This window comes from Pinus tabuliformis, chromosome X (assembly GCF_031772625.1).
Source record: "Pinus tabuliformis cultivar Carrire ecotype Pingquan chromosome X, CPIR1, whole genome shotgun sequence".
Taxonomy (NCBI): Eukaryota; Viridiplantae; Streptophyta; class Pinopsida; order Pinales; family Pinaceae; genus Pinus; species Pinus tabuliformis.
Genome location: NC_142308.1, coordinates 725,952,309 through 726,024,397, shown reverse-complemented (window position 1 = coordinate 726,024,397; position 72,089 = coordinate 725,952,309). Strand labels below are relative to the sequence as shown.

The 72,089-nt window shown below is 39.9% G+C and overlaps 2 pseudogenes; both read right to left on the bottom strand.

Moving 5' to 3' along the window:
- Nucleotides 1-51,197: 51,197 nt before the first annotated feature.
- LOC149141996 (protein RTF1 homolog pseudogene) lies at nt 51,198-52,635 on the bottom strand (annotated as a pseudogene).
- A 6,987-nt stretch (nt 52,636-59,622) lies between these two features.
- Nucleotides 59,623-61,246, bottom strand: LOC149141995 (dolichyl-diphosphooligosaccharide--protein glycosyltransferase subunit 1B pseudogene; annotated as a pseudogene).
- Nucleotides 61,247-72,089: the final 10,843 nt, after the last annotated feature.

Genomic DNA, 72,089 nt, shown 5'->3' with positions numbered 1-72,089 from the left:
CGGTGGAAGAACCATGTCCGGATCTCCACGAAAATCAACTCTGGCATAAGGAAAATCCTGTATCGAGAAGATCTGGTCCTCCAACCAGTGAAAATACTCTGGTCTAAATCGGACAACTTCCGTGCCCTCGTCACGATGATGGGCCATAACTGCAACCCATCGTGTTAATTTGGGCTCTCAGGGATGCCCAGCCTCAACAGTGAGATGCTGTGGGATCAGCATCGGAACCCTCTCTAAAGAAAAACTGACAACTAAAGCCCCATAACCAAAGGTATTCAACTGTCCATTTTTGGTTTTAGTCAGTTGGCTTTTTAAGTTAGCCAACACAGCATCACACCAGTTGAAAATGGTACCCCGATAGCAATCAATCGCCATCCGCATCTGGGATCCAGTGGCAATGTGAAAAGCGGCAGCCCCGCAAAGTCTGGTAACTATGAAAGAAATTACCATAAGTTCAGGGCGGGATATAGTTTTGATCTCTATCCCCTTCTCCTGGTTCTGCGTGTTGCACCACTCTAGTCGGAGACTAGCAATGGACTAGCCACCCGGCCTAGTCCCGGACAGAGTCAATTATTCACCCCTTTTGGGCAAACTAGTGAGAAAGTAAATATCTGAGGGCTCTATCTCGAGCTAGTGCCCTCCAATGTAAAAGCATTGGTCCTGGACGTTCCATCTCTCTACCAGCCACTCTAGAAAGCGCACCTGGGCCCTCATGCCAAGTATGGCCAAGTATTTGTAAAAGCCGCATGCCTTTAAAGCATCAATGGAAGGTTGATGATTAATGGCAGCCAAATCAACATCTTCGTGCTCTCTCTCGTGTCAATCAAGCATGGTGGGCAATCTACACACCAAAAAACATCTGTTAGAATCAATGAAATCCAAAATTTTGGTCCATTTTTGAAGGAATTAGGGTTTGAAAACGCGTTTTGCGGGGCACACACCCCGCCTTTAGGAATAGGGCGTGCGTACGCAGGTTTCCTTAAGGCAAGGTGCATACACCCGGCATTTTCCAAACTGAGAAAATGTCGGGGTACGCAGGTCACCTGTGGAACACCTGCGTACCCCGAAAAGCGGACCTTGAAACCCCAAAACCTCCAAAAAATGAATCTAGGGCCTAAAAATAAATTCTAAATGGATGGAAATGAAGAGGAGGATGTTGTAGAATACCTGATGAGACGGCGTTCGATTTCGACGGTCGGATTCTCCGCAATGTCCATGGGAAATTTCTTGCCAAAAGCCCTTTTCCTCTCCTCAACAGTAAAATGGTAAAAATGAAATGGTAAAAGCCCTTTTTATAGGTTTTTTGGGTAAATAAATGTTAAATTTGTTTATTTTTTGCCATGAAAAGGTATTTCAAAAGTATTTTTATCTATCTTAAACATGTATGAGTAATGTGTTGGTTTTTGTGCAGGATAAAAGGATTTTCAGGGAAAATTGTCATTTTTCACAAACAAAAACATCAGAGTCATCTTTTAAGCTCTTTTCTGACTCCTAAAACATGAAAAGATTGTCGAGCATTTACTTTTGCACTCATTAAAACAGAATTAAAAGACTGTCCCCTTATATCCCTTTTCTGACCGTAAAAACAGGAAAAGATTGTCGGAATTTTGTCGTTTCAAATTTGATACTGGAAATAAAATGACGTGTCCTTGATCGCTTTTTACTTTTCAAGTCAAAGACACTAACTATGAAAGTACTCCTTGGTCGTAAAAGATCAAGCGGTTCTCTCAAGTATTATTTTATACTTTTTCGGGCTTGGGAGACACAAATTTACGAAAAAGTTCAACCCTGGAGTCTTCTTAAGTTTTTTCAGACTCTCTAAATTTGAAAAACGCCGAGTTTCTCCTATACTGGACTCGTTAAAATTTCACAGTAAAGGACATGTTCGATTACAAATAGGAACGGACCACTCCTTCTTAGGGTTCGAATCTAAACTAAGTTGGACTCATCCGAAGGATGAGCTTATAATCAAGCATATGTTATCCTCCTCAAGCTTGTAAAAAATAAAGAGGTACTTGCCAGAAATGGTGGGGGAAAAGAGAGAAAAATGAACCTATTTTTTATCCTTTGTCTCAGAAGAAGCCTTATCACCACTCTTGAACACGACACTTTTCATTCACCTGGGTTGGAAACTCCTTTGCCTAACAGTTGATCAAACCACATTGAAAATCTTCAACCGGTTCCGGGTATTAACTTTGGGTCAATTGTCACCAAGCTATATGTCGTGTTGTTATGTGTTCAAGAGGTCACTGCAAATAAACCATTCATCTGCAAAATACCCGTCATCCATCTCGACCATCCCTGAGTCAGTCCTTACAACTACATTTCTTCAACTTGATCTATGATTTCTTGTTGTGGGCTTGCCTGCAACAAGTCGCTTTCTATCGACATCAACACATTATCTAGAAAGATGACCTAGAAATTGTCAGTACCTTGAAATCTGCATGCATCAATGGTAGGTTTCTTGCCTTTGACGACGGTTTACATCATTGACTTTCGATCGAAGGATTCCGTGAAATGTTCGACATCAACTCATTCATTCACATCTCATGGATTGTACTGGGTACTGTTGATGCCTCGAAAATCGCTGCAACAACATCGGGGATAACCACCCGGTTCGGACCTTAGTGCAGCTCCTTTTCCGTTTGGAATAGTGGATCCGACTGGGGATAATGGGACCAGTTTCCCAGAAGTAGATAAATGGGATGGATGGATGATTATAAACTATGCTAGCGACGAGCGAATAACTAAAACTATCAGCAAGAATATAATAACTATGATCTATCCCGGGGACTTATTGAGCTTCAAAGTGTAGCGTTTGATGGTCTGTGTCTAGAGACATGCATATAAATGACTCCATCTTTAAGGCATAGATATTAATTCATTCAAGATTGCTATGCCTAAATAGTTAAACAAAGCGATTAAACAAAATTACCACACTTTATCATTTATATCATTGTCACATGCATGATTGAAAGGAAAGGCACATCGTAAAACATCCAATAGTGGAATGAATAAAGATCTGTTGTTACAGCACATGCATATAATCAACAATAGCAAGAATAATCACATAACAATTCATATAAAAGGAATGAATTCAGACATAGATAGAAATACCATATGAGCTGCTTGACACTCCCAAATATCAATCGCTATTTGTAGTTCTTCCTTCAACGCAAAAACATCCTCAACAACGACAATAGTGCACAATTGCATAAAGAAGCTTCCTTGTTAAATTAAGAACAATTGGCCCAGTTTCATAAAAGAATATTGACTGAAGCACAATAGTGCAAACTTCAGTCTATTAATTCTGTTACAAAACTTTACGACCCTTTCCAAAACAACGAAAGGGTCTATAAATACTAAACTAATCCAAATATCTAATAAACAAAAATCCTACATAATTGGCATCAATAAATATTGATCCTATTTCCTGGAGTGATCTGGCAATCGGCGACATGATTCATCAGGTAGGCTGCTTGCCTTTAAACCTGAGCTGACTTGTCGCAAGCATTGGCTCTACTTCAGGTGGTTTGTTGAGAAGCGAACTGAGCTGGGCAGCATAGGTGGCATCCTGAATGTCGGGAATTATACACCCGATTGCATCTGTTAAACACTTAAGGGCGGCTCTCCGTGTGTGTGGCTTAATTAGGAAAAGCCAATATGCATCGAAGGTCAAACTGTTAACCCCAGCGATTAATCTCCCCTTTTCCTCCAAGTCAGGATAACACGTTTGCTCCAACATGTTTGTTGTTGTTATCTTTCCAGGCGTACATTGGGAGATCATATTCGCTAAGTAGAGAGTGTTGTTAACCAGATCAACTAGGTTGTTGGAGGTTGATTTACACCTTGAAGCTGCCCTTTCTGCTTTCATCACCTGAGTGTGCCATTCTGTAAAATGTATGTCTTTATATGTTTCTGAAATCTTGGGCAAATTTGCTTCTCTTCCTTGATCAAAATCTTGCCAGTCAAGATATCCACTTATGATCTCTTCGGCCTGGTCTAACTCATTCCTGGCCTTCTCTACCTGCTGATTAATGGATGTAGTTAACTCACACAATGGCTCTACCTCAGTGAGTTGTTGACAAAGGAGCCTAATTTGTGATATCAATGCATTGTTTATTAGTGATGCTTCCTTTCTGAACTCATCCACCTGTGGAGCGCCTTTGATTATTTCAAGCTGCGATGACAATTGAGCGATTTGCTCATCTTTCGTTTTCATCATTTGCTCATTTGCTGCTCTCAATTGTGCCAATGCCTCCGACAATTCCTTTTGTTTCTGGATTGCATTTTGGTCAATCCTTTGCCTTTCTTCCTGCAATTGCTGGGTTAATTGATCATTCATTTGTTGTTGTGCCAGCAACTGCTCCTCTGCTTGCGTTGCCTTCTGCTTTGTCTCGGTCAATTCTGCCTGTAGTGCAAAAATTTCTTGGTCCTTAGTCTTCAGTAGAAGACTTACCTCCGATGCCTTGTCGATTGTTGCTGCGGAATAGGCTCCTGCATACTGTGACAGCTTTGTTAGGTCATCGGAGGGGTCCAATTCCTCCTTCCATACTACATTACCCGTGACTGTTTGCTCTGGAAAGATAGAGGGTTGATCAGTCCTTCGTCTTTCCTTGATCACTTTACAACTGCTCTATGCCTTGGGCTGTAGAAAACATCCAGGGGAGGAATATCTTCTACCTGAAGAATGATTTGGTCGGAGGGGTCCTTTGGTATTACTTCAACATCCTTAGAAATGGGTGGGCCGCTGGTTCCACTTAGAACCGGAGGTGAAATGATGTCCTGCGTATCATTTGTCTTGGAAGTGTCCCCATCTTTTGAACATTCCAACCCACTGATGATGGAATGAAACTGCTGCCATTCCTGGAATAGTTTGGGTTCTATGGTAGTGTCCACATTGACATCGGTGGTGGTCTATTTCTCCTTTTCGGTTTGGGACTCTTCCCGTTCTTTTTCTTGCTCTTTCTTCAGCTGTTCCTCTTGTTCTTTCTTTTGCCTTTCCTCTTGCTCTTTCCTCTGTTGTTCCTCTTTATCTTTCCTCTGTTTCTCCTCGTGTGCTCTCTTCTGCCGTTCTTCTTTTTCTTTTCTCTGCCTTTCCTCCTGTTCCTTTTTATGATCCTTTGTTACTACCGGAGGTTCTTTTGATTGTTGCCGAACAGGCCCGCTTGATGATGTCGCCGGGGTTGTTGCTAGTAAATCTAGAGGCAGAGTTTGCAACCTCTGTTCTCTAAGCTTATTGAACTCAGTCAGCCCTTCATCATTATATTTCAATCGAGCAAGTTCTTTAGCTTGACCTATTGTTTCAGCTGCAACGAATAGGTCGTCAAACCAATCTTCTTTGTGCTCGAATTTTGTTAATTTGGCCTGTTCTAGCGCATTGTAGGCAACTTTGCTTGGATCATATGGCCTGTTTGGGATAGTCGCCAGAGTTAAAGATTGAAGCTTTGTGGCTTCCTTTTCTGCATGTTTGAGATCATGCAGAGTATAGACACCACACCTGAAGGGAAAAGAGGGCCAGCCCCTCTTCTTTTCTTTCTTGAGAGTTTGTGTAACACTCTCAGTCGTAATCTGATAGGCGATTTCTCTTGCTAGCAGCTTATCTGGTATATACAGAGGGAGAACATGTGGGTTGGCTTGGCTGCCGAAAACTCTTATGTAGGTAAATCTCTCCTCCCCAAACCAACTTGCTACCGCTGTTATATCAAACGAAGCTTGATATGAAATCTTGGGAATGGGTTTGTCAAAAATAGAATAGTGAATAGGCACCATAAAGCCATTGCAGACTTGGTACAGATGGTGCTTGTAAGAGGTCTTCCATAGTTTCTGATGGTATATGTGGATGGCCATGGGATCTTGTGGCGTCCACCTCCAGCCGAGCACGGGGAATTCAGAATTGAAACATAGTGTATCTAAGATATATGCACTGTAATAAAATGGGGGAATTTTCCTTTCTGTGACAATAGTCTGATGTCTAAAGTCACGCACAGCCTGTGCTAATTTGTCAGAAAGGATGGTGGCCCAATCCATAATTATACCGTTTACAGCTGCCTCCATTAGAGGAACCATCTCTATGGTAAAATTAGCAGAGTCATGCAATCCCCATAATCTACACATCATTATCCCCGCATAGCAATAAGGAGAAGCCAGAGAGTCGACTGAGTACTTACCCGAAGATTCGTGCTTGTGTTTGGCTGGATTTTGTTTCCAATACCGGATGGGTTCGGATTCAACTTCATTTTCATTTGCAAACTTCTCCAGGAATGCTTTATTATATATCTTCTCCGGCTCGGGCAAATGATACATTTGTCTTAGATCATCCGGCCTGAACGATCCGAAGATTCTCCCATCTCTAGTGTTGAAAGTTCTGTCCAAAATTGGGATTTCTTGAATCGCCCACCGCACTACATCTGTGTATGGTAGAATTTGCTCCTTAGCCGCTATTCTGTGAAGGAAAGAGTCGGCTAAATCTTTGAGAGTACAATCAGACTTGCGAGTAGGATCCGAAGTAGCTTCTATTACTGTCTTTTCTGGTTGTTCGGCTTCAATCAAATTGTAAGTGCCTTGCCAAGTGACTCTGGTGAGGCCCGTGCATGTAGTATCAGAAATTAAGCCCTTCTTCTTGTCCACAAGAGCTTGACCTACTGCTGATGTAGTGGAGGTGCCTGCGGTCTTCTTTGATTTCTTCCCCATCTTGTTTGAGTTTTCTCTTTCAGATGGATTCTGCACAGAGAGACAAATGTGCGTAATACAGAGACAACAATGAAAACTTGCAAGTAATGAGAACATATGCATAGGTGAGTAATAAGGGATTAGTCTTTAAAAATAGGCGCGGACACAATCCATGGAAAGATTTTAAGAATTATGATCTCATTGATTGGCTGTTTAAAACCTGTCATCCCTTAAATGCCCATTATATCGTTATTCGGCTGAATGATTCACTTAAGCGTGCAGTGGGCGTTTTGGCGGTTGAGTGCAGGTAAATGACTGCTTAACCGATCAAGCTTTAAATATGAATGAATTGCGATATCCCATCACTTAACGGCTTTTTATTGAAAACTGCACTTTATCGCATCGCGTCGGGGGAATGAGGATTATAAAGTTCACATATAGTGTATCGCCGATCGCCGATAGTGATATCGGATCACATCGGGGGTATGACCTGTGCGCCTTAATGATGTGCATTGGATATTGCCGATTGCCAACTGCATCACATCGAGGGAAAAGCTTTGAGCATATTAAGACTTAAGTAAAGATTACCGCCGATATCCAATCGCCGATTTTGCATCGCATCGGGGCTAATGGCATGGGGCGCTCTTAAAATGTGCATGAAGTTTTGCCGATTGCCGATTGCGATATCGCATCGGCGGAAATCAATGTGTCGTTTATTTATATTTCTTATGACATTGCGATATGCGATCTTGCGATCGCTTTATCGCAATGACAAAGATTTGCCTTATTTCTTTAAATGGGTTTTTCAAAAAGGGTTTTATAAAATGAGTTCATTTGATTATCAGACCTCTTTTGAACAATAAAAGTATTGATACCAATTAAACTTTAAAGGGACCCATTTCATACGTTAATATTTATAAATAAAGATGATATGAAATGGGGGGTTGTTGTAGAGCACAACAATTGGCGATTCGCTGGAAGAACCAGTTATCTCTGGAAATGATAGAAACACTTAAGCTCTTTCAAAAAATAGAGTTTCAATCAAAAGGGGAAAATTCTAATATAACTAGATTTCTATATATTCTGAGAAAAATGAAACTATTTTGTTGACTTCCTCTTTTTTAAGAAAATAAATACATTCTAAGTTTAAAATAGGCCTTTATTGGTTTATAATGATAAAATAGAATATCTTTCCAAATCAGCTTTTATAATGAACTCCTCTATCATAGGTAGAGCCTCTGCTGCCAGCAAACATCTATAGTTTCGACATGGATACCTTTTAACCATGTGATTGTCCATTGTCCCATCCAATTAAGATTGTGATTAACAGAATGAATTCAAAATATGTTTTCATATTTTGTACTTCATTTTCTTTTATGTTTTTGATAAGATAAAAAGCCATTGCCCTGGTTTGGTGGCCAGCTATTGACAATGCCATTCACTGGTAGTAGTCTAACTGAACAAGCTGGCTCGTGATGAGACCCCTTGTCTTGTAATTTCAAGCCATTACCCTGTTTTGGTTTGCAGTATTGGTAATGTCAGATAAACTATTTCCCTATGAACATGGTAAGCAGGCTTGTAATAAGACCTCTTATCTTTAATATCTTATATTTTAGAATTACACTCTGAATAATCATAAACTTTAGTGAATGGGGTGAACAAATTTCTCCTTAAGAGTAAATGGATGACAGGGTAAGAGTTGAATATGCTGAAATTGGATTGATTTCTATCTTGATATTGATAACCTTTTGAGACCAATTTTGAAAACAGAAAATGATTTACAATATTCCTATGCTTTGAGAGGAGTTGACAAAACTTAAACTGTGGTTTCAGAATACAATGATATCTAATTTCCTAGAAATTATCCTTTTTTGGTTAAAAGTTCTATTATTTAAAAGCAAATGTTCATACTGGTTCTGTGGGATAACTTTTTCAAACACAGCAAAAGGTCAATGGGAGATATCTCACAACCTTATTTTCTAAAAATCCTACAAACTATAAAATCCTACTGAAATGAAAGGAGAAGGGGTTACCTCCTCAGTTAAAGAATTTCTTCAAGATAAGGCCATTAACAGGGAGAGAATCTCTCAAACCTGATAAATCTTGCAATATAAAGGTTGAATGGCCTATCTTTTCATAGATCTGAAATGGTCCAAGCCACAACTTCTGGAACTTGGAGTGTTTACCCTTGTCCTCATGGGCTTTGTCCCATTTCAGAACTAAATCACCGACTTGGAATTGTTTTGAACTGGATGAGACTGAATCAAAAGCTGCTTTGATGACTTGCTGATGTTTGGCATGGATAACCTTAGCTTTTTCTCTTTCCTCTTCTAATTTTAGAATTTGGTCCTGTCTAAACTGAATGGAAGAGGAAGGTCTTTCCTCAATAAACTGCACTAGGGCTAGAGAAGGAATAACAAGATTTGTGGGTAGGATTGCTTCTTTTCCATATACAAGATTAAACGGAGAAGTTCCAATAGAAGCTTTCAGTGTTATCCTATCAGCCCATAATGCAAACACTAAGGATTTGTGCCAATTTCTCTAATTTCGTTCGATAATTCGCTTAATGATTTTAATCAGATTCTTATTAGTAGACTCCGCTAAACCATTACCTTGAGGATAGTAATTAGCAGAATATTTTAACTTAAATCCTCTTTTAATAGAGAAATCAAACATAGCATTGCCTGAAAAGTAAGATGCATTATCAAAAACAAGAGCATTTGGAACACCAAACCTGGTAATAATGAATTGATCTATGAATTCAATGATTGCTTCAGAATTTGCTGTTTTTAAAGGGATTGCCTCAACCCACTTAGTAAAATAATCGGTAGCAGTAAGGATATACTTATGCTGTTTGGAAGATAGTGGAGTAATCTCCCCAATGATGTCCAATCCCCATTGCTCAAATGGTTGTTCAATGTTGACTGGTTGCAGAGGGAAAGCTGGTTTACGTTGTCTTCCACTAGCAGTTTGACAATTGAGACATTTCCTTACATACTCGTGGGAATCTTTAAACAGAGTAGGCCAATAGTAACCAGCATGAATAATTTTGTGAGCTGTTGTGTCAGCTCCGAAATGTCCTCCTGCTGGTCCATCATGTAACTCCTGCAAAACCTTTTGGGCTTCAGGTTTCTCAAGGCATCTTAACAAGATAGAATCATAATTCTGCCTAAAAAGCACGTCATCAATAATTGTAAAATTCTTCGCTTTTAACCTAATGTCCCTTTTGTTTTTGTAAGACAAATTCGGAGGTGCATAACCATTCTTTAAATAAAAGATTAAATCTGCATATTGAGATCCAGAATCAGTAACACTTATCTGATTGATTTCTTGAGTTTGATCTATATCGCTTGATTCTGGAATGTTTGATGCTCCTGCCAATATCCTGCAAAAACCTTGGCCCCTAACAATCTTTGCTGGCCTAATTTCTAAGTCATACTCTTGAAGCGTTGTGACCCAATTTGTCCTTTTTTCACCCAGCTCTTTTTGGATTAATAGTTGCCTAACTGCCGGGAAAGGAACTATCACTTTTGTATGGGTTTTCAAAAGGAAGGGTCTATAATGTTTGACTGCTTTAAATACAACAAAGGCTTGTTTTTCTACGTCTGAGTAATTTAATTCAGCACCCTGGAGATTTGAGCTGAAGAACGAAATGGGTGCTTCCAAATTGTGTTCATTTAGTTGCGTGAGTACTGCAGCATAAGATACGTCGGATGCAATTGTATACAATGTAAAATGATTAGAAAAATTTGGAGTATTCAAGGCTGGGGCATTGATTATTGATTGTTTGATTATATCAAAAGCTTGCTTTTCTGCTGATCCCCACTTGAAGACTGAATTCTTCTTGATCATTGTTTGAAGTGGTAATATAATTTTGAGAAAAATCAGGAACAAATCTTTTAACAAAATTGATCTGGCCTAAAAATGACTGCATCGACTTTTTATTGTGTGGGAAAGGGATTTCAGAGATTTCTTTGATCCGATCAGGGTCGATATAAATGCCATCTTTGGATACAATAAAACCTAAGAGTTTTCCTTGATCAAGAGCAAAGAAAGACTTTTTTGGGTTAAGAGAAATACCATATCTTTTGCAACGCTGAAAGATTTGATTTAGATCATGCAAATGATTATACCTCTTCTTAGAGAATACAGTAATACCGTCTAGATAGATGACTACTGTTCTATTAATCAACCCTCTAAAGGCTATGTTCATAGCTCTTTGGAATGTCGCTCCTGAATTTATAAGTCCAAAAGGCATTTTCTGATACGCATATGTTCCCCATTTTGTTCTGAATGTGGTTTTAAGTTGGTCATCAGGATGAACCAGAACTTGGTTATATCCTGAGAATCCATCAAGAAAAGACATCAATTCAGAGCCTGCTACTGATTGGAGTATTTTCTCCATAGTAGGTAATGGGAAGTTGTCTTTCAAGCTCGCTTTATTTAAATTTCTGAAATCAATACAAATTCGAATGTCGCCATTTTTCTTTCTGACTGGCACCATATTAGAGACCTAGTTTGAGTGTCGGACAAGAAAAATAATTTTGGCTTTCAAGAGTTTGTTAAGTTCCGACTTTATCTGGCTTTCTAAATTTGGATGTATTTTTCTTAACTTCTGCTGAATTAGTTTCTAATCAGGAAGCATAGGAATGGTGTGATGGATAATGGATGTATCATATGTCTTCAAATCATCATACTTCCAAGAAAAGACCTGTTTGTTTTTTCTTAACAGTTTAATGAATGCCTCCTTCTCTTCCAAGGAAAGTCCTAATCCTAAATTAATGTTTTGAGGAGCATTGTCAGTACCTAGATTTATCAATTCAAACCTAAGGGTAGAACTTTGGAGCTTTGCATTAATTACAGGTTTAAACCTGTCTTTGATATCATAAAGATCTTCGAGCTTTACCACTGGTTTAGGAATTGAATTTTCCTGAGGTGTTTCTTTCATTTGTAGATCATGGTCATTGTCCTCAATAATTTGATCGTCATAGGACTTTTCAGAAGTTAGAAATTGCAATATATCTTCATCATGGTTAAATACTCTCCAATTAGTGACATTGTCGGGAATTGAAGGCCTAAAAAGTAATTCTACGGAAAATCTATCAGGGCTGTAGTCTTCAGAAGGTAGAAGCTTGGAAGCTACATTGGCTAGTAGGTCGGTTGCTGAGTTTTGCGACCTAGGAATGGAGGAAATGTTAAATGCTGAAAAGTGTGAGGTAAGATCCTGTACTAGCGATTGATAATGCTTGAGGTGATTTGAAAGACAATGAATTGCATTCCTCACATGTTTAACAATAATTTCAGAATCGCCGAATACTTTTAGATATTGCACCTTAAGGCCGATTGCTTTATATAATCCCTGGACTAAAGCTTCATATTCGGCTGTGTTGTTAGTGCATTCAAATTCTAACCTACAAGACAGCATTATCTTTTCTCCTTGTGGATTAACCAAAATGCAACCTGCTCCTGAGCCCTCGCTGGACTTAGAGCCGTCAAAATATAAAGACCAAAATAAAGAGGTATTAACAAAAGTATTTACATTTTCCTCAGCATCATTAAAACATCTAGACTTATCAGTTTGTGAAAAATTTTCAATCTAAGATGTAAAATGATTGACTGAAAAAGGAGATGGTTGGGCAACAAAGTTGCCAAAGAATGACTCTGACGAATAATTCCCCAAAATGTTGTTGTTGAACACTACAGGTTGGTTTTCTTGCTCAAATTCAGTAACTGTGTGGGTCATGTGTTTCTCTCGATCGATCCTTATTTGATTTGGCTTGCCCTTATAGGGAAGCCACATATGTGACCAATCTGTGGAAATATACCCATGCACTTTTTCGAACCAATCCCTACTCAAAATTAAACCGTAAAATTCAGGTATATCGGATATTAGGATGTCAATTCTCTGTACAACCCTGGGATCAGCAGACAACCTGATAGTTACGGAATTAACTTCTCCCACAACCTGCACTTTGGTCCTGTCCAACTGTACAATATGAATAGCAGACTTCTGGGGTTCAATGTTCAGTTTAGAGCAAACTGAAGCTGGCATTATGTTAGATGATGCCCCTGAGTCAATTAAACAGTTGTGCAGGTTTCTGTTATAAATCTCATAGGTCAGCAGGAAGGGTGGAGTATGAGAATTCGATCTATCTCCAATTAGAACTGAATCGGTAGCTTCAACCATACCTGGAGGAGGTTGGCCTGAATTATTAGCAGCTTTTGCACTGGGAAGGGGTGTAGAGGGAACGGCATTCAATTCTTTAAGAAGTAATTTTTGCTGATGCTTTAATTTACTAAGTTCAAACATAGTTATGTTTGCTTTAGTTTTCTTCATGTCATCAACAATGTTATATTCCATTGAATCGGATGCCACTAATGTTTTGGATGTTGAAGGAGAATTAGAAGTTGAAGGTTGGTTTTGGGGAACTACTACAGGTGATTTCTTTGGAGGAACTTTTTCCTTTGTTGTGGTAGCACCTGCACTCCTTTTCTTTGAAGTTGCCTGGGCAGGTTCAGAAGTACTTTTACTTCTTGTAGTAACCAGAAAGGCTTCTTCTTCATTATCGATATCAAAGTTGGGGAGTATAAAATCCCACATTCCGTGGCATTCAGCTACTTCTTCTTCATCATCAGTTTGTGAGGTTGTTTCCTCTTCCTCTTCTTCTTGCTCTGAATCTGCGTTAGATATGACATTCGGTGGCTTTGTTTCAGTTTTCTTATAAGTCCTAAATGGTCTTTTGTTTGAGGTTTCGGCCACCTGCTTCTTTATTTCAACCATTTCATTAGACAAAGTTTTCAAGACCTTTTGCAAACCCTCCATGTCGTATGGGTCTTTTGGGGTTTTCTTCTTGGAATCCTCTTTAAATGAGACTTTTTTGGCTTTTCTGTCTTCCAAAGCAGCTTTCTTCTCTAGAGCATGTTAGCTACCTATATCAATAGGTTTCATATCTCATGATTGGCAAAGGAAAGGTCCAAATATGCTCTGCTTTGGTGAGGCAAAGATCCCATATTTCTTAGAGAAGACAATGTATGTACATAAGTTCTTTGTTGACTCAATTTTGATGGGTGATCCAAAAGCCTAATCTGGATCATGCCATGTTTCAATTTTTGTTGTAGAACAGAGAAAGAAGTCTGTCCAAACTGTTTAATCTTGGCAGACCAGTAGCTTAGGTAGAGAATTAAGGTTCCCAACTGCTTAATCTGGGACCTTGGAAGCAATAAGGGTAGCATTAGATAGAAAATCAAAAGGGAAAAGCCAAGGAAAAGAAAAAGGCATATAAGGGTCTGCAAGTCTAAGTGCACCCTCCATGAAGAAATAAAAAATGCTAGGCAAATAGATGGGTAGGCAGTTGGGGTTGCAGAAGTCTCAGTCCTTTACAATTGAATGTGGGCTAACCTATTCATAAAGGAAAATCAATGGTTTGAGAAGGTCCTCTTCTCCATTATGTTGCAGCAAAGTAAAGGAGCATGTCTAACTTCCCAGTTTCCCCTTTCACTCCCATTCCTAACATCCCCTAATCAGTTGAGATTTATGGAAGAATTGGTGGTTTTATGGTGGTTCTTATCCCTTTTAAAGCCACATTTCTTGTCTAAAATTCTTTTCATTTTGATCTACTCCCTAAACTAAGTGATTTTCAAAATAAACTTAGTGATATCATTCCTCACTTACCCTTTTCATCCATATTAACTCCTAACTTCTATTATCTAAATCCCCTATGTTACTCTTTCCCTACTATTATAACACTATGGTGTATAAACCCCAATCATTGTATAAATATCCCTCCCCTTGGCATTATAGCCATATGTTCACAGTCAGGGATTAAATTGGCACCAGGCCAGTTTAAGAACCCTAAGCCCTACCCTTTTCCCCCTTCAAGAAGTCATTTGACCCATTTAACCCCTTTATATGCTAAAACCTTATAAAAACCCCATTACTGTACCCCTAACCCGCTTCGTTTGCGAAATAACCACCAAAAACCCACTTTTTCATTTTATCCAAAGTTCTGGCGCAACCATAAAATCCGTAAAAAAACATTGGAAAAACCATAAAATCCGCCATATTCCAAAGGTTTCCGCCGAGCGCAAATCCCAAAAGAAATATTATTTTATTCCACCCTCCGCCCGTATCGTTCGGCCATCTCAGCGTCCCGTCGAGCGTCGGATCGGGCCCCTTTGATCCGACGGCCCTCGTGCATATCGGACCGACCCCGACGTACGAGAGTTACCTTTCGATATCTGTCAGAGGGTGACGTCAGGCCTATGCCACGCGCCACCCCCACAGCGTATCGGAGGTACATCTGACATTTCTGCCTCCGTATCAAAAGCGGTGCAATATGAAACCGCTAACCACTTCCGGTTTCGGTTGATCCGCCCTGCCAACGTCACCGCCAGCGTCACCGCCAGCATCACCGCCGTGTCAGCGCCCCGTCCCCGATTTGACCCACCTATCTGCCATTTCACCATCCCCGTGGACCCCTTGTATGCCGCCACGTCACCCAATGACGTCATGCTGACGTCATCCAAAAAAGGGGCCAAAGTCCTAAAAAACTATATTTTGGCCGAAATGTTGCGTTTTTTGCACTTTTTGCAAAAAACGCTGTTGTATCCTCTGCATGAATTTCACGTCCCAGCCTTCGCCAACCTACTGAATTCAACCTCCAGACCGCTGGCGTGCCATTTCACCTGCATCCTTGACCATTGCTGACTGTATATCAGGTATTTATCCGTGCAAATCCTTTCTGCGCCCGGTTTTGTCTGTAAATTGCCAAATTAACTTAAAGCAGTGAAAAAACAGATAATTCACCAGCAAATCCCCTCTGCCTGGTTCCCAGTTGCACCTAGAACGTCGAAATTCACTAGCTAAGCCTCGTTCACCTGAAATTTTATTAAAACTGCATTCTGTTCGCGCATTCGCGAACCGGTAACCACACTGTACCAATTTGCTGTAAAAATGAGAGTAAGGCCAAACATTTGCCTTATTCGTGTTCTAAGCAGTATTTCAATTGCTGCAACTTACCTTTTGTCCTCTGTTCCTGAGTAATTCACCCTCCTATTCATAGAAAACCCTTTGGTGTTGTTCTACAGAGTAACACTAGTCCATAAACAACAGAATCCTAAAGGAAATCATGGATACACCAGTAACCCCGGTGGCATTAAACGTTGCTCCATTGAATGCCCCTCAGAGAGAATTGGAGTGGCAGCCTCTAGCAGACCTGGACTATCAAATTTCAGAGGAAATGCTGATGAGGACCAAGTTCCACATCCACCTGCTAAATGAGCTAAAGGCTAAACATGAGAATGGGACAGATGTGCTGGCATATGGGACTCTTTTCTCCCTATATTCAAGCTCCCTCAGGTCAATCAGTTCCCTGATTTGATCCACCTATGTGTCGAAAACTATGACCCTACTGAGAGGGCAGTGCTTGACCCTTCAGGCTCAGCTGTGTTCTACATCACCCCTGAAGCTATCAAAGAGATGCTCTGCTTCAAGACTGAGAAGAAATTGGTCCCTCTATCACTCATAGACTTGATAAATCAAGGAGCCAGATTGACAGATGCTTAGGTCACCAAATTAAATCAGCTGCACATTGACTCTGACTCTGTGAAGTATCCTCCCGTCAACCAAGTATACCTCAATCAATTGGGTAGAGATCTTGCAGACATGATTAGTCCCATTTTGGGCTATAATTCAATTGAATTTGTTGATCAAACTGTGCTGGTAATGATGCTCATGTTCGCTCCTGGCAAGTCTCCAATCTGCTATGACTATGCCACCTACATCTCTGATAAAATACATGAGCAGTTGATGAACTTGGCCCGAGAAAAGGTGTTCAGATACACCTCCTACATTTATCATTTGATCTTATATTTTCAACATGAGAAGTTTTCTTTTGCTATCAAAAGGGTGGATGCCCAAGGCAATCCAAGGTCAGTGGTCTACTGGTCCTCTGCCTTCCACTACAGATCTCATTCTCCATACACTTACTGTGAGTTCATAGATCTCTTCATCCACCCAGCCATGTCTATGCTGATGAGTTCACCTCCTCCAAGGCTCACTGATGAAATGCAAAGAATCCTTCAGTTATCCAAATCATACAGCATTGGGGACTGGTACCTCTACCAGAACCACACAGTCATCAGGATCTATGGGTGTGAACTGCCTCCCTACAGATTGCCCAAGTATGTGCCCATGAGATTGTTTGCCCTGGAATACTTCAGGCAATTTGGAAATGCCGATGTGTTGCACTTTTCAGACAGAGGCAAGAAAGCACAACTGAAGGTCAGGAACCAACTTGGCCACTTTATCTACAACAAAAGGGAAGAAGGTTGGAAAGAGGCGGATAGCATGTTGGAATCCCTGTGCCTGCAAACCAGTTTCCTGTGGAAACCATATGACCCCAATCACTTCGTAACTTTAAGAAGGGTCAAGTATAGGCTGTCAGGTTATGACCATGTGAGGATTCCTCTCATAGAAAAATATGCAAACCAAGTAAAATGGAGGAGAGGAACCCTAGAGGAGCCTGTTACACAAGAAGAGTTGAATCAAAGAGCAGTGAGAAATCTGAAAAAGATGGCTGACCTTGAACTTTGTTCACAGGTACCCACTCTTCCAAGCACACAAGTGGGAGCAGTTGCCTCGCCCTCAACTGCAAATTAGCAAGTAGCCAAGGCTAGTGAGCAAACCTCTAACAAAGGCAAGGAAAAGGTGATGGAAACAGAACAGCCGCCTCATGAGGAGGTGCAGCAGCAACAACAGCAGGTAGAGCAGCCACAACAGCAGGAACAACAGCAAGAAGAGGGGCAGCATGACAAAGAGCAGCCATTACAGCAAGAAAGGGCAGCTGAGGCCCCAATTTTCACTGAGCAACAGGCTCAGAATACTGTGCCTCCTAGGCAAGAGACTACTACTGAAGCTTCAGTCCTCCAAACTCCACAAAAGGAGGATATAAGTAGGAAAAGGGACAGAGAGACTCCCCTCACATCATCCATAAATCAGGGAGGAAAAAGGCATAGAATGAATCCCTTCTCTGAGGAGGAAATGCCAATAGGGCAGTCTCTGGGCATGGGCCCACCTAGTAGAGAAGCATCTGCTAGCTCCTTCCAGCAGGGACAAGACAGAACAATGGGAGGAGAAGTCAGCTCCTCAAGCCACCAAAGAGAAGCTGAAGGAGGAATCAAACAACAGTTTATTGACATTAAAAGGAAAAATGAGCCACTTAAAATACAACTCTATAATCATCTGCTGAAAATGGCTCCTACCAACCAGCAAAGACTGATGTCTGCCTATGATGTTCAGGAGGGAAAAATGATCATGAGTCATTTTATGCCAGCTGTACTACAGCCACAGTCCCCTGCAGATTATATAAGGACCAATCTTGAGGTCCTTGCCAAGGACATCCACCCAATGGACAAAATTGAATTGCACAAACAAACGGGTGAGATGGTGTATGCCTCCTTGGCAGACAAAACACTGGATAACTACAGGCTAGAAAATAGCCTAAATAATACAACTGCCCAGCTTGAGTTGGAAAGGGCATCCTCTCAAGCGAAGGATAACAGAATTAAAGCCTTGGAGGAAATAATTATAGAACTTGGGCATGATCCCAAGGATATTAAGGCTGTACAGGCATTGTTGAAATTGCGGGATGCAGACATGGCAACCCTTAGAAAGATGGTCAAAGTCCCAGCAACGATTCACCCACAAACTGAAGAAGTTGCTCAGCTGAGACATGATCAAGATGCCACAGCTTTGCTGGTATCCCTGTACAAACAGCTAATCCAGACCCAAGAGAAGTTGGGAGAGTCAGAGGCTGCCCAGGCAGCATTGCAGCAAAAGGAAGGAGGTCAAACCTCTCAGCCTCCTCCTGAAATAATCAACCTTGAGGAAGCTCCTCAAACCCCTACTCAACAAACAGAACAAGCAGCACCATCCACCTCAGCACCAGCACCAAAAACAGACCAGGCTTCGAGCCTGGACATGCAGAAACTAAGGAATGAAATCCAAGCCCTGGAAGCCCAAATGTCAGAGTTAAAAGAGGCTAGGGAAAATTTGGTCAAGTTGAATGAGAGATATGACAAATCTAAGCAGACTGTAGAAGAAAAGGGCAGGGAAATAAAGGCCCTTAAAGACAGGATTAAGGAGATGGAGAAGGAGCTCACATTGGATAAAGTGACAACTGAGCTCAAGACAGTGCTATGGGCCAACATTGGCCAATCCATCACTGACCAATGGCAGTATATTGAGACAATCCATGAGCAAATTGAGCTCATAGCAAAAGCACAGAGGGAAATCCAGAGATCAAGGGCATCTCTAGGCAATATGCCTGAGGTTGCCAACAGAATGATCAATGTGCTTAACAACAGAACAAGTGCTCAGTTATCTACTATGGGAATCTCCAACAGAACTGAGACCATCTAGCTAATAAAGAGGGTCCTAACACTGAGAAGCCTAGTGCAGACACTAGAGAGAAGGACCCAGGATATGCAGACCAAGGTCAATAGATTCATGGAAAAATTTGTGGCATTGCAAAACAGAGGTCTTCCAAGCTTACTGAATAGCGCAGGAAGACTACTTTCCCATGAAAAGTATGCCAAGAGGGTGAACACCTTTGCCACAAATCAGATCACAGAGAAGGCCAGCACCTCAGAGGAAACAGGGCCAGCAACAGGACAAAGTCTCTACAACAGAGTAGAGAACTTATTTTTTATCATGGATGAGATCAAACATCTGTTTGAAGTGCCTCCCAATTTCTATAAATACACAGAGGCAGATGAGACTTTGGATGCAATTCTCAGACATCAATTGCCCACACAGGAATGGTGGACTAAGGCAATACAGATGATATTATAAACCAGAGCCTGTAAATCAAGTTTTGTTATTTATTATTCAAATTTACAAATTATCATGCAAAGGAAAACTTGAAAAGATCAGCATGCATGAAAAGGGAAGGGCTGAGCCAACTCAGCAGAACTATTCGGCCAACAAAGCACAATTGACAACTAACAGGTAGCAGGGCCGAAAGTTACAGCACGACATGCCATAAAGGCCCATTTTTCAGAGTTAAAGCAGAACAGTTAGACCGACTCAGTGGCCTCTAAAGGCCAAAATATCTTCTGACAGACATAAAGAGCATTTATGTTGTATTAAAAGCAGTGATAACTTCTTATCTACTGTTCTGTATAAGTTGGTGAAAACATTTATTTCTCAGATGACTCAACGCCTTAGATATTTTGTATGACCGTTTGTATATATTCCCCCCTGGCATAAGCTTGCAGGGGTTGTTGATTACTCTTCAAGAGTTCTTTTGCTGTAAATTTTCAGAGTTTAATACAAAGGCCGATGGAATTTCCGAAAATCTGTGTTGTCTGAGGGATTGTGATGCGATTGCTGAGTGCTACAGGATTCCTGCATGTTGTCATGGCTCAATAAGTTTCCTTTAAACTTTCGTTATGTTTCTTTCTGTTACTTTCTCATAACTCATCCATGTTCTAGATTTCACAATTAATGGCAGAGAAAAAGACTAATTCCAGGATTTATTCATAGAATACTCTGAATTCAATCTATGCTATTACAAATGTTTTCTTCAGTTATGGTTATCAAGGTGTGATTCTTAATTGCTGCACCTCTACACTATATCTTTCACAGAAATTATTGTTTAGGAATTCAAGTCTGCTCCTTTACAATACATCTCTTTCTCACAACCCAGCTTAGTGGAAAATTCTTAATTGCTTTTCACTGGTTGCACACATTTCATCACTATAATACCAAGTTTGTTTCATGAGATATTCAAAAGGCCCTGCAGTTTCAGCAATCCTAATCTACCTCTCAAACAACTAGTAACCAAAGACTCCATTGCCCAATGGACTAGAATTATATGAAGGTTTACACCTTAGGTACAGAAGATATCCCTCAACCAAAACATAAACCAAACCCTGAACATCACAGCTAGTCTAAAATACTATCAAAACAGAGACAAATCATAAAGAGAGAGCCCTCTCTGATTACAGTTTTGCTAGAAACTGTAATCCAAAGATTGGTTAGTGGTTACCCCGGCCGTATTCCCTTGGGAGTCATAGGGAACAACCTGGGTGTTAACATAATTGGCGACTCCACTGGGGACTCCTTAAAATTTTCTAATTACTGTATATCTCCTAAATCTACAGATGAAGTCTGAATACCAGCCAGGAAGCCTTCAGGACTGTTTCTATTTTACATTAACAGGTTCAGATAAATGCTGCTTCAGTCAATCTTCATGTTAGCTTTGAGAAATATACAGCCATTCCAAAATCTTGCCTAGTCCTTACAGATATAAAAATATTCCAAAAAACATACTCAAAAAGAAGTTCAGAAGCTGGCTCCTAAAAAGGAAACCAGACACACTAGGTCAAACCCTGACCCAAATCCACCAGTAGTTTTTGACAATCCTAATACAATCCCCAAAATAATTAGGAAACAGCAAAGGCAGGAAAATCCTAGTGATTTGAGTCCTGAGACAGCTCACCCTGAACCAGTTCCAACTCCTATCAAGGTTCTATTTTGGTCTACTCCTGTTTCCCCTAGTTCACCATCTACATCTCAAAGCCCTCCTTTCACATCTTCACCCACTGCACATATCCCCTTGACCAACACTCTAGGTGCTACTGCACCTGTTACCCCTGTGATACACATCGTTCCTTTTATCCCAGTTGCTCCTATAAATCCCCCAAACCTTGTGAATATGGTTAACAGATATGCACCCTTGCAGTTACCTGCTAATGCTGCAGCTCTACCCCAATACTACCAAACTAAGATCTCATATTTTGACTCTACTGGCCCTTTCACAGCTATTCAGCATGCCAAAAGGATGCAAGATCATTTTGAGACCTATGAAATAGATGATGACAGTGTGAGAATGAGGATGTTTTTTCAAAGTCTGACTGGGGATGTAAGAACTTGGTTTAGATCCCTGAATGCAAATTCCATAACAACCCCTGATGAGCTTTATCAAGCCTTCACTAACATATGGGAGAAAAAGAGAGATCCTCTGCACATACTCGGTGAATATGACACTATCAAAAGGGGTCCCCAAGAGACTGTTTTGGAGTATTGTGCAAGATTTAACAACGTATATAACGCAATCCCACAAAATTTAAGACCTCCTCCTGATTTGGCCTTGTACAAATTTCCTGATGGTTTTGACCCTGATATGGCCTATCAGTTGAAGGAGAAAGCTCCTGAAACCCTTGCAGATGCCCAAAAGGTTGCTGTCACAGTGGAAGCTAACCTGATTGCCAAAAGAAACAGAGCAAGGTTGGAAAAGAGAAACACCTTCAAAGAAGAACCCTCAGCCTTTGATCAAAAACTGGATGCAATACTCACTGGTATGAAGAGATTGGGAGATAGAGTGGAATCAGTTGAGAGAAAGTCATCATGGGAAGCACCACAAAACAACCCTCCTAGGAATCCAAATTTTAGGAGAACTCAAAATCCAAACATTGGCAAGGCCAGTTCTGACCCAGATATAAGACCCCCTTTCCAAGAGAATTATGCTGAGACTTCCACATCAAGTGAACCCAATGAAGATCCCCACATTAATTTAATGGGTTTGGATGGTGAAAGTCAAGTCTTTTTAACACAAGAAGATCATGAGAATGATGAAATCAAGATGTTCCAGACCAAATCAGGTGAGTCATTTGACTTCAAGCAAGGCTATGACACAGTTGTTTATGAAGTCCATAAACAATACAAGCTAAGGAGTAGAACTGTAAATACAACACAGCCTGAAAAGATAAAGGATAGCCAGCAGCCCAAAAGAGCCATAGTCACAGAGCCAAATGACACAATGGAATCACTTGCAAAGGAGATAACCATTGAAGAAGTCACTGAACCATTTTCTTCAAAACAGCAGCCCATGGCTCCATCATCTTTGCACCCTAACCCAAGTGTCACTCCTCAAGAGATGAGCAAGAAGGGCAAGCCTCAAGATCAACATAAGAATCAAGAAGAAGAGTTAGTGAACAAGGAAAGAACTGCCATCCACAACCAAAAGACCCAATCTGAAAAACCCTTTGACCTGGAAACTGAAATTGGTAAATTAAAGGTAGCTATTCCTCTTTTAGAACTAGCCAAGCATGACATTTATAAACAACAAATCAAGAAATCCCTTCAACTTACTAACAACAAAGATGATGTCAATGTGCTGGATGATACCCAAGAATTGTTGTTCGGTCCTGAAGTTGATGGAAAAGTAGTAGTCACAGGGATCTTACCTTTTTTTGTCAGTTTACATGTTCATGATAAGATATTACACAATGCAATGTTTGACTCAGGTGCCTCTCACAACCTCATGCCAAAAGAAGTCATGGAAAGACTTAATCTAGATATTACAAGACCATATAAGGACCTATTCTCCTTTGACTCCAGCCAAGTCAAGGGCTTAGGTCTAATAAAAGATCTATGTGTGTCCCTTGTTCAGTACCCAAATAAGACAATTCTAATGGATGTTGTAGTTGCTGATATCCCACCCAAGTATGGGATGCTGTTATCAAGGTCATGGGGGGCTAAACTTCAAGGTTCCCTACAACTGGACATGTCATACGCCACCATCTCTATTTTTGGACAACCAAAGAGACTATACAGAGAAACACTAATGAAATACATGGTCAGCAGTGAAGAAAAACCCCGAAACTTTCCCATATATGCTGTCCATTCAGACATAGACTCATACATTCTCTTCAATAATACTACAACTCCCTCAAACAATGATGTTGAAACCAATACACTTATACAAGAGGAGGACACTGATGAAAAAATTGCTACCCAAGAAATAATGGTTGAACCATCACTAAGCAAAGCTGTTGTTCTAGAAATCAAGCTAATTCAATCAAGTGATCAGACTGTCATAGAAGACAAACCAGGTGAAAAACCATAACTTCAACTTATGATCCCGGATCACAGAGAAGTTATTAAATCTCCCCTAGAAAAAGAGAACCTATGGTTTCTTGAATTTGATGGGTCAGTCAACAAATTAGGGGCAGGAGCTAGAGTTTGGATACACAATAAACAAAACAGTCATGCAGAAGGCCGAGCCTACAGACTAAATTTCAGATGCACCAATAACATGGCAGAATATGAAGCTCTTTTACTAGGCCTCAAACTAGTAAAGTCCCTACAAGCTATAAAAGTGTCAATCATAGGAGACTCAGACCTAGTTATCCAACAAGTAAAGGGAAATTTTGTCACCAATGACAAAAGACTGAGATCTTATAGATCTGCTGCTGCTGAACTACTACAGTCCTTCACTGAATTTCAAATTACCAAGATTCCCAGAATCCATAACTTGCATGACCACAGTTTAGCCACATTTGCAAGTACCTGCAAGCTACCTTTTGAGCCCCACCACTGTTTTACAGTTGAGGTAAAACACAGACCTTCTGTCCCAAACAATGTCAAGGACTGGCAAGTATTTGAAGACGATGCACAAATAAACAATTTTTTGACTTTACAGCAAGAATTTGCAGGATTAAATATTGACACTGAAAGAGCAAGTCAATCACAAATACCTGAAAGAGCAAGTCAATCACAAATACAGTTTGAACAGAATAACCACCCAATATCACCCAGAACAGCAAAACAAATGCTACATCCAACCATTTTCAACAAAGAAAACATACAACAAATTCAACAAAACAGTTATGAAGAAGTGCCTGTTACAGAGGCTGAGATCATAGAGCTGAAAGATAATTTTCTTCCAACAGGCCTAACTCCATTAGAGGACATATTTAACTCAAATGACATCCGTAGAAAACCAAAGATGCAGCCCCTTAACGCTACCGTTGAGGAATGCAACATTGGAACCATTGAGAAACCCAAGATAATAAAATTGTCTGCATCCTTACCTCCTGATCAAAAGCCCAAATACATTGACCTTTTCAAAGAGTTTCAGGACGTGTTTTCATGGGGCTATGAGGATCTAAAATCCTATGATACCTCTGTTATCCAGCACACTATCCCTCTCAAGCCTAATCAAAAGCCATTCAAACAGAAATTGAGAAGAATTAATCCCATGCTTCTCCCCTCAATTGAAAAAGAGCTACAAAAAATGTTTAAAGCTGGTATTATAGCACCAATCAGGTTTTCTGATTGGATTTCAAATTTGGTGCCCACAAGAAAGAAAACTGGTGAAATAAGGCTTTGTGTTGATCTTAGAAACTTAAATCAAGTGTCCCTCAAGGACAATTATCCCTTACCCAAGATGGATCACATTCTCCAAAGAGTGGTAGGGGCCTCAAGGATTTCATTACTTGATGGATTCTCAGGCTTTAATCAGATCTTAGTTCACCCTGATGATCAAGACAAAACTGCATTCACAACCCCATGGGGAACTTTCAAATATGTAAAGATGCCTTTTGGATTGAAGAATGCAGGGGCAACATTTCAAAGAGCAATGGATATTGCTTTTGCCAAAGAGATTCATGACTTCCTTGTCATTTATTTGGATGATCTCACACCTTTCTCAAAATCAGACCAAGAACATTTGAAACATCTGAGACAGATCTTCCTAATATGTAGGAAATATGGAATCTCCTTGAATCCCAAGAAATCCTTATTTGGTTTGGAAGAAGGTAAGCTATTGGGACATATCATCTCAAAGGATGGCATTAGAATTGACCCAGATAGGATACAAGCTATCTTACAAATGCCCCACCCAAGAAATATCAAAGAATTGCAAGCATTCTTGGGAAAAATCAATTTCTTGAGAAGGTTTATCCCAAACTTAGCAGAACTGATCAGATTACTAAATAACATGCTAAAGAAGGATGCAAAAGTGAAATGGACCGTGGAAGCAAATCAAGCCTTTGAAGGTATAAAATTTTCCCTTACCCAAACTCCAGTCCTAACAAATCCTCAATTTGATAAAGAATTCATCATTTTCTCTTTTGCCTCCCAACATACTATTGCTGCTGTTTTATTACAGAAATATGACCAGGGAAATGAAAAGCCCATTGCTTTCTTTAGCAGAGCTCTTAGAGATGCACCTATGAAATACCAAATCATGGAAAAACAAGCCTATGCTTTGGTCAAGGCCATTAAGGACATTAGGATTTATATCCTTTATTCCCATGTTATAGCTTATGTGCCAAGTCCTATTGTAAAAGACATACTCACTCAAGAAAACTTAGAGGGTAGAAGAGGAAAATGGATTGCCAACATCTTGGAATTTGACATTGAAATAAAACCTACAAAGCTGATAAAAGGGCAAGGCTTGGCCAAATTAATGACATAATCAAACTTCCAAGCCTTAGACATAAACCAACTGGACAATGAACCGGAGCTGGCGACTCCAAAGATCAACGTAGCCTTTGAACAATCCCCTTGGTACTCTGATATATGTTATGTGTTACAAAACCTGTGTGCTCCCCCAGGATTGTCCAGAACTAAATGTAGGTTCTTAAAAATGAAAGCCTCAAGATTTTGTGTTATGGATGGTAATTTGCTTTGGAAAAACCATGAAGGGATATTGTTAAACTGCTTAATTGAGAATGAGACTAACAATATCATGAAAGAATTTCATGCAGGTGACTGTGGTGGACACTTGTACTGGAAGTCCACTGTGGACAAAATACTAAGGGCTGGTTACTATTGGCCCACTATTTTCTCTGATGTTAAAAAGTTTACCACATCATGTCATAAATGTCAAGTGTTTGAGGGAAAGAGAAAGTTACTACCACTTCCCTTGAGGCCTATTGCCACAGAGAGACCTTTTCAACAATGGGGCTTGGATTTCATTGGGGAAATTCATCCCTCATCTTCAGGCCAACATAGATGGATTCTAACAGCTACAGACTACTTCACTAAGTGGATTGAAGCTGTTCCATGCAGACAAGCAAATGATTCAACAATCATTCAGTTTTTGGAGAATAACATATTGGCTAGATTTGGTTGTCCTGACAAAATAATAACAGACAATGCTGTTGCTTTCAGATCTAAGAAGATGGTGAATTTCTGCCACAAATTTCACATTTCCTTGGGCCATTCTACTGCATACTATCCCCAAGGAAATGGCCTTGCTGAATCATCAAATAAAAGCCTGGTAAACATCATAAAGAAGGTGCTGGAAGAAAATAAAAAGAATTGGCATAAGAAACTTGTGAATGCCTTATGGGCAGATAGACTAACAACCAAGAGATCAATTGGGACCAGCCCATATGAGTTAGTCTATTGATTAGAAGCTAAATTCCTTTCATCACTAGGGATTCCTGTCATGAAACTTCTTCAAGAAAGTCAAGCTAAACCAAATGATATGCAGAGAAGGATAAATCAAATAATATGTCTGCAGCAAACTAGAGATCAAGTTTACAGCAGAGTTCAAGTTTTACAAGAAAAATTAAAGAAAGCTTTTGACAGAAGGGCTAAGGCAGAAGATTTCAATATTGGAGACAAAGTCCTCAAGTGGGATTCAAGAAGGGAAGATAAAGGAAAACATGGAAAATTTGATTCCCTTTGGACAGGACCATTTGCTGTTCAAGCAGTGCAAGGAAACAATACTTATTTCCTCAAAAGTCTTGATGAAGCTGATTTGAATGAAGGTCCTGTGAATGGCAGGATGCTGAAGCACTATTTTGACTACCATCCATGAGTGCAACCATGATTTTCCCTTGTACATATTTAGGTGTATATATTACTTTTGTTGACATGTAACAATGCAGTTTCTCAAAGTTTTACAGATTATCAGCAAAGGGCAAATAAGTTTCAAGCTTTATCAAGATAGGAAGAACACAATTTTGGATTTTCAAAGAGGAATACTCCAACATTTGATACAAGAAGTCAAGGGGCAAGGCATTCTGACCTGCTGTTCTTGGTCTTTCAAATGAAAAACCATCCCCATGTTGAGGCATTGTTAGCTACCTATATCAATAGGTTTCATATCTCATGATTGGCAAAGGAAAGGTCCAAATATGCTCTGCTTTGGTGAGGCAAAGATCCCATATTTCTTAGAGAAGACAATGTATGTACATAAGTTCTTTGTTGACTCAATTTTGATGGGTGATCCAAAAGCCTAATCTGGATCATGCCATGTTTCAATTTTTGTTGTAGAACAGAGAAAGAAGTCTGTCCAAACTGTTTAATCTTGGCAGACCAGTAGCTTAGGTAGAGAATTAAGGTTCCCAACTGCTTAATCTGGGACCTTGGAAGCAATAAGGGTAGCATTAGATAGAAAATCAAAAGGGAAAAGCCAAGGAAAAGAAAAAGGCATATAAGGGTCTGCAAGTCTAAGTGCACCCTCCATGAAGAAATAAAAAATGCTAGGCAAATAGATGGGTAGGCAGTTGGGGTTGCAGAAGTCTCAGTCCTTTACAATTGAATGTGGGCTAACCTATTCACAAAGGAAAATCAATGGTTTGAGAAGGTCCTCTTCTCCATTATGTTGCAGCAAAGTAAATGAGCATGTCTAACTTCCCAGTTTCCCCTTTCACTCCCATTCCTAACATCCCCTCATCAGTTGAGATTTATGGAAGAATTGGTGGTTTTATGGTGGTTCTTATCCCTTTCAAAGCCACATTTCTTGTCTAAAATTCTTTTCATTTTGATCTACTCCCTAAACTAAGTGATTTTCAAAATAAACTTAGTGATATCATTCCTCACTTACCCTTTTCATCCATATTAACTCCTAACTTCTATTATCTAAATCCCCTATGTTACTCTTTCCCTACTATTATAACACTATGGTGTATAAACCCCAATCATTGTATAACTATCCCTCCCCTTGGCATTATAGCCATATGTTCACAGTCAGGGATTAAATTGGCACCAGCCCAGTTTAAGAACCCTAAGCCCTACCCTTTTCCCCCTTCAAGAAGTCATTTGACCCATTTAACCCCTTTATATGCTAAAACCTTATAAAAACCCCATTACTGTACCCCTAACCCGCTTCGTTTGCGAAATAACCACCAAAAACCCACTTTTTCATTTTATCCAAAGTTCTGGCGCAACCATAAAATCCGTAAAAAAACATTGGAAAAACCATAAAATCCGCCATATTCCAAAGGTTTCCGCCGAGCGCAAATCCCAAGAGAAATATTATTTTATTCCGCCCTCCGCCCGTATCGTTCGGCCATCTCAGCGTCTCGTCGACCGTCGGATCGGGCCCCTTTTATCCAACGGCCCTCGTGCATATCGGACCGGCCCCGATGTACGAGAGTTACCTTCCGATATCTGTCAGAGGGTGACGTCAGGCCTCTGCCACGCGCCACCCCCACAGCGTATCGGAGGTACATCTGACATTTCTACCTCTGTATCAAAAGCAGTGCGATATGAAACCGCTAACCACTTCCGGTTTCGGTTGATCCGCCCTGCCAGCGTCACCACCGCCGTGTCAGCGCCCCGTCCCCGATTTGACCCACCTGTCTGCCACTTCACCATCCCCGTGGACCCCTTGTATGCCGCCACGTCACCCGATGACGTCATGCTGACGTCATCCAAAAAAGGCGCCAAAGTCCTAAAAAACTATATTTTGGCCGAAATGTCGCGTTTTTTGCACTTTTTGCAAAAACGTTGTTGTATTCTATGCATGAATTTCACGTCCCAGCCTTCGCCAACCTGCTGAATTCAACCTCCAGACCGCTGGCGTGCCATTTCACCTGCATCCTTGACCATTGCTGACTGTATATCAGGTATTTATCCGTGCAAATCCTTTCTGCGCCCGGTTTTGTCTGTAAATTGCCAAATTAACTTAAAGCAGTGAAGAAACAGATAATTCACCAGCAAATCCCCTCTGCCTGGTTCCCAGTTACACCTAGAATGTCGAAATTCACCAGCTAAGCCTCGTTCACCTGAAATTTTATTAAAACTGCATTCTGTTCACGCATTCGCGAACCGGTAACCCACACTGTACCAATTTGCTGTAAAAGTGAGAGTAAGGCCAGACATTTGCCTTATTCGTGTTCTAAGCATTATTTCAATTGCTGCAACTTACCTTTTGTCCTCTGTTCCTGAGTAATTCACCCTCCTGTTCATAGAAAACCCTTTGGTGTTGTTCTACAGAGTAACACTAGTCCATAAACAACAGAATCCTAAAGGAAATCATGGATACACCAGTAACCCCAGTGGCATTAAACGTTGCTCCATTGAATGCCCCTCAGAGAGAATTGGAGTGGCAGCCTCTAGCAGACCTGGACTATCAAATTTCAGAGGAAATGCTGATGAGGACCAAGTTCCACATCCACCTGCTAAATGAGCTAAAGGCTAAACATGAGAATGGGACAGATGTGCTGGGCATATGGGACTCTTTTCTCCCTATATTCAAGCTCCCTCAGGTCAATCAGTTCCCTGATTTGATCCACCTATGTGCCGAAAACTATGACCCTACTCAGAGGGCAGTGCTTGACCCTTCAGGCTCAGCTGTGTTCTACATCACCCCTGAAGCTATCAAAGAGATGCTCTGCTTCAAGACTGAGAAGAAATTGGTCCCTCTATCACTCATAGACTTGATAAATCAAGGAGCCAGATTGACAGATGCTCAGGTCACCAAATTAAATCAGTTGTACATTGACTCTGACTCTGTGAAGTATCCTCCTGTCAACCAAGTATACCTCAATCAATTGGGCAGAGATCTTGCAGACATGATTAGTCCCATTTTGGGCTATAATTCAATTGAATTTGTTGATCAAACTGTGCTGGTAATGATGCTCATGTTCGCTCCTGGCAAGTCTCCAATCTGCTATGACTATGCCACCTACATCTCTGATAAAATACATGAGCAGTTGATGAACTTGGCCCGAGAAAAGGTGTTCAGATACACCTCCTACATTTATCATTTGATCTTATATTTTCAACATGAGAAATTTTCTTTTACTATCAAAAGGGTGGATGCCCAAGGCAATCCAAGGTCAGTGGTCTACTGGTCCTCTGCCTTCCACTACAGATCTCATTCTCCATACACTTACTGTGAGTTCATAGATCTCTTCATCCACCCAGCCATGTCTATGCTGATGAGTTCACCTCCTCCAAGGCTCACTGATGAAATGCAAAGAATCCTTCAGTTATCCAAATCATACAGCATTGGGGACTGGTACCTCTACCAAAAACACACAGTCATCAGGATCTATGGGTGTGAACTGCCTCCCTACAGATTGCCCAAGTATGTGCCCATGAGATTGTTTGCCCTGGAATACTTCAGGCAATTTGGAAATGCCGATGTGCTGCACTTTTCAGGCAGAGGCAAGAAAGCACAACTGAAGGTCAGGAACCAACTTGGCCACTTTATCTACAACAAAAGGGAAGAAGGTTGGAAAGAGGAGGATAGCATGTTGGAATCCCTGGGCCTGCAAACCAGTTTCCTGTGGAAACCATATGACCCCAATCACTTTGTAACTTTAAGAAGGGTCAAGTATAGGTTGTCAGGTTATGACCATGTGAGGATTCCTCACATAGAAAAATATGCAAACCAAGTAAAATGGAGGAGAGGAACCCTAGAGGAGCCTGTTACACAAGAAGAGTTGAATCAAAGAGCAGTGAGAAATCTGAAAAAGATGGCTAACCTTGAACTTTGTTCACAGGTACCCACTCTTCCAAGCACACAAGTGGGAGCAGTTGCCTCGTCCTCAACTGCAAATCAGCAAGCAGCCAAGGCTAGTGAGCAAACCTCTAGCAAAGGCAAGGAAAAGGTGATGGAAACAGAACAGCCGCCTCATGAGGAGGTGCAGCAGCAATAGCAGCAGGTAGAGCAGCCACAACAGCAGGAACAACAGCAAGAAGAGGGGCAGCATGACAAAGAGCAGCCATTACAGCAAGAAAGGGCAGCTGAGGCCCCAATTTTCACTGAGCAACAGGCTCAGAATACTGTGCCTCCTAGGCAAGAGACTACTACTGAAGCTTCAGTCCTCCAAACTCCAAAAAAGGAGGATATAAGTAGGAAAATGGACAGAGAGACTCCCCTCACATCATCCATAAATCAGGGAGGAAAAGGGCATAGAATGAATCCCTTCTCTGAGGAGGAAATGCCAATAGGGCAGTCTCTGGGCATGGGCCCACCTAGTAGAGAAGCATCTGCTAGCTCCTTCCAGCAGGGACAGGACAGAACAATGGGAGGAGAAGTCAGCTCCTCAAGCCACCAAAGAGAAGCTGAAGGAGGAATCAAACAGCAGTTTATTGACATTAAAAGGAAAAATGAGCCACTTAAAATACAACTCTATAATCATCTGCTGAAAATGGCTCCTACCAACGAGCAAAGACTGATGTCTGCCTATGATGTTCAGGAGGGAAAAATGATCATGAGTCATTTTATGCTAGCTGTACTACAGCCACAGTCCCCTACAAATTATATAAGGACCAATCTTGAGGTCCTTGCCAAGGACATCCACCCAATGGACAAAATTGAATTGCACAAACAAACGGGTGAGATGGTGTATGCCTCCTTGGCAGACAAAACATTGGATAAATACAGGCTAGAAAATAGCCTAAATAATACAACTGCCCAACTTGAGTTGGAAAGGGCATCCTCTCAAGTGAAGGATAACAGAATTAAAGCCTTGAAGGAAATAATTATAGAACTTGGGCATGATCCCAAGGATATTAAGGCTGTACAGGCATTGTTGAAATTGCGGGATGCAGACATGGCAGCCCTTAGAAAGATGGTCAAAGTCCCAGCAACGATTCACCCACAAACTGAAGAAGTTGATCAGCTGAGACATGATCAAGATGCCACAGCTTTGCTGGTATCCCTGTACAAACAGCTAATCCAGACCCAAGAGAAGTTGGGAGAGTCAGAGGCTGCCCAGGCAGCATTGCAGGCAGCATTGTAGCAAAAGGAAGGAGGTCAAACCTCTCAGCCTCCTCCTGAAATAATCAACCTTGAGGAAGCTCCTCAAACCACTGCTCCCCCTACTCAACAAACAGAACAAGAAACACCATCCACCTTAGCACCAGCGCCAACAACAGACCAGGCTTCGAGCCTGGACATGCAGAAACTAAGGAATGAAATCCAAGCCCTGGAAGCCCAAATGTCAGAGTTAAAAGAGGCCAGGGAAAATTTGGTCAAGTTGAATGAGAGATATGACAAATCTAAGCAGACTGTAGCAGAAAAGGGCAGGGAAATAAAGGCCCTTAAAGACAGGATTAAGGAGCTGGAGAAGGAGCTCACATTGGATAAAGTGACAGCTAAGCTCAAGACAGTGCTATGGGCCAACATTGGCCAATCCGTCACTGACCAATGGCAGTATATTGAGACAATCCATGAGCAGATTGAGCTCATAGCAAAAGCACAGAGGGAAATCTAGAGATCAGGGGCATCTCTAGGCAATATGCCTGAGGTTGCCAACAGAATGATCAATGTGCTTAACAACAGAACAAGTGCTCAGTTATCTACTATGGGAATCTCCAACAGAACTGAGACCATCCAGCTAATAAAGAGGGTCCTAACACTGAGAAGCCTAGTGCAGACACTAGAGAGAAGGACCCAGGATATGCAGACCGAGGTCAATAGATTCACGGAAAAATTTGTGGCATTGCAAAACAGAGGTCTTCCAAGCTTACTGAATAGCGCAGGAAGACTACTTTCCCATGAAAACTATGCCAAGAGGGTGAACACCTTTGCCACAAATCAGATCACAGAGAAGGCCAGCACCTCAGAGGAAATAGGGCCAGCAACAGGACAAAGTCTCTACAACAGAGTAGAGAACTTATTTTTTATCATGGATGAGATCAAACATCTGTTTGAAGTGCCTCCCAATTTCTATAAATACACAGAGGCAGATGAGACTTTGGATGCAATTCTCAGACATCAATTGCCCACACAGGAATGGTGGACTAAGGCAATACAGATGATATTATAAACCAGAGCCTGTAAATCAAGTTTTGTTATTTATTATTCAAATTTACAAATTATCATGCACAGGAAAACTTGAAAAGATCAGCATGCATGAAAAGGGAAGGGTTGAGCCAACTCAGCAGAACTATTCGGCCAACAAAGCACAATTGACAGCTAATAGGTAGCAGGGCCGAAAGTTACAGCACGACATGCCATAAAGGCCCATTTTTCAGAGTTAAAGCAGAACAGTTAGACTGACTCAGTGGCCTCTAAAGGCCAAAATATCTTCTGACAGACATAAAGAGCATTTATGTTGTATTAAAAGCAGTGATAACTTCTTATCTACTGTTCTGTATAAGTTGGTGAAAACATTTATTTCTCAGATGACTCAACGCCTTAGATATTTTGTATGACCGTTTGTATATATTCCCCCCTGGCATAAGCTTGCAGGGGTTGTTGATTACTCTTCAAGAGTTCTTTTGCTGTAAATTTTCAGAGTTTAATACAAAGGCCGATGGAATTTCCGAAAATCTGTGTTGTCTGAGGGATTGTGATGCAATTGCTGAGTGCTACAGGATTCCTGCATGTTGTCATGGCTCAATAAGTTTCCTTTAAACTTTCGTTATGTTTCTTTCTGTTACTTTCTCATAACTCATCCATGTTCTAGATTTCACAATTAATGGCAGAGAAAAAGACTAATTCCAGGATTTATTCATAGAATACTCTGAATTCAATCTATGCTATTACAAATGTTTTCTTCAGTTATGGTTATCAAGGTGTGATTCTTAATTGCTGCACCTCTACACTGTATCTTTCACAGAAATTATTGTTTAGGAATTCAAGTCTGCTCCTTTACAATACATCTCTTTCTCACAACCCAGCTTAGTGGAAAATTCTTAATTGCTTTTCACTGGTTGCACACATTTCATCACTATAATACCAAGTTTGTTTCATGAGATATTCAAAAGGCCCTGCAGTTTCAGCAATCCTAATCTACCTCTCAAACAACTAGTAACCAAATACTCCATTGCCCAATGGACTAGAATTATATGAAGGTTTACACCTTAGGTACAGAAGATATCCCTCAACCAAAACATAAACCAAACCCTGAACATCACAGCTAGTCTAAAATAGTATCAAAACAGAGACAAATCATAAAGAGAGAGCCCTCTCTGATTATAGTTTGGCTAGAAACTGTAATCCAAAGATTGGTTAGTGGTTACCCCAGCCGTATTCCCTTGGGAGTGATAGGGAACAACCTGGGTGTTAACAGAGCATTGATGCACTTTTCCACAGCAAGTGCTTCTCTCATGTTTTTAGCTAAGGTAGGTTTCCCAGCCCTGTCTACAAAAATGGCTATATTGGCAGGTAGGGTGGTAATATACCATTCGCTTCGAATTTGTTCACTTGGTTTGGAAGCTGTAGGGATTTTATTCAGGAGTTTATTAAATCTAGCGTTAAATTCCCTTATTGGTTCCCTATGCTCTATTCTCTGATTGGAGAGGTTGTTTATTAAAGTAGCTAAGGACCTATCATCTCCATATTTGGTAAGAAACTGCTCTTGGCAAGTGTTCCAACTGGTAATGGAACCAGAGGGTAGAGAAAAATACCAGGATCCTGCTGATCCTTGCAAGGTGTAAGGGAGGAGTCTAACAACAACATCTTGCTCTATCACTCCTTTCAAGTTAACTGCTAACGTAAAATTATTAATGTGTTCTTCAGCCTGGGTCCTGTCATCTGGGTTAAATTTAGGTAGCCATTTTTCAGGAGCATCTGGTAAAGGATGCAATGGTGCAGGCATGTTGACTGCACCTGGCCTGGTCCATGGATCTGCCATTATAATAGCAACAGTGGTTGATACTACTGTTGGAATTCCAGATGTCTAGGAAGGAACTAATGCTGAGGAGTGAGCAGGTTGGGATGTTGAGGCTTCTAATCCTTGGTGAACGACAATATGTAATGGGGAAGTGGATGGTTGACTTTGCAGAGGGGAAGATGCAATGGAGGATGTGGATGAAAGCTCTCCACTATCAGATCCTTCAGTAATTTTCTTCACATTTTTCCTTCTGGGTAAAGGGAACTCGGTAGGTTCAATACCAAGTTTTTCGCTCTGAAGTCTGGTGAGAGGATGAGTTAAATTGAACTGCGAAGTCGCACTGCTTTGTGATACCTCAGATTTCTGTGGTGAAATCGAGAAGCTCTGAAGTTTGTGGATAAGAGACTGGACTTCAGGTGATTCAAGACTTAATTTTTCTGGAGTATGATGAGTTTGAGCAGTGGTAGTTGATTCCCCTTCTCCTTGTTTGGATACCGGCGAACCAGTATGCAAATGGGAAGATCGAGGGGATATGGAGGGAGAATTACTCTTATAATGGCTTATAGGTTTTGAATTATGTGCCATTCATAGTTGATGGCCCTCCTTCTAGCGCCAAAAATGTTGATGCCTCGAAAATCGCTGCAACAACATCGGGGATAACCACCCAGTCCGGACCTTAGTGCAGCTCCTTTTCCATTTGGAATAGTGGCTCCGACTGGGGATAATGGGACCAGTTTCCCAGAAGTAGATAAATGGGATGGATGGATGATTATAAACTATGCTAGCGACGAGCGAATAACTAAAACTATCAGCAAGAATATAATAACTATGATCTATCCCGGGGACTTATTGAGCTTTAAAGTGTAGCGTTTGATGGTCTGTGTCTAGAGACAGGCATATAAATGACTCCATCTTTAAGGCATAGATATTAATTCATTCAAGATTGCTATGCCTAAATAGTTAAACAAAGCGATTAAAACAAAATTACATAACTTTATCATTTATATCATTGTCACATGCATGATTGAAAGGAAAGGCACATCGTAAAACATCCAATAGTGGAATGAATAAAGATCTGCTGTTACAGCGCATGCATATAATCAACAATAGCAAGAATAATCACATAACAATTCATATAAAAGGAATGAATTCAGACATAGATAGAAATACCATATGAGCTGCTTGACACTCCCAAATATCAATCGCTATTTGTAGTTCTTCCTTCAACGCAAAAACATCCTCAACAACGACAATAGTACACAATTTCATAAAGAAGCTTCCTTGTTAAATTAAGAACAATTGGCCCAGTTTCATAAAAGAATATTGACTGAAGCACAATAGTGCAAACTTCAGTCTATTAAGTCTGTTACAAAACTTTACGACCCTTTCCAAAACAAAGAAAGGGTCTATAAATACTAAACTAATCTAAATATCTAATAAACAGAAATCCTACATAATTGGCATCAATAAATATTGATCCTATTTCCTGGAGTAATCTGGCAATCGGCGACATGATTCATCAGGTAGGCTGCTTGCGTTTAAACCTGAGCTGACTTGTCGCAAGCATTGGCTCTACTTCAGGTGGTTTGTTGAGAAGCGAACTGAGCTGGGCAGCATAGGTGGCATCCTGAATGTCGGGAATTATACACCCGATTGCATCTGTTAAACACTTAAGGGCGGCTCTCTGTGTGTGCGGCTTAATTAGGAAAAGCCAATATGCATCGAAGGTCAAACTGTTAACCCCAGCGATTAATCTCCCCTTTTCCTCCAAGTCAGGATAACACATTTGCTCCAACATGTTTGTTGTTGTTATCTTTCCAGGTGTACATTGGGAGATCATATTCGCTAAGTAGAGAGTGTTGTTAACCAGATCAACTAGGTTGCTGGAGGTTGATTTACACCTTGAAGCTGCCATTTCTTCTTTCATCACCTGAGTGTGCCATTCTGTAAAAGGTATGTCTTTATATGTTTCTGAAATCTTGGGCAAATTTTCTTCTCTCCCTTGATCAGAATCTTGCCAGTCAAGATATCCACTTATGATCTCTTCGGCCTGGTCTAACTCATTCCTGGCCTTCTCTACCTGCTGATTAATGGATGTAGTTAACTCACACAATGGATCTGCCTCAGTGAGTTGTTGACAAAGGAGCCTAATTTGTGATATCAATGCATTGTTTATTAGTGATGCTTCCTTTCTGAACTCATCCACCTGTGGAGCGCCTTTGATTATTTCAAGCTGCGATGACAATTGAGCGATTTGCTCATCTTTCGTTTTCATCATTTGCTCATTTTCTGCTCTCAATTATGCCAATGCCTCCGAAAATTCCTTTTGTTTCTGGATTGCATTTTGGTAAATCCTTTGCCTTTCTTCCTGCAATTGCTGGGTTAATTGATCATTCATTTGCTGTTGTGCCAGCAACTGCTCCTCTGCTTGCGCTGCCTTCTGCTTTGTCTCGGTCAATTCTGCCTGTAGTGCAAAAATTTCTTGGTCCTTAGTCTTCAGTAGAAGACTTACCTCCGATGCCTTGTCTATTGTTGCTGCGGAATAGGCTCCTGCATACTATGACAGCTTTGTTAGGTCATCGGAGGGGTCCAATTCCTCCTTCCATACTACATTACCCGTGACTGTTTGCTCTGGAAAGATAGAAGGTTGATCAGTCCTTCGTCTTTTCCTTGATCGCTTTACAACTGCTCTATGCCTTGGGCTGTAGAAAACATCCAGGGGAGGAATATCTTCTACCTGAAGAATGATTTGGTCGGAGGGGTCCTTTGGTATTACTTCAACATCCTTAGAAATGGGTGGGCCACTGGTTCCACTTAGAACTGGAGGTGAAGTGATGTCCTGCGTATCATTTGTCTTGGAAGTGTCCCCACCTTTTGAACATTCCAACCCACTGATGATGGAATGAAACTGCTGCCATTCCTGGAATAGTTTGGGGTCTATGGTAGTGTCCACATTGACATCGGTGGTGGTTTGCTTCTCCTTTTCGGTTTGGGACTCTTCCCGTTCTTTTTCTTGCTCTTTCTTCAGCTGTTCCTCTTGTTCTTTCTTTTTCCTTTCCTCTTGCTCTTTCCTCTGTTGCTCCTCTTTATCTTTCCTCTGTTTCTCCTCGTGTGCTCTCTTCTGTCATTCTTCTTTTTCTTTTATCTACCTTTCCTCCTGTTCCTTTTTATGATCCTTTGTTACTACCGGAGGTTCTTTTGATTGTTGCCGAACAGGCCCGCTTGATGATGTCGTTGGGGTTGTTGCTAGTAAATCTAGAGGCAGAGTTTGCAACCTCTGTTCTCTAAGCTTATTGAACTCAGTTAGCCCTTCATCATTATATTTCAATCGAGAAAGTTCTTAAGCTTGACCTATTGTTTCGGCTGCAATGAATAGGTCGTCAAACCAATCTTCTTTGTGCTCGAATTTTGTTAATTTGGCCTGTTCTAGCGCATTGTAGGCAACTTTGCTTGGATCATATGGCCTGTTTGGGATAGTCGCCAGAGTTAAAGATTGAAGCTTTGTGGCTTCCTTTTCTGCATGTTTGAGATCATGCAGAGTATAGACACCACAGCTGAAGGGAAAAGAGGGCCAGCCCCTCTTCTTTTCTTTCTTGAGAGTTTGTGTAACACTCTCAGCCGTAATCTAATAGGCGATTTCTCTTGCTAGTAGTTTATCTGGTATATACAGAGGGAGAACATGTGGGTTGGCTTGGCTGCCGAAAACTCTTATGTAGGTAAATCTCTCCTCTCCAAACCAACTTGCTACCGCTGTTATATCAAACGAAGCTTGATATGAAATCTTGGGAATGGGTTTGTCAAAAATAGAATAGTGAATAGGCACCATAAAGCCATTGCAGACTTGGTACAGATGGTGCTTGTAAGAGATCTTCCATAGTTTCTGATGGTATATGTGGATGGTCATGGGATCTTGTGGTGTCCACCTCCAGCCGAGCACGGGGAATTCAGAATTGAAACATATTGTATCTAAGATATATGCACTGTAATAAAATGGGGGAATTTTCCTTTCTGTGACGATAGTCTGATGTCTAAAGTCACGCACAGCCTGTGCTAATTTGTCAGAAAGGATGGTGGCCCAATCCATAATTATACCGTTTACAGCTGCCTCCATTAGAGGAACTATCTCTATGGTAAAATTAGCAGAGTCATGCAATCCCCATAATCTACACATCATTATCCCCGCATAGCAATAAGGAGAAGCCAGAGAGTCGACTGAGTACTTACCCGAAGATTCGTGCTTGTGTTTGGCTGGATTTTTTCTCCAATCCTGGATGGGTTCGGATTCAAATTCATTTTCATTTGCAAACTTCTCCAGGAATGCTTTATTATATATCTTCTCCGGCTCGGGCAAATGATACATTTGTCTTAGATCATCCGGCCTGAACGATCCGAATATTCTCCCATCTATAGTGTTGAAAGTTCTGTCCAAAATTGGGATTTCTTGAATCGCCCACCGCACTACATCTGTGTATGGTAGAATTTTCTCCCTAGCCGCTATTCTGTGAAGGAAAGAGTCAGCTAAATCTTTGAGAGTACAATCAGACTTGCGAGTAGGATCCGCAGTAGCTTCTATTACTGTCTTTTCTGGTTGTTCGGCTTCAATCAAATTGTAAGTCCCTTGCCAAGTGACTCTGGTGAGGCCCGTGCATGTAGTATCAGAAATTAAACCCTTCTTCTTGTCCACAAGAGCTTGACCTGCTGCTGATGTAGTGGAGGCGCCTGCGGTCTTCTTTGATTTCTTCCCCATCTTGTTTGAGTTTTCTCTTTCGGATGGATTCTGCACAGAGAGACAAATGTGCGTAATATAGAGACAGCAATGAAAACTTGCAAGTAATGAGAACATATGCATAGGTGAGTAATAAGGGATTAGTCTTTAAAAATAGGCACGGACACAATCCATGGAAAGATTTTAAGAATTATGATCTCATTGATTGGTCGTTTAAAACCTGTCATCCCTTAAATGCCCATTATATCGTTATTCGGCTGAATGATTCACTTAAGCGTGCACTGGGTGTTTTGGCAGTTGAGTGCAGGTAAATGACTGCTTAACCAATCAAGCTTTAAATATGAATGAATTGCGATATCCCATCACTTAACAGCTTTTTATTGAAAACTGCCCTTTATCGCATCACGTCGGGGGAATGAGGATTATAAAGTGCACATATAGTGTATCGCCGATCGCCGATAGCGATATTGGATCGCATCGGGGGTATGACCTGTGCGCCTTAATGATGTGCATTGGATATTGCCGATTGCCGACTGCATCGCATCGGGGGAAAAGCTTTGAGCATATTAAGACTTAAGTAAAGATTACCGCCGATATCCAATCGCTGATTTCGCATCGCATCGGGGCTAATGGCATGGGGCGCTCTTAAAATGTGCATGAAGTTTTTCCGATCGCCGATTGCGATATCGCATCGGCGGAAATCAATGTGTCGTTTATTTATATTTCTTATGTCATTGCGATATGCGATCTTGCGATCGCTTTATCGCAATGACAAAGATTTGCCTTATTTCGTTAAATGGGTTTTTCAAAAAGGGTTTTATAAAATGAGTTCATTTGATTATCGAACCTCTTTTGAACAATAAAAGTATTGATACCAATTAAACTTTAAAGCATACGTTAATATTTATAAATAAAGATGATATGAAATGGGGGGTTGTTGTAGAGCACAACAGGTACTTTGAGAACCATTAACATCACTGGTGGTCTCTCTCACACTTGTTAATAGTTTACATCATCGACTGGTAATCAAGTGGTTTCTACCATGTTCGACATCAACTCATTTATTCGCATGGATAGAATCGTACCATTTCGGGAAGTAGAAATGAAGACCCTGGATCTAGTTTCCACCATCCAGGCTGCGAGGAGTTTTGTATTCATTATACAGTAGACTAATCATAAACAGATGGCTGCGTCCATACTGTGTCTACAAGAGTCTATGAATATGATGTACTGCGAAATCATTCCTATATCAGAGCAGTAGTTAGTTTGTTAGTTAAAGTTTTCAATCTGAGTATGGGAATGCCTACCTCAGTGATGATATGATTTTACATATGTATTTTGTGTTGAATACTTGCAGGTTCCGAATGGGCTCTCCACAAGATAATCCTTGAAATGATAAAGTACTTCACCCTTCCTAGATGATATGAAACCCTAATCTACTACATGATTCGCACTTTAGGGGGCAATCTGTTACACTAAAATTTGTCACCATGACTATTTGCAGTTAGTATGGCTCCATCAACTGTCATACTATCCTCCTTGGCAAGTCTTATACCTCTGCTCTTCATGTCAAACTCCAAGAAAGATAGAAAGTCTTGAAAAATCTATATAACTCCGGGTACGCAGTTTCTCTTAGCCTTACCTGCGTGTACGCACCTCAAGTTCACATTCCCTGCGTACTTGTACGCTCTGTCTGTAAAGGGGTGGGTGTGTACCCCTGTAAAGGTCAAAAGGCACGAGTTTTACTTCAAAAAAAAAGTTACTTGTGGTCGATTCTAGAGCATTCTAGAAGTTTGTTTGACGTGTATTGAGCGCCTCCAGATGGTTCATGTATCCCTATGAAAGAGGAACTTATACCATCAAGAGGGGAGCTATCCCATCCAAAGAGGGGCTTATCCCATTGATGGTGGACCTGATTAACTTCCTCTAAAGCACTATAAATACAGGCATTGGGCCAGAGGGAGGGGAGGTTGAAAGCTAAACATTCCTAAGGGTATATGCTGCTGGAATTAGGACTCCCTTATAGAGCTTTAGAGGAGAGATTCCCATCCTTTCTTAGCTTCATTTGGAAGTGGGTGAGCTGATCAAAGTAAAGGAGAACTCTTGCTAGACCCTGGGAAGGACCTGCACAACACCAAGGCACAGGTTGTAATGGTTTCTTTTGTTTCCACTTAATACAATTAAGCTCATTTTTCTCAACAGGTTGTTATACATGATTTGTTTCATATACTCCTTGGTCTGTATGATGAATATGTTTTATTTTATGATTTATTCAGGTGCTATGTAATCGCTTGCTTGTTAGTGAATGCAGGTTTCAAAGAGAAGGAGGAGCTCATCCGGATCGGCGAGGCTGGACTGCTACAAAGCGTTGGACTAAAGGTATGTTATAAACACATGATTACTTGTATTCTAAACACATATTTAGGGAAAGATAGTGTTTAATTGTCTTGTTTGTCACTAGAAAGCCTTAGCTTCTAGGGAGGTTGGTTTTGTCCGCAAAATTGACTCTTTCCGCATGACAAGATGCACAACAACTGGCTAAGTGGAAGAAATACACAGTAAAATCTAGGAGGATTATCCTAGAGGGAGTCATAGACCATGTTATTTCAAGTTGAAGAATTCTTATGTAATGTGGAAAGCCCTCATGGAGTTATTCGAAAGCAATAATGATGGTAGGAAATTGACATTGAGAGATAAGCTCAGGAACATTCGAATGGGAAAAAATGAAATTGTTGTTCAATACCTATCCAGATTCACTCAGGTTAGATATGGACATGGAGGAGTAGGAGATAATGTTACATAATCTAAAATTGTGAGCTTAGAACTCATTGGTCTACCAAAGCCTTGGCACAACTATTAAGATTCAGTTAATGGAAGAGACAGGCTCCTAGATTGGGAGAGACTTTGGTCTGACTTGGTACAGGAGGAGATTAGAGGAAACACTAGAGATAGCGTCACATCCAAAACTAATGAGGAAGATAATTTTTCCTTGGAAAGAAAAAGAAATAAGGCAAAGGGAAAGAATGCCTAAGGCAAGGAAAAATTAGTCCATAACCATTGCAAGATGAAAGACCTCAGTAAAATTAAATGTTTTCACTTCCATGAATGTGGACACTATGCAACAGGGTGTCCATGAAAGAAATCTAGTAGGAAGCCAGTATGAGAAGTAGGAGGAGATGCTCTCACATCATAATTTGAGTTGGATTTCACCCTCATTGCATGCATGATATTTATATTCTGGTGCTTCATTTCATATGACAAGAAGTAAGGAGTTCTTCAGCAGCCTAGAGGAAAATGACTTACCATTACACATATATCTTGGAGATGATAGGAGGTATAGTACCAAAGGGATTGTCACTGTCACCTTTAAGAGGGAGTCATGCTCTCATCTTCACCTAAAGAATGTAATGTATGTGCCTAGTTTGAGGAAAAATATAGTTTTCGTAGTTGTACTTGAAGACAAAGGATATGATGTGGTTTTCAATAAAGGGAAGGCATATCTAAAGCATGTTACTGTTGGACAAGTAAAACAAATTGGTGTTCGATTTAGAAATATCTACAAGCTATAGGTAGATTTCTCCATGTATGCAACCATACCTCTAGGAGTGAGGTGCGAAATGTAGAGTTTTAGTCCCATAATTACAAACATTTGGGCAGGCTCACTAGGAGAGCAACAATAATTGTTGTATACTCTTCTCATGGATCATTACACGCTCTACAGGGGCCCACAATATTCAGTCACAGAAGGATAAGTATCAGTTTATGTAGTCAGAACTTGGGATACATTTGCAACATAGATACATAGTTGATTCAGTATTTTTTATGCTTCCCAGTTGCATTTGTTGCAGTAGCAACAAAAACAGTGAGAGGGAGTGTTAATTGTGTTACAGTACATTCCTATAGAGGAGCAAGATTTAGGTTTTTCACAACCATTTTCTTAGTAAGAGGGACTATTAAATTGTAGTGAGAAAAGGCTTCATTTAAGTTATGCCTTAGTCAAATGGAGAAATTCGAATTTTCACATCAACAGGATGACTTGAGTTTCACTTAGCAAGAGTGACATGGCAAAGTCACTTAGTTAAATAAGTCAATTCAAGTTTGTGGGAAAGAAGTAGAGCTGTGCATGAGTTGATTGCTAATATCTAGCAATCTAGTGGAGTTATAGTTAGTGAAACTTAGTTATCTAAGCTCTAGTCATGAATGGAGTCAATATGAGTTCAGTTTAGTAGTTGTAACCATTGTTAACTCACTGATCTCTCAATTAATTGGAAAATTTACTAAAAATAGCCCTAGTCATGCATGCAATTTGAATTTCCTAGTTGAGTGGAGGAACAAGGCATTAATGTAATCATTATTGTATACTAGTGAGTGTACAAAGTTTGCATGTACTAGGTGTGGATTTTCTCTTAGGAATTGCACAAGTTAAAAAGAGTTTTCTCTATTTTTTATGAGCTAATTTCCTCAGGAATTGCACAAGAAAATATGAGGAGTAGGAGGCCTATATTTGGCTTAGTATTTACCATAGCAGAATTAGGAGAAGGATATCAATATTGAAATGCAGGTTGAGCTTCAAGGATTGAAGTTGTCATTGTAATAGATCATTGTTCTCATTTGATATAATACATAAAAATATGGGGTTTTTCCCAGTTGAGTTCCCCAGTAAAAAATATTGTTTTCATTGTGGCTAAATGATCGCATGTGTTTCTATTGTATGCTTTCCCTTCTAAAGATTGAGTAGAAGAAAATTGTGTCTATTTATTTCAGTTTGAATTAATTAGAAGCTACAATTTTTGAGATATTTATACAACTAAATTATATTCATCGGTTGCTACAAACTGCATTAAAATTATAGAAAGCACAAGTTGTAAGCAAATTAGAATTAAAATAATTGCATGTCTAGTGGTGAATTAACATGCACAACACATCATTAACAACTACACATGGAAGCATGTAGTTGCAACGTGACTAGGTAATAGACATGATCTGCACAACCAAAATCCATTGCATATATGAACTTGTATACTTTTCAATTGCCACATGCTTCATATAAATATCTACTGTATATGTAAGAATGTGAATGATTGGTGCATAAATCATTCTAGAATTTAACTTTTCTTCACTACCATATATATATATATATATATATATATATATATATATATATATCAAAGAAAACCCAACAGTCATGCAACAATTAGTAAGAACACATGTCAACCAAAATTAAAGAACATATTGGGAACAAAGGTGAAGAGGTAAGGTAGGCCCACAATCAATGTGTTAGACGAGATAAGTTTGTTGCATAAAACATGTAATGTCAATCAAGATGCCATTGAACTACCAGATTTCATTCCAATGAGAATTTAATGCAACAATCTTGAAGTAAGGAACGTACAAGTCTTGTGGGAACTATTTTGTAGTGTTGTTCCTGAAGGTGTATGAAAAGAAACCACTTTAGACTGTGGATGACAAACAACCCTAACTGTAAAAATCGTTGTTAAATAGTGTGGAGCTGCAACAAATGAAAGAAACAAAACCTGCCAAAGCCCTGATCTATGAAACAAAAATAGTTAAACAACAAAATGGAATAAGAAAATAAGCACAAGTAACTCCAATAATCCAATGGAAACCAGATATATAAAGAATACATTTTATTAGATGACACCTGTGGAGGGAATAAATAATATTACCAGTCCTGCTCTATGGGATGGGTTATTGGCTATCCTTAATGTCTTAAGCTTTTGTAGAGTCTCTCTCCTCTATAATGTGTAAAACCCAACAAACAAAATGTTTGAGCTCAATGAGAACTCAAATGGAAAAGAAAATGGTGTACGACAATGATAATAATTAGAGCTGCAACAATGAGTGCAATAATGAAAATGATAGAAAGTGAAGAATGAATGTAAAACCCTTCTATTTATAACAAAATATTAGGTTATCCTCGAATAATGGGAAATAATAAAATATTATTAACCAAATTCTAGAATTAACCATTTGGAATATCTTATTATATTTGGTTGGAGGGAAAAAGTATTTAAATTGGTTAAACTAGCATTTTCACCTTATGTTGCAAAGGAAACGCCGTAAGGCATAGAGTGGGGAAGAATAGCGACATGTGAATGGGCATTGTTGAAAGCAAGGGTGGACGATAATGTGTATTCTGAAAATGGATATTTTGTTATGGTCAACCTAATGCATTCATTAATTAGATGACAACGAAAAAGTTTCGGGCCCAGGCTGAACCAACACAAATCTTTTCTACAAGACTGAAATTGCCTAAATGATTCCTCAATCAATGGAAATAACCGTTTCCCTCCTCTGATACCTAAAATACATTGTAGGAGACCGATTTTTCAAGTAACTTAATATAACTAGCAATTGCCCCAAAAAGTGCAAAGAGAGGCCGATTACAGACAAGTTTTTTTATGTATAAAGTGTTGAGAATGGAGGATCTCGGATTAGACTTTAGTTGGACTCCATTGGTTTGGGAGATGTATCATGTGTTACCATTTGTGCATATTATGGGCATAAAGTTTGTTATGATGATGGAGATTATTTTCAACCAGTTGTGGGTTGGCAACAACTTTTGTGAATGCCTTGGGTAAGATTCCATCTTCTGGATAATGGAAATTCCAGTGTCCATTTAGTCTATACTAGAGTACAATGATTGTTGGCAAAGCTAAAGAAACTGTCATCAATGTATAGAGCCAATGTAACTCGTAGTCATCAGTTTTTATCCATACAGGGCTATGATTATAGGTACCAGCCATTTGAGTGGGCAGCCGGTGTATTTGCTAAATAGGGATCATGTTATCCTCGTGGAGTTATTGGTTGTGCTTAGAAAATATAAAGTAGGATTGAGCATCGACTATCTGGCTGGGTGGAATTTTTGATAAGTGCTGGCCAATTTTATCTATTGTGTAAACATCCAAAACATAGAGGCTAACCCAAGTGGATGCTTCAGTGGAAATTGTGTGGCCCTTGCATTATCTAGATCCTATAGAAGCAAATAACAAAAATAGCATCAAGTACAATCCATCTCTAAATAGGAAAAACATCAACAAACAGGGTAGTACAATCCATCTCTAAATCGAAAAAACATCAACAAACAGGGTCCAGATGACTGTTAGCATCAAAAAAAAAAAAATCATGTTACAACAAATACCTACATATAATCAAAATCATTGTCTATATTAGGATCTCCATCATCAATATCACCCTCTAAGCATTAAAATAAGACTTCATCAACCAATGTCACTAACATTAAGGTACATAGAGAGCTTAGTGTTCTTGATTAATTACTAGTTCATACCCTCATACATAACAAAATCCAACAGAAATGTGGCAATCCCCACAATCTTGAAATCCTGAAAAAGGTTGTCAAGTCTACTAAATTTTGAGTGAGATCTAAAATTTTACTTTCTCCATGTGAAATTCAATGAGGTCAGAACTACTCTCAAACATCCAAAGTCATTTCATGGTAATGTTATGAATTGCATAGCAATACTAAAGCCATAGGCTTGAATATTAGGCTACCTCACTCAAAAATTCTTGTTTTTTTCTAAAAAATAATTACGTTTGGAACATCTTTAATCAAATTGTGCAGAATTGGCCAGTTTGGTACCTAACCAGCCAGTGCAATACCAAACTGGCCATTTCCGGTTCCAGACCTCGAACCAGACCCGTTTGGGTGTCAAAAAGATCGAACCGGCTGATTTCACCAGTTCCGGTCTGGTTCCAATAACACTGGTTCTATGTTATTCAAGATTTTTTAGCAATACACTATAGTTATCATGCATGCATATTTATGATAACTACTATACTTTTTCTTACCTTTGTCATTTCCTTGATTTAAAGGCTGCTCTGAGTTACTAATAGAGACAGTTCTAAAAGATAAGGCTTCGAGAACCTTGCTTTAGTTGGTGGAGGCTTAGTACATTTTCTTCTGAAGCTTTGGCCTCAAACTCGAAAGCTACTTGTAAAGCATTCTCCAAAGCATTTATACTAAGCAGGTCCATTTTTCTTTGGATATTTTGGTTGAGAGTCCTCTGAGAAGTGAGTCGAGGAACTTCCAAGTTCATCACCATGGACTTGAAGCCATCAAAAATATTGTTTGATGCCTTTGACCAGGTACTTGCCTTATGTGAATCCATTGCTTCATGATTTCCTCTGCTTTCCCCTTCAGGTATAACCTATCTTGCATTTCTTGCTTGAAGCATATCAAAGTTTGTGTAGGAGGTGAATTTCAATTGACTAAGTCTCGTACAAGAGCCCACCGCCATGTTAAGGGTCGGTCGCTCCATATTGACTTCTTTTAGCATCAACTTTTGTGCATCATTCAGTTGTTATATTTGAAAGAAGGCTTCTCGTACAAGAGCCCACCACCATGTTAAGGGTTGGTCACTCCATATGGACTTCTATTAGCATAAACTTCTGTGCATCATCCAGTTGTTACATTTGAAAGAAGGCTTCTAGGCTTTGCAGTGAAGCATCCAGCACTTATATTTTAGGATTGAAAGCTTGATATATAGTTCATATATCAGTGATGTTATTGTCCCATAATACCGTAAGACTAAAAGATTCATATCTGGTTTGAATTTCGATGATAGTGCTGGCCTCACATTCTGCTGGACTCCACAATTTATGAAAGGCCGGGAACATATTTTGCATTTTAGATGCAATTTTTGGTTGTCAAATATGTCTTATACATTATTTTTATTGGACTTCATGCCTGCAAAGATATTTACTCTTGGCTACTTCCCCAGCCATGATAGAGAAAAGGAGCCCAAACACTTTGTGAGGCTTCTTCCTCTGCATAGGTGGTGTGTCAGAATGGGTGCTCTTTTTGGCAGACATTTGAGTAACGGTCTTCCGCCAATATAAGATTCTGGTATGCAAGTATAATTTCAACATAGAATTGCCTACATGAACTTAGACCTGAACATTGCCAGAGAATAGAGACTTCAAAGCTAGTTATTCAAGCGCATGTAATATAGATTCATTTAGAAAAAGGATGCGTGAAGACAATTGTAATGTTGATGACAGACTTTGATCACCGTATTGAGGAACTAACATTTTTCCCGAGCCCTACTGGCTTGAGAGTTTTGACAGGGTTTGTGTCTGACTAATATAGTCAATGAAGGTGAGTATTGAATAGGTTCTGATTCGACCACAAAACCATGATGAGTCTCAATGATTCCTCAGCAAGGCATCAACCAAAACAATGCAGGAATTACACAAGCCTTTCAGGATGTTCTCTAAAGAAACATGAAACTTCTCATTGTGTTCAGCAATGTTTCTATTGATGGTCAAGTTGGCTCATGTAAAGCAAGGGAATTTTTGCATCTTCAACAACTTCACATTGTCAAAGACAGTTGTATTCTCTTGTCCAATGTAAGAAGAGAAAGAACACTTACAATGCAATATATTCATAAAAACATACTAAGAAATGATAGTTATCAAGATAGAATCTGAATTCAAATGTGGATACCATACAATACAGAAAACAATTGGCCCACAAAACTACAGTTCAGAAAATTCAGGAGTATGCATATTATTAAAGCAAAAACATGCACTTCTTCAAATTTATTGAAAAAAAATAGGTATGTGGATAGTCCAGACTAATTTTAACAAAAATCTTAATGATTGGATAACATAAACCCCTACAAAAATGCTCAAAGGTCCGTTGAGCCTTCTAATGCAATCCCTTCAAGAAATGTATTTCCTTATCATACACTATAAACTGTACGAAACCCAGCAAAAACTAGAGTAGCAGGTCTTCTCTAAAGAACATTAGATTTATTATTGAGATTATTACAAGTTTGATTTAAAAAAGCTGATAGCCATCACGCTATTTTCTTGTGCTTGATGGGCGTATGTATTTGTTTGCGTATGTTGTGATTCTACTTTTGATAATGCAGGTCATGTAACCTGTTCTAGGTGTTCTGGAAGTAAGAAGGATATGCACAGACATTAGGTACACCCTTTCAAGTTGAAAAATAAAAATTAAATAAGCACACAGCAAACATAGAATATATGACTAAATACCTAGTGGAATCTACTTATTTAGTATGTTGGCTCGGTTGGCATGCTTCATTTGAGTGTAACTTTGTTTATGAAGGTCTAAGCAGGCCTTTAAGGTGCAGGCAATAGTGTCCCAACTACAAATGCAGTCTCCTCGAGACTTCACACATGAACAAAATATACAAACCTCTCTAAGCATCAGCAGCATCATAGTCTCCTGAAATCTCCCATGGCTAGCTCCTAAACGAGGGAGTAGTGACAGGCATTGGAGGGATAGGGAGAAGAAATGGGCAAATAACATATTCATTGGTGGCTTGAAACTTAAAATGCATTTTCTTAAGAATTCTTTAGGGTTTCTTGGGAAGATGATTTTTTTGGGTTAAAATTGGATTTGGTTTGGTTCAGTTTTGGACAAACAACAGATTGACTATACGAATCCCAACTGAACCGAATTATTTGGCTGTACCAAAGTTCTTCCAGATTTTCGAATGTTTTCCTCGATTCAGCCAAACTTTTTTACCATGTAAAAGATAGTTGCTTATTAGATAGAATTGCAATCAATCGAAAGCAAGAATAAACAACTAAGCACAACAAAACAACCACAACTCTAAAAGCATTTAAGCAAACTATACTACAACAACAGAAATTAATAAAACATAGCATTTATTACATGAATCTGAAAAACACTACATATTTCAACAATAATTTAGAAAAAGGCATCACTCAACATCAATCTCAAACAACATAAAATGCCATGTTTCACCAACTGCATGATAACTTGCAGTGGAATAGCATTACTTAGAGGAAAGGAATCCTTTTGGAACATTATATACCATTTTTTAGCAGAATGGTTGAGACAAAAAAACACCCTTGAACTTTAGATGTCAAGAAAATACAACCTATATTTCTAACACATTGTTGATTTCATGCCTGCCAACAATCCATGATGTTGCTACTGTTAAAAGACAATCCTTGGTTGACTAGGTTATTGCAGTTGTGTTTTAAAGTGCCTATAATGGCACACTACATATAGAATTTGAAACAATTTACAAAAATGTTCACTTTAAGGCTTTTCTGCATATGTTTCTGGCAATCCCAAAAGGAAATTTCCGAATCTTTCATATAAAAATTAAATGGGGAAACTAACAAGCAGAGAAAATATCATTATTTATTTTTATAGCAGGCCTCTTCTACACTTGTAATCATTCACAGTTAATGTCAGACTATGCCTCCTTCAATCATTGCTAGGAACTTGCACTCCACAAGTTGACTCAATCTTCTGCTTTCTAGCCATAAAAGCTAAAGGGGCCACTTGAGCACCCCCATACTTCTGCAGTCCAGCAAGTGAAATTGGAAGTTCAAAATCATGTAAATAATACACCTTTGCAACTTTTGATACAGGAGCATCAGTGTCGACAAGCTTTCCATCATCCTCAATAGTTTCCATTGCTATGGCTTCCTCTATTTTGGCTGCATCTGCCTCTTTGTTCGCATCAGTGTTGTCTGCAGCAACCTTCCCCTTTGTATCATAATAATTTTGAGATTGAGTCCAACACCGAGTGAAAGGATCATACTCTGCTTCACCTGCTTTAAGATTAAGGTTTATAGGCTTGATCTCAGAAGCGTTCTTGAAATTTTCAGCCTTGTTTTTCTTATTCATTTCTGCTAGCATCAAGGCTTTTGCACCCTTTCTTTTGCTCTGAAGAGAAAGGACTTCTAGTTCCTTCAATCTCACTTTAATTCTCTCAACTTCTGAATAATCATGCCTGCTCTCCACCAGCTCCATCTCTCTTCTAACCCTGTCCTTTTCAGCAGCCACATTCGATGGCCTTTTGGAAGCCAACTTCTTTTCCTGCAACATTTGTTTTATAGTTTCTGCAGAATACACAAATTGATTTATCTTTTTTAGCGCATTTATTTTTTCCTCAACTTCTGCTCGACTAATCATCCGACCACCACTGCGTTCTACTTCCCATTCCCAATCTGAAAACTCTTTCTCAAGTGGAGGTGAATCAGACACCTTGGCCATCTGCCATCTTGCTGCATTGCTCTCGCTACCCCATAAACAATTCAAATACTTGTATGTGGTGCGGTTCTCAAACTTGTATTGTTTATCAAGGTCTGTCACATCAACATTTTTTACCATGCAAAGACGGTAAGTACTCTATCCTGACCTGGACATTCCTATCCCAATTCTTACAAAGCAGCCCACAATGATATTCTCAAAGAATGGTTCCATAAACCACTTGGCAAGTTTTGATCTCCTTATTGTTATGCTTCTAATATCTTCAAAGCTACTCCCTATCTTCATCATCTTTGTATAAATCACTTCCTATGGATAATTTGCTATCGGAATCATCATGGCAACCCCTGTCATCATCATCCTTGTCACCAGAATCAAATCTCTTTTTCAGGGGCATTCTTGACCCAGAAGCCTTCCTATTTGCTATCCCAGCATCATCTGAATCATCATCATCAATGTATTTCGAGTCACTGCCATCATCTGAATCAGAATCTTCTAGTCTCCCTTTCGTAGGATTTCGGTTTTGCTTTCCATCATTGTTAGATGTTCGACCAGCTGCTTCTAGTAGCAAATGCTCCAGTTCAGCCATAACTTTTTTTCCCCTCTAAACACCCACGCCGATTGAATAGTCCTTCGTTCCCTGGCTAGAGCAGAGACTGCAAATACCACTCCTCAATAGATCTTCAAAACCTAAAACCTACTGTCCATCAAACAGATTAAAATTGTGAGAGGCAAACCACACCATGGAGCTTAATAAGTGTACATCGCCGACATTACGTTTTGTAATACATGGTCCTTACAATGAAATGAACATTACTATCTCAATTAGTTCAAAAGAACCCTTAGACCTGTAAAGAAAGCACATTGAACATAGAGATGGCAAATTTCAAAAATATTTCTCAGTAACATAAATGGATGGAAAGGTCGAAAATGCAACCTGTTCTCTCACATCATCACTCACAACACTAAGAAGTTGCACAAACTTGGGCACAGCTCCATGATCAATCACAACTCTAGTATGCTCTAAGGTTCCTGACGCAATATTTGTTAAATCCCAGGCCACCTCAAACTATAATATGACCAAATTAAAACGATATTAGATTACCACAATATAATGTCAATTCAATACTTAGAATCTCAACTGAAAAACAGATCATACCTGAAGCTGAGGGAAATCATCCCTTGCAAGAAACTCTACAAGTCGAGGGACCACACCCGCAGCGATAACTTCCTCAATTGGAGGACTGCCTTCTGTCACATATATTTTTTTAGATGGCCATTTCCTAAAGACAAAAAAAAATGGTAATAAAGATACATATACTCAAGACTATTACCAATAGAGAGAAGCTTCCTGAATTGAGTTGATGCTTCTAACTGCATGGTAGGATCATCAGACCAGACCCCTGCTACCATTGCAGGAAGACTCTCCAACTGTAACATATCCAACATAATATTAGTAAGACTCCCTTGTTATATTTTGGCTATAACATATTTGGGCTTAAGTCAAGTCATTATTTATATGTAATTGATGCACAATTGTAAATAGAAATTTAAACCCATTGTCCTTGCATATCCCACAGTTGGACATTACTTGTCATGCAAGTTGCAACATGTTGTGTTGCCTTTAAAAACATGCTATAAAGTAAGCACTTTCAAAAAATAGAAATTTCAGCTGAACAACCAATGAGATCATTGTTCAATGGTGAATGCAATGGTGTGTCAGGCGACACACCAAAGATCTAGTCTTCCACAGCACCGATAAACAGTTGGGACAAAATTTAAGCACCGTCTTATTTTTATGGAAAGAGCAGCTCCCTGTTACCGCAGCTTGGCAAAACAAAAGTGATTGTGAAGCATGGTTCATCTTAGAAGACGCCAAAACTGGGCCACTTGCAATGCCTGACATAGTCTAGCCCAAATGTAATCCTTCTAGAATTTAAAGGAGGCACATCTCCCCATTTGCATAAGTCCATTTTTTGGATTGGAAAACAAACTTTCTAGGCACCCCAATTGAATTTGAACTATGTGTACAAGTTTCCAGGACAGCTGAACTGGGGAGATGGGAGGAGGAGTGTTTAGAACAACTAGAGCACACCCCCAAACATTTCATGGGTTGGCCAGTTGGGGACTCATGAAATTGAACTAATTTAATGCATAAATATCAATTTTTATTGGTTCTAAGTTTCTTTTTTATTGCACTTGCCTTTCTAGGGGAAGTGGATTACATATACATATATAGTTTACTGCATAAATATCATTTTTTACCTGCCTTTCCATAATTTAATTTTCCAACCCCTATCCGAAGCACGGCTGTCAATTTCTCCCATATCTTCCCTCTCTTTAGTGGTTGGGGATTCAGTATGAGCTGAGTTCTATTACTTCTATCATTTTCAAATGTTTCAATCATTTCAGTCTTGAATGCTACAAAAATTATTTGATCATAAACATCATCGATCTCACAGAGGTTTTTTATGGTGTTAAGACCAGATGCTATTCTCAAGTCTTTTCTTATCACCTGGCCTAAATGGGATGTCTCATTTTTCATCCATCGGTCTTGGCATGATCATCTTTATTCTCACACTTTTTATATGATCATTTTTGGAGGAAGAATGTTATAGTCTTTGCAATAGCAGAAAAGTCCAGTCCCCTTACAAAACTCATGAGTCATGATTCATGGTAAGATAACATGATTTTTTAGTATGATTTTTCAACTTGCCAGATCTCAATATTTTCTTAAGTCCAAAATTACCTCTGAAAGCAGTTGCTTCATGAACATCACATTAGCCATTGATGGGAGGAAAATCTTCCCATTCCATCCACTTAGCCTTGATCTTGACCTAGAGATTTCAAGATGTTATGCAGTGTTTCCAAGCCTTTAACCACACTGCACAGAATCCGTTGCATCAAGTACATCTCTGAATAAAAACACCATTAGAACTACAATACGTCAAACCTACATATGCCAATATGTGCCAAATCATTAATCAAATGGAGAAGTAATCGTTATTGTTTTTTCCATTTTTTAACGTTACAAATAAGGGTTCGACATTGAAGAAGCTAGGAGTTCCCTCCAAAATCCCAAAAAAATCCCTAAACTTGGCAGGGAACTACGTAGGTACAGTTAGAAATATTTCCGAATCCCCAATAGAGTTCTCGCTTGTTTGGTAGGTTTCCGCAGAGTACCTACGTGCCCGAAATACAAGAACGCAGGTTTTAACAGCAAGAACGGGTCCCGAGCTACATAGAATTTAAGTTTCTGAAACCTCGTAAATGAAGATTTGCTCTTTTGGGATCCGCCGAAATTGTTTTTATTTTCAGCATTTTGTAAATGAAAAACATAAACATGGATAGAAGTTTGAAGTGATCACTGGTAACAAAAACTCTATTTGGGAGCTAAACCCTTTTAAAAAACAAACTTCAAGGGTTACCCCTGTTGAATTTTAAGATCCTTGAAAGTTTTCTGATTGAAATTTCTTTGTGTTGGGTTCCATCATTTGTTTTGTTTTCTGAATTTTTTGTGTCTGTAAAACATAAACATTGACAGGAGATATGTCAAACCAAAAGTTTCATATGATCCTGATTTGCAATTAAAAATCATAATTTCGGGATCCCCCCTCTTGAATTTTAAGTTATTTGAAAACCTCCTGAGAGAAAATTTCACTCTTTTGGGTGACATCTAAATCGATATTTTTAAATTTTAAGAGAAGGAAAAAACACAGAACATATGTCCAACCCTGTAACCTGAATAACCTAATTTTGAGGTGGGTTATCAGCCAAAAATGGATGAATCAACATACCTTCTTGTCAACAGTAGTAGAGTGCCCCTGCTGAAGGAACTGTAGCACCGCCTGCATCCCTTCTCTTCTCTTCTCTGCAAATTATCTTCCCTCTTACATTTCCTGATTTCTATCAGATTGTCCTCTCTTTTGCGGCGAGCTTCATCTGCATCGACTGACGGCTTGTAATTCTTCTTCCAGACCTTGGTCCGAGAATTGGGGCGAAGCGACATGGCTGTAAAAATTTGAAAAACAAAAAACAAAAAAAATTACAGAGCCAAAAGCCTCTGGAAATTGACAGATGAAACCCTCGAAATCAATAGATTAAACCCTGGAGAGTATTTCTCCAAATCAATGGCAGATTCAAAATCCGAAAACTCGGTTCTACGGAGATCAGATCTGAAGCTGAATCTGGATCGTATTTGGATGTGCGAGCACTCGCACCACTATAAGTGTTCGAGCCCGAACAATAACTCTGAAAACAGAGAGGCCATTGGGTTGGGAGACAAAAGGACAGTGTGAGGATCAACAACCAAACTTCATTCAATCATCTAACATCACAAACCCACGGTCAACAATAGGACACGCATCGGTTGGGGAAATTCATTTCAAAGGGAAACGCCTTACGGCGTAATAATTTTATTTAGGAATGATAATTAAATAAATGATTTATTAATCATCTCAAGAAATATGGTTAAGGAATAATAAACAAATAATGATTTATTTAAGTATTCCTAGGGGTTTTAGTCTAACTTGATGAGGAATAATAACTAATTAATGATTAATTAATTATTCCTAGAGAAAAAAGATAATTAATTATTTATCTATTTATTTCTCATAACTGGGTCAAAATATGACAAGGAATATTAGTTAAACAATGGTTTAATTAGTTATTCCTAGAAGACAATTAAATAAATAGTGATTTAGTTAATTATTCTTCCTGGATTTAATAAAAAATGACTTAACAAATGTGGTTTACTAAGTAATTTCTTACAGTGGAAGAAATTTTACTATGGTAAAATTGGCCCTACATGGTGTACTTTGATCCATCTAGTAAATTATGGCTAGATGATCAATTTTTGGTGATAAAAAATTACCCCCCAATGTATGAGTGTTAGGATAAAAATGTATGATTGAAGTATGATGTAAGGACACAATCACTAGACATCGAAGGGGAGTCAGAGAGAGAGAGAGACCAATGGTGGTTAATCAAAAGAGTATAGTGACAGAGGGGGTGAGACCAACTAACTGATGTAAGTCTCCTTTTATGTTGTGGTACCCGATCTCAGTGAGGTGGGGGAGGCATACCTATACCCGCCGAGATAACTCAATACAAAAAATAATGATGCACCCAGGTAAATGAAACTTAGCAATAAAGTACATGATGAATGGTACATGACATGTTGGCATAAATGAGCCATAAAATAATACAATGTGTCCCATATACATAATGTGCTTGGAAAAAACATGAGCCACAACCGAATACAATAACATCTTAGTACATGAGATATAATTTCCCTTCTCTCAAAAAATGGGTGGGAGGGAGGGTAGAACAACCAAAGAAGCTCTATTAAACAAGAAAGGGATTTGCAAAACTGAATGGATTATCTAAAGGAGACATGAATGCTATGAGTGTTGCAAGTGGTAGGAACCAAACCCATCAAATCTGCAGAATTGCATTTGAGGTTGTAACATAATATGAAGTCATCGAGGCATGTGGGGGGATACCTAAAGGGCCACCCCCTCATGAGGTATGAAACATCTCACACACACCCAGGAATCACTGCTATATTCTTTTGCATCTCTAGTCCATCAAGTGTATGAATCATGGGCATGAAACAACCAAGTCAAAGGGAAATGATGATTCCCTTTGCTCGATCCGAAGCACCAAACAAGAGTGGAAGTTGGAACCAAGATACACTACCCTATAGGTTGTTCTTCTAGAATAGATGTGCTGATGTCGACATAATAGGGCTTGCCATAGGTGAGGCAATGAGGATCCTCAACTAAGGCATGAGGTAAAATAGTGATGTGACCGATGGACTGACACTAGGAATGATAAGGGGAATGGGAACTGAGGGAAAAACAAACGACTTCCCTTGTCAGAGCATAAAGTGCATGGTTGACCTGGTAGTGAATGACTCAACTCCAGAGGGGATGGCAGATAGTATGACTGGAGGCCAAAAATGGACAACATGAGATGGATGAAATATTGTAATGGGACACAATGGGAATTGAAACAGACTCCATGGATACAAGGGTGAATCATCGCGAATCCTATGAACAAGGGTGACTCAATGATGTTGCCACACAAAGTAGGCCCGGGGGGACCATGAAAACATGCATGAACGATGGTTACTCATGATGAAAATTGACACGTGAGATGAAAAGTGCCAAGGGAAAGTGGCCCCCAAAGTGCAAGCCCTGCATATGAAGAAACTCAATTTTGAGAGGCGACGAAGTGACCCTTCTTGGAAAAATGGCTTCCAAGTTGTTATCACAAAATCGTGTACTAAGGGCTGCTACTTAGCAAGATCTCATGCAACTATTTCAAACCAGGCTTTAGACTAAGGCTTAGCCTCCTTAGTCATAGAGGGCTCTCTCACAGATTTTTGATATGGATCAATGACAAGAAAAGATGGCTAACTCTTCAAACAGTACATGAAAATAAGCTGGTTGGAACAACAAAATAACACTTCTTCGAATGGGCTCATGGAGTCAAACACCTCTGCAGTAAACTATTAACTACTCAATCATGGAAGCCAAGGCATATAATGTTTAAACACTCAGAACATTTCTCAAAAAGAACCTCAACTCATAAACATACACAGGAAGTCTGAGCACGAGGTGAATTCAGAGTGATTGCATGTCTATTGAGCTGTAAAACAGAAAGGATAAAGACAAAACCACATATATTCTGAGCCTTTGAACACAAGATGAATCTTGGGAAGAAAAAGTAATCTTTCTATTACTGTCAAAGTCTTTTTACATTAGCCAATATAAAAACTCTGTTTTTTCATAAATCTCCAACCACAATTACATCAGAGTTTTCACTATATATAGGAAAACCTACTTCACTACTTCGAGTCTCCTCCTCAAGCATGAGGGGAGCTCGATGACCTATCATTAACTACCCTTATCTATTTTTAAACAAACTCATTAAATACATAAAGTATTGAGCTGTAATTACAAAGAGTTCTAATCACACTAAAACTCTAACTTCATCTCCTCGTATGCCTGATTCCTTTCTTGATCTTTGACAGCTGTCTTTTGTTGGTTAGGCTCAAGATGATTGAGCTACAGATGCAAGGAACGCTAACTTTGGATACCTGTAAGCGCTGATGGACCATTTATTATCAGGATCAAAACACCTATTGTTAAGGTTCCTGTCTCCTACCATCCTCCAAAAATGTAGCAGCATGTTCCCAAATCTTTAATAGCTCAAAGTATGGAATGCTGCTACCTAACATCATGTCTCCAGATGAGCTGTAGGCTGTATTGATGTACAGGTGTCTCTCTTCTAACATTCCCGGTCAAACTGTTTATTCTGTATTGAAAACATCACCTACAGCAGTTTCGTAGCGCGCTACGAAACTGCTGTGTGAAAAAAAAACACAGTCTTCCTCTAAACTCCTCACATACGAACTATTTAAATTTTGCAACATTAAAAGCTAGGAAGAAGAGTCATCCTCTCATAATAAAATCTTTCAGAACGGCACAGCTGCTCATTCTCAATTATAACAAAAAATAAAACCTTCCTCTCAATGAACTTTATACCTATCAGACTAACTGGACATCAGTTATATCTCATCAACTGCCTGCAACAACTCATCTACCTCTTGTTTCAAAACAATAAGCTTCTTCTCATGAGGAGATATGCGACTGTCAATCTCCTTACTTGGTAGTTTAGCAAGGTGTAAAACTGATGACTTTGAAATTGAAAAATCGGAATGTGAATACAATATGCAAGCCAGAAAGAAGCAGAAGAAACCGGTGACCAACATCAGTGGCTCTGCTAGCATTGAAATGGTACTAAATTTATAATAAACCTGAAAAAACACATTATGTTCAGGCATCACATTCTTCTTTGATAGTACCACAACATTCCTTCCAATAGTGTCAAGATAGGAGTACTTTATCTCCCGATGTTGGTCTGCAGAAAAGGGAACAGAAGCATAAGGATCTTTAGATCCTTCTGGCAGTGCAACCTTCACAATAAGTTTATCAATGACCACATCACTGAATGAAGATGCAAAAGCAATATTAAGATAACGCCTGCCATCAGCTACTTGGAAGAGAAAATCTTGTAGAGGTAAGCGGTAGCCTATTGTAAAAGTGGCTTGCCAGCCTCCAAACATAGGATATCGAGGTTCAATTTCCAGTTCTATTTTTCTAAAGTCGGCGTTCAAATGTGAGGTAGAAATATTCCCAATTTCATCTCGGTAATAAACCGAATGTGCTCGAGGTGGCAGTCTTGCCACTAGACTCTTAAAAGATGATGCACCTCTAGCATTGGGTCTTGCTTGGTATTCAATCCTTGAAAAGCCACCTTTGATTCGAGCACCACCATGAAAAAGGTGATAATTTTTAGTTATCTGAACATTTCCCCAATGTGAAATTTCTATTTCTCGCACCAGCTCCTTGACAACTGCAAATGGTTGGTTATCTTCAAAGTGAACAATAAAGGGTGAAAATGAAAATGCAGCAAGATTCTCATATGGACCATATTTAAGTTCTGTATCCACCAATTTTGTGGGATCAACTTTGGAATATGATTCTATTCTAGGACTTGGAGTCTTGATGGTTGTAGTTTGCACTTTAACTAGATAAGGAGAAAGAAAGTAGGCACTGTCACGATAAAGAACAAGCTGAGTTTGTGCCTGAGAGATCTCTTCAGGGAAAAGCTTCACTGAATGTGTGAAGACTGAAAGCACTTCTATAGTTACAGTGTCACCCTTTTTTAGTGCCTTCACCAAAGAGATTGAAAATAAAACTATACCACCAGGTGCATCCTCTGATTGAGAAGGGCTTACTATAAGTGGAACAGAAACCTTATTTTTACCCTTTCCTTCAAGGGCAGCTGCTTTCAGATACGCCAGATTTTCAACCTGGTCAGGAGGAAAGGCAAGAAGAACTTCTGAAGTCGTACCCAAACCAGTATTTTCAACCTTCAAGGATGTAACAACCCGCACAATGTGTGATGTCAAGTCAATCCGGCGATCCACCTTTAGGAGCACCAATTCCGATGACGGTGCCGTCAGACATAGATGGCATATTGTCAAGAGCGCTACACATGCAAACACTGAATGCTTGAGATTTGACGGGATCACTCCACGAATCGCCATTGCCATTGCCACTGCCCTGCCCACCAGATCAGATCAGATCAACCAAGTTAAGTATAGCACGCTCTCGTTTCTAAAACCCCTTTTCTGGCAAAGAAAAACAAATGTCAACCAGGTGTCTATGTTCTCTGTCGGTGGAGGAACTAATGCACGAACAGCTGGTAATGTTTATCAAATCTCAACATCTCGTTTGGTTCCTTGTATTCGGTCAATACACAAAGATTAGAACATGAGGCGCATACTTAAATGCAAATACATTTCATTTTTCAAAAACTCATCACTGACACGAACATGATCCCACAACCATGAATTCCCAATGTACTTGGAGATGATATATGCACCACCACTTAGTCGATAACCAGCTTCATATATATTTGCTACTTTTCCAACATAATTAACCTGAGTTGGGATCAGAAGGACTTCATTGACTCGAGAAAAGCGATTGTCCCAGGAAAGGATCTTCAAGGTATTAGCCTCAGGGAGAGCACTGAGCAAATCTGTGTTGCTACAAACGAGCTTAATGCACTTCTTCCTTGAAAACGCTGTCACTGCTCTCATCTGCATTTCTGGAGGGAAGCAAAACTCTGTACAATAGGCATGCTAGGATTTGGGCCTCCACTGAAAACTCGAACAAATCCCCAATTTCGTAGCACGCTACGAAACCACCTAAACAGGTAGCGCTGCGAAACTGCTAAAAAAAAAATTCATGCGCTGCGAAAACACCCTGTCTTTAAGCTAGGCTAAACATTTTTGGCAACAGAATTTTCAGTGATAACACAAGTAAAGTGTCAAATCATCAAAAATGAATAGAGACCCATTATAGTGCTCAATGAGAGCTTTCCAATGGTGCTAACAATTCATCAAACTGGGCTATGGTTTGGTCACAATGGGCAACTGATAAACTGGGGGTTTTCCTATAAACAAGAATTTTCCATCCAATTTAATTGAATTTCACATTAAGGTTTCGTGAATTTGGAGAGAAGAAAAATGCCCTAAATCTTGTGGAGATTGTAGCGGAAAAATCGACCATTGGAATTTGGATCTGCGACATTCACGAAAGTGACCTTACTTGTCTAAAAATGGCCTTAATTCTTCTTGGAATGATGGTTCCTGGTGAAGAATTAAGGGAAGAGTAAAATGGGAATAAATTAGTAGAGGAGGTCCATAATCATCCTAACCCACTAAGTCAAACATGGGAACTATGTGGTAAAGGTGGTATGACATAGAGTATCATATTTGAAGATATGGTATCAAACGTCTACGATATGCGATGTGAATATGGCTCGCTAGAGAGGCTGGTAGGACAAACTATCCAAGGAATGGGAGGATAATCGACCATACCTAGATCCGATGGGATCTAGGTTGAGACTTATGTTAATCAATTGAGAAGATGGCCAGGGAAAGCCATCATGCCCCCAAGCATGGGATACTACCCGCAATCATATGTGATGGAGGGGACTAATATGGTATGAAAAGGTGGCAATGATGGCCCCTAACAGGAGGAGTTTGTGGAGCGCCATTGTGTTCTGAGTGCTCAAAAAATGGATTCAAGCATATTGGCCCAAATTGGCACAAGATCCTCCAAAGGATGATAAGGAGATGTAGGGGCCTATGTGTTGCCCAATATGCTATGGGCGTACTGGATGTATTTAGAGTGGTGGACTCCAAACACATTTATTTTTATATGTCGATACATAATGTGGTTATGCATCTTTTATATGACAATTGTGGTTCACCATTTGTTTTGGTTATGGTTGTCTTCTGTGGTATACATGTGATAAATGCCAATCTGGAATATTGTTTATAATGGTATCTACATAGTTATGTTGGGATCTAGGAAAATGACTGGAAGTAATGGTTTCAAATTCATGTACCAACAACTTAACTCGTAGATATTTTCGAAATAGGACTTGGTTATGCACATGATACACACCATTCAATTGCATGACAAGAAACAAGGAATCTAAATGAACATGAAGATGAAGGATGCGATCAGAGAGGGAATCGACTAACAAACCTATCAGTGCATCATATTTCTCTTGGTTATTTGTGGCAGATCCAATGCACACACCGTTAGAATGGACTAATGTATGCAAGGGGGTGAAAATGGCCCATGCTACTGAGGCTAGATTCCTGGAGAAGCGACTTGCACCATCGGCCAAACCGATATACAGTGTGGATGATGGATCCATATGAAATGTGGAAAATACAAAAAATGAGATGATGCAACCTGCCTAAATGCATGACAGAAATAAATACACACAAAACAATGGGATATGCTATGGGTAAAATTTCTTGAGGTAGAGTGCATTGTGAGGATTAGGATGAAGTTGGCCTTCAAAATCCTCTAAGAGATATGCCTCCTTACTGAAGTCCTCATCAATGATGTAAGGTCTTATCCATAATGACGAGTGAGGCAATGACGAAGGATACGATCAACATCACGATAATAAATTCCATCGCCGATGAGAAGATAGCGAGGGGATTGGTATCGGATACATCGTCGATCATCATGAGTAAGATGGGGGGTAAACTTATGGGTTCACAAATATGTGATGAAGTATGAACGATGGTGCTTATCATCCCAAGGGAAATCAGGGGTGGTCATAGCTTCCATGATGTCCTCATTAGAATGGAAGATAGGGGGGATGGGAGGAATATTGACTACATTATGTGGCAGAACTATCTGGTGGATCATCATGAGAAAGAAGGTTCACATAAGCATCATTTGAAATGCTAGATGATGAGCTAGTAGGTGGCAAATCTACTGATGTTGAGACCTGGGTTTCCGATAAAGGAGGTTCAATATAAGCACACGCAGAAACCTCGAAAAGGTTTTCCTACGAAGAACTTAAGGAATACAGTAGGTAAAGGATATGGGTTGTGGTGTATGTCATCTCGACATTAGGAGGAGGGATCACGATGGTGGGATTAAAGTCCCCATCTTTTGGTGTACTAGTGGTATCATAATCCATAGGCAGAGGAGTGGAGGATCCCCTACGAGTGGCCTTGAGATTGTGAAGCACACGGAGGCAATCGTAAAATTTGTCGAGATGACAGAAACAATGGGAACAATGACCATAATGATCACGCATGGCAGAAGGATGATTTGTGTGTAATTTTTTAACTCTCTTGGCTGAATCTGATAAGGTAACTTAGACCTCAAGGATATTAGACTCAAGAAATGTTTCATGAACCAAAGGTTTGAGATGATGAAGTTCAGGACATTTATTGGTGGCATGCCCAACAACCTCACACAAAGCTCATGTAGGTGTCAAATTTGAAGGCTTAGGAGCTGGAGGTGCTTGGGGAGCCTTTTCCTTAGGTTTCTTCTGGGCTTTGCCCCCCTATCCAGATGCTTTTGCAACAAGAGTGGGTACCTATTGATGTTGCGGTGGAACTGGAGAAGCGGCAAGGGTTGTAGGAACCAGTTGAACTGGGGTCAAAGCATGATATGGTATAACCTGACTAGGCAGAGTGCTCGCTGGCGGATCAATGTACCAGATTGGGATCCCCAAAGTCATATTAGGGAGACTCAAGAAGGCCATGACAGGGACAAAAAATATTCTAGGAGGAGGAAATAAGAAAGGTATTTGTCCTGCAGGGTAATCTCCCAATGGAACAACTCCTAGACAGTTAAGACATGGAGGAATAGTTCGTGGTGGAACAAAGGAGAGGCACCGACAAAAGGAGGAGGTCTTAGAGGGGTGGATCTAGATGGCTCAACTAAGATGGTAACAACAAAGTGTGGAGGAGATGGATGTTGACTAGAGGTACCAGACTACTTTTGAGTAGCCTGTGACACTTGTAACATGCACACTCAATGAGCTGGGCTCACAGATGGGAGGGGGAGGACCAGGGAAAGCACCCAACAAGGTGGAATATTTGTATACTCCATGTGAAACACCCATGAGAGGGGTGGTAGACTACATGCCAAACATTGATGAGATAATGGAATCATTGACAGTGACATATGATGGCTCGTAATATGTCAATTGATCGAGAGTGACGATCTTCCCTTCATGGGGGAAGCACATATTGTGGAAAACCTTAGACATGATAGCTGACATACTGTATGTGTAAACCAAGAGAATGTTGTAATCTAGAGGGGGATCAATAAACTCAATGTTGACATTGGCAGTCTTGCCTGCAAGAGTCACCAGACAATTGCAATACATGCCAAGAGGCTAGGATGGGTGACTGTCCCAAGCACGTAAAGTGATGGTGGATGGGGCCATTCTAGGTGACTTGAGTTGCTTCCAAACAATAGAAGAAATCACATAGGTGGATGTGAATTCATCAATAATGCATCGGGTATGATCGTATTACGGAAGTAGACTACTATTTGGAAAGCAACAGATGGAGGTAATGGAGGATGTTCTGACACATCAACAGGAAAGACAACCAAACATCGTCTAAAGGAATATATTGCTCCTGAAGTAGTTAGTAGAGCTTTATTTTGATATCGGCATGATTGGATAACCTCCAGCATTGACATGGAAATGAATTATTGTGCGAAGTCATCTACTATACTGGATGTGTGGGAATCTTGGTTAGAAGTCGTGTTACGGCTTAACGGCCCATTGGGGATCTTGGGAATTGACTGAACTTTAGGATGACAGATCTGTAACAAACTATTTGTTGTCATAAGAGGCTTAATATATTCTTTGGTTTTTATTTCAATTACGAATGAGGTCGATGGCTTGTCATATTGACGCGACCGAGTTTGTAAGTTGACATCGTAGGTATTGGCCTCATCATAATTCATCATGAGGATATGCTAGCCACCAGGACAAGAAGGTTGGGAATGGTGGGCTGCTTGACCCAACTGAGGTTAAGAAGCAACAAATCCTTGTTGAAGGAAAGAATTTTTAAGCATAATCGGTTGAGATGGGGCAGGATTCTGAGGCGGTTGTTGCATGGGTGGTTGACCTCTATAAGATGCTTGGGCTTCACACATTTGGTGCATCTAAGGTAATAAGGGACACTCATGAATATAATGGTAATGTACACCACAACGTGCACAAGGCTTGTTCATGCGAATAGCCTTGTTCTATTTGGGTTGGTTTCCCTGTTGCTGGTTGTTGTTGTTAGGCTGCTTCCCTTGGGGTTGATTAGGTTAACTACCCTGCTTACCCTTCCCCTTATTCCTTTTATTCAAATTTTGGGGATTGTTCACACTCTATTGTGCATACACTGGACCCTAAGGGGGCGATGGCTATTGTGGATTTGGATGCATGGGAGGCTATGATGCTAATGCCTAAGGAGTTGGGGCACTCTGTTACCCTCCACAATGTCCCAGGCTGAGAGGAGACCGATAGTGGTAACCACAGACCAAGATTTTAGTTTGGTAGCTAGCCCTACCAAACCATAGAGAGATCTCTCTATGAAATCACAGTCAAGAGATGATTGGAATGTAAGGTTTTAGGCTAGATAGCTAGGCTTAGGTGGGTTTTGGAAAATTTAGGGTTTTGTTGCTGGATAAGGAAGAATAACCAAGCAGCTAGGTCAGAGGATCAAAGGGTTACAGCAACAAAGATATGAAGGAGCAAGGTAGAAATACTTTTGTGATGGATCTTAGGGTTTTTCGGTGTAGTATGGTGTTCAAAATAAGCATAAAGGTCTTAATGAGTATGAAACATGAATTCATTAAGCAAGAGAGAAAGTAACATAATAATTTTCCATCAAAACAGAGCTTAATGTAAAGAATTATGTTTATAAACTGTAAGGAAAACTATTGAAGAGTTGATGAATGGAAAGATAAAATGAATATATTTCATACAAAGTGATAATAGAGAAAAAAAAACATCACAAACTTACTGCACATGAATTCCTGGATAATAGATGCAAATTGTATCCTTTGATTTCCAAAAAATGTCCAAGTACAAGCTACAATAGTTCTCTCCTCTCAAGTCCAACTTGTTCTATGAATGAGAAACTAATACATAAACACCACAACAACATTTCCCCACTCTCAGGGGTCAAATCCATGACTCTAGGAACTACTCCATGAGGTGTTCTAACCAAATCCTATTGTCTAGGAAAGTTAAAAACAACTTCTTCAAATAACTTTGACTTCCAACCACTCTCATAAATGAGGCCAAATTTACATCAAAACAGATTACAAAGACTAACCACCTATTATTACATCATATTTACACTCGGATTACTCAATTACATCATTTACATGAGTGAAAAGGTCAAACTAGGTCGAACTACTAAAGAAAACAGTCTCCTCGAAAGAGCAGAACAAATTTTGTGAAAAGTGCAACATGGAGTGCAAAAAGCGTAGCGTGAACTTGCAGGCCACTTTTGGAGGCCTTCCTGAACTCCAAATTGAGCTCATGATATCTAATTGGAAATCTCTTTCTCTCTACTACACAATGGAGTCCTCAAGCACTAAAAAAGACCAATTTTAACCCCTCAAATAGTGATTCTCCCAATATTGGTAAAAAAGTATAGCGTGGCCTCCAAAAACAAGGCAGAAAGGTGTTTTTTAGGTGGTTTTTGGGCATTTTCTCCCTGTAAAAGCCGATGAATGAGGAAACCAAGTGTTGAACATTGATGTAGAAGGAAAATTATATCCAACCATGTAAATATTTTTCCCATTGGAACTCCTCAGAGAAATCGTAGCATGGCCCACGCTATGCTTTTTGCAGGCTAACTGTGCCAAAACTGCAAAAATTCTCAAAAAACAAAATTTCTTCCAAAATTAATCGAAATTGATATGCAAGGCCACCACGTGATATTATATGCTATAAGGGATGCATCATAAATCAAATATAATTTTTTCGTCCCTTTTCTCTTGAATAGTGTTTTATTTAGCCTTGCTTTTATTTGCTTGACTTTGACCTTCAAAATCATGTTCTTTGTGGAATAATGGGCAGCCACATGCTTTTGAAGTCTCTTTTCCTTGTTGGCTTTCTTAAGAAGCTTCTCTAAATTATCATTAAATTTTCCTAGCCAATATTCCTTGTCTTCATCAATTTCTCTGTCAATAAGATCATTCACCATGATCTACTTCCTTTGTTGATGAAGTGCTTTCTCAGGGCCTTTTCTCCTTGATTTTTTTTTTGCTACTTGACCTTAATGTTCCTCTGCCTCTATCACTGATTTACCTTTAATCTCCTTTTGTAATTTCATGATATGTTTCTCTTGAGGTATCCTGTCAACCTTTAGCTGCATGTTTTCCTACTATAGGCATGCTATCAAAGCATTTTGTTGGCTTGTTTGGGCCTAACCCAGGTTCAAAGGTGATTTAGCCAAACAAATCCCTATACTACTGGCCCTTTTGGCAACAGTCGGCAGAGCATGGACTAAGGTCTCACCCGAAGTAGTATGGGAGGGTGCTAGAATGAGGTTTCCACACCTTGGGGATGTCTGATGAGCTTCTGGCGGTCCCTACTCGGGGTGAAATCTATATTATTACCCAGGTTCCTAACTATTAACCTATTATATTCTAATTACTTAACTTATCTATGTAACTCTAAATGTATAGAATGCAATAGACAAGCATATGCACAGAAATTAGAATCAACTTCTATTTATTATTCTTTTTTCAAGGTTACAGACTCGACACTGCCCTGCGCACTCAGCTACAGACTCTACTAGGCCTTTGCGCACTCAGATACAGAGCCTCTTCCTACTACTACAACCCAATACACTTAGACTCTTACTCTATGCTCTATCTTGTTCTTCGCTTCTTGTCCTTCTTAGCTTGGCAAATTAGAACCTCACTCTATTTATACAATCCCATGGTCTATGGACCATGGGTAGGCTGACCTGACATTACATTACATTACAAAAATTAGGGCGGACAACCCTATGACTCAACCTATACTTCGCGCTCTGCGCCTGTAATTCACAGAGTCTTACAATACATTTGATAAAAACCTGGGCTCTGTGCCCAAAAACATTTTGTAGGGGGATATGATGCCCAACAGGACCCCAACATAAACATTGTGATTCATCTTCGATTCACTCTGGCGTGGAGCCCATCCAACTTGTCCCACACTGCTCAGAGGTTCACAATGCACTGTTTTGTAGTTTGCTGGACCTGCTGCATTCGATCTTCCGATGCTTCTTTGTGAGGATCAAATCCCTGCCTCAGTGCCTAGAGCCCTAGCATCTATGCGAGCTTGCACTCGATATCTGCCGTAATGGTAAAGACCTCATCAATCCATGGTTTGATGCGCGCTTTGAAGCTCACGCACCTCTATTTCTAGGCACTGTATGTTGGGGTCCTCTTGCAAGGATGTGAGGACACCAAAGTCTTGGTCCAACATAATGGTATAGTCCTGCACCTCCCGTCCAAATTTCTTCCAACCTTGTTTGGATAGTGCTAACGCACTTCTCTCTAACTGCCAGGGGAGTGTATGGTTGTGCCTTCAACTGCAACTTGGCAATCTGGAGATTCAACTCTAGCTGCACTTGCATTGTTTCCTCACACACGTTTTGGACTCCACTTTCCAAACAGTGGATCCACATTTCTGTTGGTAGGTCCGCAGCAATGGAAAATTCTAGGACTCACTGGCATGCTTCATCAACTGTCTACACTGACTACTGGTTTTGTGACACTAGTCTGTCATGTTGTAGGTTGAGTTGTTCAATGTTGATCTTTTGCTCAATCATCACCTGAATCATGCGACCCCCCCTGGAGCAAAGCTCTGTTGTTATTCCATCCTGTAGTTGGTATAGTGTGTCTCGCGGAAGGGTAGCTAAATTAAGGCCAAGTCCCTTGATCCTACCAACTGCTGCTCTGTTGATCTCATTCTTTGCTATTAGAACCCCTTTTGGTAGCACTATGGTATTTGCCATCTTTTCGCGTAACATCCGCTCTACTGCTAATGTTCCTACTGCACTATAGGTGGCTGCGGTTCCTTCCTTTGGGGGCCACACCTGTAGCTCCTACAACTATTCCCTTAGGGCCCCCAACATAGTCTGCTGCTCTAACATGGATTCTTGTAGTGCTTCCTTGGTGACCTTGCAGACCGTGTCGCCGATGTCGTAGAGGTCACCTTCCATTAACGTGATTGGGTCGATGGCCAATTTGGAGGCCTTGACCTTTTTCTATGGACCCGATCTCTCTATGGTGTGCGACCTTTTGAGTTGGTTGGAAGTTGTACCCGAGTCCACGCCTTCTTCGGTAAGATTGGTGTCCTCTCCCTCCTATCCTGTAGATAATTCTTGGCCCTCCTCTGCCTGTGTTGTTGTCGCCCCTGTTTTCTGCGATGTTGTTGCTACTTAGGCGGCCTTTGCTTGCTCCGTAGCTTTCCCTCATCCTCTCTTTTCTTTGTTGTTGTCCTATCCAGTTCCACCAAATCTAGGGCGCGCCACTTGGGGGGCCATGATTCTAACACTGTAAAAATTGCATCATTAGTGGCGATGAAGGGGAGCTTGGTCCACTACTGCACCGGATCCTTTCATTCCTTGATGTAAATATTATGCATGTCCACCTTCAAGTATGCAAATCTTTGTAGACTATTGTGCACTGTGGGGGATAGGCATAACCTTCTATTAATCGACATCCAGATGTTGGCCTACATGAGCACCCAAAAGATCTTCATATCACGAATCCGCTTCGCGTCCTTGGTAGCCCAAAGCGACATGTACTTTGTGGCCTCTGGTATGTCGTGCTCAATGCTTGGGAACTGACTGTCCTCTGGCAGTTCTCCCACTACCAGCAAAATGGACAAAAGGAACCACGCGTAGTGGAAGGTCTTACCCTGCTCCTGAGCTTCCTTGCAGTTAATCAAGAATTCCTTGCAGAGGAACTCGGCCTAGCTGAATTGGACCCCCTATGTGCATTGTTCTTCCAACGCAACTACCGGCACTGGTACTTCATTGCCATGACATTTTCTCATTACCTTCCCGACCAAGAGTTGGGTGCCTACGTGCACCCCTTTATCTTTGATACTGCTGATGGCGTAACCCCTCTTTTTCTTCTCGAGCTTATATTTCTTCTTCATCACTTCCACAAGAGCCAAATTGCCGCTTTTTCCTACTATCATCCTGATGAGCCCCAAAAATGGGCAATTATATGGGCTCATTTTTCCTCTTAATTCGACTTAATCCACCATTCTCATTAGTTTATTGCATGTTTTTTATTATATTTAAGTCAAGTAGGACTGTTGTTATCTTCAGTTTTAGGAAGTCGAGTTCCTTAATTTTAGGAGGACTGTTGGGAGTCTCCATTTGTATAAATGAGAAGGCTTAGGGCCTCAGTTTTTTTAGTTAGATTTTAGCCATTTGATAGTCTATTTTCGCACTTTAGTGCAGCCCTTGTACTCAGCTCATTTTCAAGCTCTTTTTGCAGACAATTTTGTGATGTAACTATTATTTTTTTTATCAGTGAAGATGAATCCAGCTTTGAACCAGCACTGATCTTTCCTAGGGGGTTGTAGCTCTTGGGGTTGGGCCCAACCCAAGTGCCCAACACCTCCTTTGTGTATTTATATGTTTTTTCTTGCATTCATGAAATAATTTATGTTGTTTAGGTTTAATCTTGCTTTGTTACTTAGGTTGTTTTTTATGATTAGAATAGTTGTTCTTACTTTAGGTTGATTAGATAGTTTGCTGCAATAACATAAAAAGATCCACAAAAAGGCTACCAAGCAGGCCTTGATCTCCTTTCTCCCTCCTTGGGACCATGAATTAAGACTAAGGCACTCTTGCTGCCACCAAAACATTGTTTTTTTCTTTCCAATGCAATTGCTACTGTGAGATTTCGAGTTGGAGAAGTTGATATTAGTTGTATTTACATGCTTAGATATGTTCTTGTTTTGTTTTGATGAATTTCTTACATAACTTCCTATCCATAAAGTTTTATTCAACACTTTTCTAGATTTTAGGTCAAATTAGGTTAAAATAGGTAAAACTCTGCTTTTTTAGTTCTTGCTTGGAACAATTTGAAAAGTAAGCATGCA